We start from the raw sequence: 72,089 nt of genomic DNA, 5'->3' as shown, positions 1-72,089 counted from the left end.
AAGTTCCATTTCATTCCTGTAGCCTTGGACCAGCTCATCAAAAATCTCCTAAGAAAGCATGTGAGTATCTCAAAGAGAGAGAAAGAGAGAGAGAGAGAGAGAGTCTGAACCTTTAAGAGAGCATTTGTAACTACCTCTTTTTTTTAAACTGTTGACTTTGTATTTTGCAATATACAAAAACGCACACTCAGAGGTGTCGTGCCGGCAAAAAAGAAAAAGGGCAAAAAGGTACAAACACTGCTATTACAGAATATTAAGAAAAACAGTAGCCAAAAAAGAAAAACCAGATGATGCAGTTAGGGCGTAGGCAGCAATGCTCCTTGTTTAGCTAGAGTGTCGGCCACTTAATTGGCCTCCTTTGCAACTTCTAATCCATAACATACTTTGAGCAAAAGGATTATGTGTGTGCGCGCGTGAAATGGGGAGGGGAAGAAGTTTTCAAGTTAGCATTTGCATTTCTAACTTGGCAGCTTTTAAATCATGATATAATCATATATTTCTAAAAAATCAAAACTTACTAGAAGCTCCAGAATACAGCATTCTAATCAGAATAGAACATGCACATGCCCACAAAAACACACGCAAACTGTGAGAAGATAGTCAGACTACAATAACAAGGTATTAGAAAGTGACTGTATCTCACCCCAAAAGAGTATTCCTTCAACAATGAGAGCAAACACCTACTCTTCTCACCATATTATCTTTTTGGGTAAGTTTTTACCAAATGTAGCATGAAACCAGTTGTTTCTCATGCAGTATATTTCCATCATTTTTGCAGACACACATGCATAGAAAACAAATACAAGAATACATTTTGTAAGTTAGTAATTTTAATTTTATTGGCAATAACAACAAAGTTGTCTTGATCAAAGATTTCACAAACATAAACAGTACCATTCAAATGCAGATTTAGTTTTGCATTCACTCTTGAGCTAGGAAATAAGCGTTTTTTATTCTTGGGAAAATATCACTGAAGGGCTTAAACGATCCCAGTTATTACTGCAGGGTTTACCTTTTATATCATTTCAATAAAAAAACCTCCTTAAAAAAAGTGCTAAAAATTTCCAAAGTCAACTATTTCGCTCCGAACTGACAATAACCCAAATAGGTAAGAGGGCAGCCTCTAAAAAGGCATCAATGTGCATGAGGTTCAAAAGTAACAACTCCAAGAAAGATCCAAAATTTCCCCCACAAGGAGAAGCCACCAAATCAGTGAAGTTCTTTGCTTCCATCAAATCCATCTAACCCCACAGTAAGTGATGCACCCACCCCACTGCACCCTTACCTGCCTTTTCAACCTCTATCACAATTAAGGCTAAGCACCATACTAGGAGGATTTTGAGTTTGATTATCTAATCACTTCCTTTTTAATTCAGTAAAGTCAAATTTAAATTTTCTATTCCCAAGCATGGCACAAGAAATAGCAGTCCACCAAATTCTGGCCAAAACCATCTTCCATCTATCCTCTGAAAATCCAATCATAATCATTCCATCTCTAAATCTCACAAATACCAAGAGAGAGACAGACTCCCGAGGCACAAAAACCCTACCGATTACAAGGAACACGCTATCATCCATGAGCTCTGTAAATGAGCAGCATTTCACGGGCTGAAACCCCTAAAGGAACAAACAAGTAGCCCCATACCCTCACATACATCAATCTCTTCTTCCTTACACCAATCCCAGTGATAGAATTTGGAAATCCTGATGATGTAAGTTGCTCCAAATATGTTATCATGTCTCAAAAAACTGAACAAAAGGAATACAAAACTTACACGAACAGGAATGCATTGCAACTATTGAACTGAGGTGTGTCTGTCTCTAACCACAAAGAAAAAGACAAAGATCTAATTGAATAACAACGTAATGGATCTTATACTTAGATGGATCTATCTTCTCCTCCCTGCATTAAGTATAAATTCACAATACTTAGCCAAATAAACTCACCAGGTTCTCCAACTCCTGTACCACACGATGCAATTGCTCTTCATCTTTCAGGACTAGAGCAATAAATGTTGCAGTTTGCACACATAGCTGTATAATTCTCTGTCCTCTTGTGAAACTCTCTTGTTAACTTCACCACATCCTCCTTCACTTACACTAAACCCTCCTCATGTGGCTGACATTGGCACCCTACCAAACCACACTCCTCACCACTGCCCATCAAAGGATCTATATGTCAAAAGAGTCATGCAGGTTGAACAGCGTAACAAAACCCAAACCCCTTTTCCTGTTTTTTGACCAATAATTGTTTTCATTTATAGCGTAAAGCATTTTTGTTGGAGGCAGGAGCGGCGTCGGTTCGGGGAACACCAAATCGCCATAAGGTGAAAGCTCCCTAGGATTAGGATGGACATCCATCTATTCAACAAGTTAACCAACTAGTTCATAGGATACCTGGGAGAGATATACCATGTTACTCGGATCGAGATTTTGACTTGGAGAGATCTAACCTCTACTATACATACAACACGATCAATTAATTGTATATGATAGAATTAGGATCAAGCCAATGCACGCTCAATCCATTATCACACACCTTAGCTTATAACCATAGTTATAGTACTTCAATTTACTACAATAATACAGTTCAATAATATCTAACATATTCAAAATAAATAAATAAATACATAAATATATATATATATATATATATATATATGTATATATATATATATATATATATATATCTAACATGTTAAAAAAAATACAGTTTAATAATATCAGAAATGGACAAGGTTTTTAAGAGTCCTAGAACTCACATGTAGATATGCAGCCCCAACTTTTTATCTAATTTTTAGATGGAATTTGGACTTAAATTTTTAGATATGTAAAGTCTAACATGGAGATCATTAATATGTAAAAATAAATTAATTAATTAAAAGCGATAAGGATAATTTTTTGGAGAATTTTTGAACCGTTAATTTTATTCATAACCACAACTTTACATCCATCTTAAAGATGAATTTTTGATACCTCAAGGGACGCAAATGTAGATATGCGTCCCCCTACTCAAACTACTTCGATCATAAATTGGCTTAGTATAATATCAAACTGTAGTTTTTTAATACCATAATTCTAGTATACCACAATGTCGTATGCACCACAGTTTCACATATTCTAAAGAAATAAATCTATAATATACCACAGAGAGGAGCAGCAGTTCAATTAATAGTATAGCTCCGCTCCTTGGAGGGATCCTACAAGCATGTAAATCGAGATCCCATTTTCTACGGAGCAAGATCACTATTTCTCTAAATCCAGCTCCCTCTAAGATCCCCCTAAAGGAACCACAGGATCAAGTTCCTAAGATGGGACCGTGGCCTTAACCCCAAGTTGCAGGGGTGTGAAGTATTACAATAAATGTGTCTTGGGCTGAATGGGCTATACAAAATTGTTTCCATGCATGCAAAAGATTTCAAAATTAGCTTTAGGTAGCTTTAGGATCTGGGTGCTATCTTTCTTGGCATAGTCAAACCATTAAGAAACTCAGGCATGGTCAAACCATTAAGAAACTCAGGCATGGTCAAACTATCAATAAACTCAGTCTTTCTTTTTCTTCCCATACCAAGGTGTCTGGAATTACATTGGCTTTTCGCAATACCTGGCTGAAGGAGATTGAGAGGTGTAAGGCTAGGTCTAATATTTCCAGGAATAAACATGCTGAGCACAGGGGAAGCCATCATCCACGATAGACCGCCGAGTTGTGGCTGAATCCCCCTCAACCAAGAAGTTCCCGAGGTTCGCTTAAAGAGTCTCAGACGTTCAAGCATGGCTTGGACCTCTGCTTTGGTAGCGTCACAAAGGCTAGCAAGTCCTAAGGATGAAGGGAGGATCTCGCCCCTTTGGTCTCAAAAAAATCCCCCAAAGCCCTAAGGCCCAGGGTTATCCCAGGAGCTACTGTCCAAGGTTAGTTTGACAGATCCTTGAGGGGTGGCTGTCAGTTGCTTGGCCTAAGCTGTTTATAGTCTCAAATCTGAGGTATGGCATTCCATTGGATCAGCAGATTGCAAAATGAGTATCCCCAGGTCTCTTCATGTCAAAGCCCAAAAGATGGTGAGATTTGATTTTACCAATCACAGTTGAACCAGCAGATCACAAAATGAGTATCCCCAGAACTTTTTTATTGCCAAAGGCCAAAAGAGGGTGAGAGATATTTGATTTTACCAATCGTAGTTGAACTGTTTGAGGAAATGCCCAAACCTAAATGGCCTACTGCAGGCGGATGATCCATTTTAGCATAACTGTATTTGAAGAAGCCAACAATCTCATTGACAACCTCATCAAACCCTCAAACTGTGATTTGTTCATTCATCGAGATAAGATCAGATAACATTCTGGCAACACCTTGCCCTAGACATCTCATGGAAGATAGAGTTAATTACATGTGCCCCTAACTGCCTCACTCCCATGCACGGGGGCACATATGCCCACACACACACACACACACACACACAGAGAAGAAAGAAGGAAAAGAGAAAAGGGTAGGTGCTAATCACATCACCACACAGTACCCTATCATCATGAGGCAATTCCTCCTACTTAATGCCATTTCACCTCCACTCCTAGCAAATTTGCCACCTCTTCACTCACTCACCACTACCAAAGAGACACCACCTCTCTACAACCATCCTTGTGCCACCCACCGACCTTCTCTTTTTACAAAAATCCTCTCCTAATGTCGTCAACCCTCCACCACATCCTCTTTCCAAAAACCCCATGCTAATTTCCTCAAGTAGGGTATCCTCCCTTCCTAAACATATAGAAGGTGGAAGACTAGTCACCAAACAGTGGTGGAGAAAAGCGTCTAGGTATCAGGCAATGATAAGTGAGTGAATAACACCGGTAAGTAAGGCAAAGGAGCACACATTGGTGATGTGAGGGGTCATAACTCATGACGTGGAAATGAATTGATCCAAAGGCATCAAAATTTCCAAAATGCCTTGGGACTGTCCACTATATCAAGAATAAGACAAATAAATTTCCATTGGGTATTATGAAGAGGAACAGTTAGGAGGAGAAAAGGTATAGTCATAATTTCCTAATTATCAAATAAAAGCTGACAATTTGATATTTAAATAACACACACAAACTGTCCTCAGAGATAGAGGCTATTAAAATATACAGAAATTTTTAATGAGGACTCAAATCCATGCTTGAGAAAACTTTGTAGTCAGGAACAACAACGGCAACAACAAGTAGCAGCGGCGGCGGCAGCAGCAACACTAGTAGCAGTAGTAGTGGTACTAATTGTAATACAACAACAACAACGATGACAACCATAACAATAACAATAACAGCAATAATAGCTGAAAGCATCACAGACCGCTACACATTAAACTAAAAGGAGATGTCAAATTTGACAATATTTACACCACAATTATTGCTCAATAAGAGGCCAGAGAAAGTGACAAAAGTCTATTAATCATTACTGTGATATTCAACAAGCGTAAACATTAAATCAAAATTCAAATTAATAGGAAAGGCCATGCCCCCATAGTATTGCTATTCCCACACAGAAAGAAGAAGAAAAAACACTAGCCTGCAATAAGTGCTGAGATATTTGCATTTTTGGCATGGGATACCAAAAATATAGGTAAAGATAGAGATTCCTAAAAACACAACAGTCCATAAAAGAAAAAAATTTATGATACAAATCTCACAAGCAAAGTATCTTATAAATCAATTCTCTATACAATACAAAAATGAATTACTTTTTATGTGAGATTTGTCTATACAAATATTGTAACCTCATATGACAAATTAAATGGATAGGACAAAAAGGGAGACAGCAATTTGTAAGGAGACAATCCTTCTATAGTGCAAAGAAGAGTAGAAGACAACGTCATTGAACCTGCGACATAAGGTACTATGCCATCTAAAATGCAAATAACAGCCAAGAAAACTCCAGGTCTAATGGATTAGCATGAATTGCAATGATTAAGTACAAAGACCTCCAAGTCACCGAATGTCACAGCTCATACCAGTCAACTGAAAGGCCCACATAACCAGACCACATAAATTAAACAACCAATGAAAGGATGAGAACATGAGTACAAAAGGCGGTAGTTTTTACATGTTAGAGGAGGAAAAAATCATTATTACAATATGGCATGCTTAAAACCTTCTTGCACACCTATGGTCATGTTATCCCCGCAATCTGGGCTTGAATCCAAATACCACTTGATGCTATCATGGTAGTACCCATCAACAGGCATCCCAACGAGATGTTCATCCACAACAATAGGCATATCATGCCTCATATCCAAGTTGGCTTCTTTACAAATTTTGGCACCACCACAAGGAAGCAAAGCTTTATCATCAAACCCCGCGCAAGGCTCCTTAACAGGCAAATCCCATTTTCCCATCTTACTGTTTCCAGAACAACCAACATCAGAAAGTGCTCCCTCATTTAACTTCCCCTGATCCCTTTTCCTCGGAGATAAGCAACTATTTGGGAAACAATTTTCCCCATCAATAAAAGATCCAGCCCTACTATTATTTTTACATTCAGGATTTTCAGCCCACTCATTGAGACTGTTTGGCTCATTGACAAAACCTTCCTCTGAGTGTTGCTTCCCCAAAAGCAATTCTTCGCGATCATTAACCTCCCCAAAACTTCGTAGTCTCTGACTTACCGCACAAAGCTCATGCGACAATGTTCCCAGCATTTCCTCAGAGAATTCCGGTATCTTTGCTTCAATGCACCCAAGCTCTTGCTTGAACTCTTCAATCTGCCTCATCACAGTCAAACGAATGTCAGAGCCCTCATCATTTTCAATCACAGTAAAGGTTTCCCCTTCTTCCCCTTCTTCACCAATACAAACAATCCCCTGCTCTATTGCAATATTGGCAGGGGCCACAAACCGATGAATTATCCTAGCACTACCTTCATGGGGTCCAGGTTCATGCCCCGAATGGACAGCATAAAGCTTGAAAACAGCCTTACCATCATCTTCATAAGAAAATGTCCTATCTTTCTGATTATAGTCCTTTATAGGTACAATTGCCCTTATTCGAAACCCACAACCACACCTTTTAGAACTATATCTCTTCCTCTTCAAGAGCCCAGGCTTCTTCATGTTGGGCTCTCCTGCCCTATGGCAACAATAATCCTTAACCTCTGCCATAAATGGCTTGTATCGAATATACTTTTGCCTGATGCATAGAACCACTTTGTGCTTCAAAGCCAATTGTTGGAGCTTTTGGGGAACCTCTTTAGCAGGGATCTCAAAAGTGTCTGTGTACTCAAACCTCCGCCTCTTTGATCGAGCCTGAGAAGAAGGCCCATCAGAGCAACAAATCCTACAATTTGATAAACAAGCCCTTATAAAGGCCTCAGGGATACCATAAAACTTAGCACCCACTGTCCAAACCTGCTTAATCTTATCGATGGTTTCTTTCAAACCCAAGTGTTTCAATTCAGAGACTGAGTGATAACCCATTGCAATATCCTGCCATTGGTTTATATGGGGCACATACTGATTTGGGTTGTTCTTGAAATACAAAAGCTCATTGCCAAACTGGTCTATATTAGCTTTGAGTTTGTCTTGGATTCGTTTCCAGCCTGTTGTGTATGCAGTGTCTTCATTTCGATCCTTCCAAACAGTGCGCCATGAAGCAAGAACAGAAGGCGGGGTAACAGATTTGATCTCTTCAGGGGTCGGGTATTGGTACTGCTGTATGGAATGGACCATGAGGTGGTGAGAATCTCTATTAAAGGTGTAAAACTGGTTTGAAAGATACGGTTCAGGGTCAATATAGTAGTCAGATGCAGACATGGAGGCTGCATCAGACTCCTCGATGTCATTGTCTGCTTCTTCCTCAATAGAGCTTGTAGATGGGGAAATTAAGTTTTGGACGAGCTCATAGTGATCAGACATGGTGGAAATTAGCCCCAACGAAGACTTTTTTTGTTTTGGAATGTTTAACCCCAACGAAGGCTAGGTTCAAATGTTTACTTGCGTGACCAGACGGTAAAACATTACACACACGCACAGAGAGAGAGAGAAATGCCGAGTCTTTAAAATGCGTTGGTAAAGTAGAATTGGGAATTGCGGGCCAGAGAGAGAAGGAAACTTTCCAAGCTATGATGACTTTAGGGTTTGGAAGTGAAGAGGCAAAATAAATCTAGAGATCAAATTCCTGGTGAAAAACCTTTCCTGTGGTGAATTTAAGGTCCATAACCATCACAAAGCCTATCATTGGTGGGAATGGGGGAAAATGCATAGCTGCTGAGAATCAGGGTTTCAAGCGTTCTTTCATTTAAGAAAATAACAGCAGAAAGAGAGAGGAAAAGAACAGCAGAGAGAGAGAGAGAGAGGTGCAAAATTCTACGGCAAAAACTCAGCAACAAAAACCTGTTTAAAACTGCGACGGAGGTATCCTAACCCGAAGTAGAGGAAACACACAAGCTTAAAAAATTAGGGCTTAGTACATGCTTCACAAAACAGACGTATCCTTCAAATTTCCCAATTGAAACCCGAAGCTCAAGGATACTGGTGTTTAAGCCAAAGAAACAGAGCAATAAAATACAGTGGCTATAGAACCAGAGAGCTCTCCAGAGAAGAGCGTAGCTTTTACCAAACCTAGCAATATGGGGCCCAAACTCCTCAGCAGAATCCTCAACCTTAAGAAATTAGGGTTTCTAACTCCATTTTCTTAACCACGATCACCATCTCACCACAAATTCCCTGCCTACACAACTGGGCTTTCGAAGGTCATTTTGCTTGAAATAACACACGTAATTATGCAACAAAAACCCCAAGCCATAGAAAAATTACGGTTTCAGGCAAAAGAGTTCACGTAAAGGCCCTTACCTGAAAGAAAGAGAGAGAGTGAGAGAGGGCCTGGCCATGGAGTACAGCGAAACTGGAGACCTCGAGCTCTAAAGTTGCAGAGAGGGGCCTTATAGTCATTTGAGGAAATCTTTTAGAGAGAGAAAGAAAAAGAGTGAGGACCATGCTTTGGATTTTCTCACTTATAAGACGTGTACAGGGAAAGCCCAGTGAACAAAAAGCGCCCTTGACACAGTTAAGGGGTGAACAGATGAACAGACTGCTAAATGCCACTGAGTAATACGAATATTACCAGAATACTAACAATGCATGTGCTAAAACGTGTCGACAAGATTGCCATCGTCTTTTCGGAATCTGACCAAAAAGCCCCTCTGTGTTTTGGATAAACTGAGAACTGAAAATGAGCTGTTATTGACCTACTACGAACTGGAAAATTATTATATCACTCGAACAAAAATATATGTGGTATCTTTTTAAAAAATAAATAAATAAATAAAATGATCTGGATCGGGATAACCCAACCTGGAAGGAGTTAGGGAACGAGTGGTGCCCGTCTCTCTTGACGGCCTTAATTGGTACCACTAGTATGTAACTCCTAAAAGAGATTGGCACCACTTGTCCCCAACTCAATTAAGGCCGGCAACAGGGCAGGCCTGTGTTGGCCTTATTTCTTGGTGGGGGTGGGGGTGGGGGGTGGGGGCAGGGGCAGGGGCGGGGGGAAGCCCCCAGCTTGGCCCTGTCTCATTAGTTTGGGCTGGCCAAACTAGGTCGAGCTTGTCTTGCTTGGCCCATGCCCTAATTCTTTTAAAGCCGAGTCGATTGCCATCCCCATTTATAGTGTTGGGAGTCGGTGGTCGGGGGGGGGGGGGGTTGTTGGCCCTGTCTTATTAGTTTGTGGGGGGGGGGGGGGGGGGGGGGGGGGGGTTGTTGGCCCTGTCTTATTAGTTTGTGGGGGGGGGGGGGGGGTGGTTGTTGGCCCTGTCTTATTAGTTAGGTTGAAACTAGGTCTTCCCCCCCGGTTGGCCTGTCTTATTAGTTTGGGCTGGCCAAACTAGGTCGAGCTTGTCTTGCTTGGCCCATGCCCTAATTCTTTTAAAGCCGAGCCGATTGCCATCCCCATTTATAGTGTTGGGAGTCGGACTAATCTTAACTAGAAATCACTTATTCTTATTAGAAATTGTGGTCAAAGAGATTAATAGCCTTCAACTTTCTAATATAAGAACCCAACCCATGATTTTTTTGGTTTGGAAATAGAAAAACAGTTTTATGCATGTTGGACCATATTTCTATATATGTGGTCCCAAGGCATCTATCTTAAAGATGGTTGCAAATAGGTGGTTCATTTAAAAACAATTGCTATTTCTAATTTTCAAATTTTATTTACTTTTCTATATTCATGATCTCCATGTTAGTGTTACATGTCCTTAAAGTTAAATCCAAAAATCTATCTTAAAAATAAATTTTTAAGAGGTGACTCATTCTACATGGACTCATGATCTCCATGTTAGAGATCAAAATATAATTTTGTTTTATCCAGGGTTATAAAAAATGCCGAGTCGAACCGGACTCGCCTGGTTCGACTCGGGAATCAGCACTGGCTGTGCCGGTTCCGGCATTATACAAGGAATCGCCCGATTCCAAAGAGAACTGAACGATTCTGTAAAGTGACTCGTTGATTCACTGTACGAAATCAGCGAGTCCCGTGAAGAACACGGGCTGCACAGTGTGCTTCACGGGTTTCTTCAAATTTTATCTTTTTTTTATCATTTTTCTTCTTTTTTTTGCCATGTGATCGAATATTCAGGCTTTATGCAGCTTTTTTCAGCCTTTTCATGGATTAAATGGTGGAGAAATTTCATGTTTTTTTATCATGAAAGTTGCGGGTTTTAGGGTTTCTGCTATTTCTTTTGTTTCATGCCAAATAGGGCATGAATCTGAGAAAATTTTGAGGCATATTGATCGTAATTGTGTTCATCAAAACATTCTGTTACGAATTTATGATAATCTTTGAGAAAAATAGATTAATTTGGAGATTTAAACTACGGGTTCACGAAACCAGGTAAGAACTCTGCGATTTTTTTTTTTCCGCCATTTCATCAATTTCAGTCCATATTTTGAAAATAATCAGTTAAATTTGTAGGGTTTTGAATCTTTATCGTGTCTTTTATCATTTACCATATTCAATTTTATTTAATTTACTCAATTACAGCCTGAGTTTTTAGAAGAACATAGTGATGTCTGTGAAAAAAAATTTCTACTGTTTTTTTTTTTTTTTCCGCCTTTCGATCTATTGTTCACGATATATTACAAATAATGTGTTAGATTTCTAGGGTTTTTAATCGTTATAGTCTTTTTTATAATCAGATGTATTCAATTTGATCTAATTTATTCAATTTGAGCTTCATTTTTTAGATTCAATGACTGTTGTCAGTGAAGAACTACGTTTTTTTTTTTTTTGCTCAATTTAATCGATTTGATTTGATTTATTGATGATAATGTGTTCATAATTTAGGGTTTTGATTCCTTATATTGTTGTTTATCAAAACATGTACTCAATTGGATGTAATTTATTCGTTTGGAGGTGGATTTTTGAGTTGATAAAAAGATGTGGAAATCGTGACGAGGTTTTGATTATCATGAAGTATTATACCATATTTTTAATTTTAAATGTTTGAGTTTGTTGTACGTTTTTTTTTTTTTTTTATCCATGATCGAATTTTTTGGAAAATGATGATTTTCTTAAAAAATGTGAAAATCGTGACTAGGTTTTGATTATCATGAGGTATTAAACCATATTTTTAATTTTTATTGTTAAAGTTTTTGTTGAAAAAATTGTATGTTGATAGATTATTTATGCAAAAAAAATGCATGTTATTATATTTTTAATGCAAAACTATATTTTTTAAATTTGTTGTTAATGCATTTTGAGTTGGAATGACTGATGTTAGGTGGCTCTGTGAAGAATTGTTTTTATTTGTTTTTTTTATTAATACATGATTGATTATTTTTGAAAAATCGTGATTTTCGGAAAAGATGTGAAAATAGTGACCAGGTTTTGATTATCATGAGGTATTAAACCATATTTTTAATTTTTATTGTTAAAGTTTTTGTTGAAAAAATTGTATGTTGATAGATTATTTATGCAAAAAAATGCATGTTATTATATTTTTAATGCAAAACTGTATTTTTTTAATTTGTCGTTAATGCATTTTTTAGTTGGAATGACTGATGTTAGGTGGCTCTGTGAATAATTGTTTTTTTTTTAGTACATGATCAGTTTTTTTTTGAAAAATCGTGATTTTCCGAAAAGATGTGAGAATAGTGATCAAGTTTTGATTATCATGAGGTATTAAACCATATTTTTTATTTTTATTGTTAAAGTTTTTGTTTAGGGTTTAGGGTTTTCCTTCTTGTGGCACTTTGTCCTAAAAAACAGGTAAGAACTCGATCATCCTTGCTTCTTCCAAGTGGTAGGGAGGTCCCTGTCTTGGTTATCTTTAGATTTTCATTGCCCCAAATTGGTATTGGATACTTCCTTGACAAGGGTTGTCGAATTCTTATGAAATCTTCTTTCCTTGGATTGCTTCACTCGAGCCTCGATCTTCAGACTCGGAGTCACTCTCAACTTCATAATCCTTCAATCTCTTATTGGGTCGACTAAACTCAAACTTTTTATTTTTTATGGCAATAATCTTTTATTTATTTATTTCTACAATAAATGCTTGTCGTATTACTTTTTTTTTTTTTTTACAAGAAATACTTTTTTTATTATCTTTTTTTTTTTTTTTGAAAAGAATATTATATTTTTTTTACAATAAAATTTTAATTTTTAACAAAAAAGGAAATTTTATTGTATTACCTTTTTTTTTTTTTTTACAAGAACCTTATAATTTTTTTTACAAGAAAATTTTATACTTTTATTTTTTTGACAACAAAAAGAAACTTTGTTGTATCACTTCTTTCTTTTTTGTTGTTATAAGAACCATATTTTTTTTTACAAAAAGCTTTTATTTTTTTGTATAAAAAAATTTATTTTGTAAAATAAAATTTTTATTTGTTTGTGAGGGAATGATGGAACATAGCTAGGAGTTGATCCCGCGACGTCCAAAACAGTAAACGACACACTAACCACCACGTCAAACATTAATTTATAATATTGGTAGGCAATTTAATAATTATATTATATCACTTTCTCAGCTATTACCTTACTACAATTATCCCACATCGAACCCACAAAAAAAAATTTGTGAGAATAAATACTATTCTGCTAATGTTACTATTTGCATGCAAAACGCATGCATGTGGGACATGTGACGAGGGACACATGACGTTTAACAGTAAATGCGAGTAAAAACTTATCATTGTACATAATTGTTGTGATACAAAATCGTCGGTTCCTCGGGTGGCGATTTACTGTACAGAATCGCGGCGATTCTGTTCCCCGATTCATGACGTCACCTAGCGATTTATTGTACAGAATCGTTGGTTCCCCGATTCATGACGTTACTCGGCGATGATTTACAGTTCCCCTGTTCATGACGCCAGTTCCTCGGTTCATGATGTCACACGGGATGTCACCCGACGATTTATTATACAGAATCGTCGGTTCCCCAATTCATGATGTTACCCGGCCGATTCATGATGTCACTCGAGATGTCACCCTGCAATTTATTGTACAGAATTGTCGGTTCCCTGATTCATGACGTTACCCAGCGATGATTTACAGTTCCTCGGTTCGTGACGTTACCCGGCGATGATTTACAGTTCCCGGGTTCATGACGCTAGTTCCCCGATTCATGATGTCACCCGAGATGTCACCCAACGATTTATTGTATAGAATCGCCGATTCCCCGATTCATGACTTCACCCCAGAGATTACCCGGGATCTCACCTGACGATCTATTGTACAGAATCGCTAATTCCTCGATTCATGATGTCACTCGGCGATTTACTGTGCAGAATCTCCGGTTCCCCTATTCATGACGTTCACCCCAGCGATTTACTATATAGTACTGATTCAAAAGTCGACGAGTCGTCCTATTCGACTCGCTAACCGGTGAAATAACGAAATCGTCGGGTTCTTTAGAACCAGCGATTCCATGCAGTAAATAGCCACGTGACGTCATGATTATCCTGATTCTTCAGTGGCCATTTTTGTAAATCTTGTGCATTTTTGTAAAGTACATGTACCTTAAGGTCTGCACATCTTGTCACGTGACTCTCCTCACTTCACACGCGTTATCCTCGTTAACTACAAAGAGGTATTTGTGCACTACAACTTCCTTCTACCTCTTCGATGTGGGATAATGTGAAGGTATTAACTTAAAACATTAATATATTATATATTTTGTTTGCGCTTTTAATACTATTAAGTAGCATGTGGCTACTAGTTATAAATTTCTTTTGGCTTACGGAGGGTGTGGGTTCGATCCACCTTGGGACGAAAGGGGGTTTTCTTATAAACTATTTTTCTTGTCAATTTTATTTTTTTGAGGTCAAATTTTTTTCTTATAAATTTTTTTTCTTGTCAATTTTATTTTTTTGAGGTCAAATTTTTTTTTATAAAAAAAATGAGAGGTTTTTTTTATCAATTTCACTTTTTGTCAAATTGTTTTATTATCAAAAAATAAAAGGTTTTTTTATCAATTTCGCATTTTGTCAAATTTTTTTCTTATCAATAAAATAAAAATTTTCTTATAAAAAAAAATGAAAGGTTCTTATCAATTATTTTTCTTGTCAATTTTTTTTTTTTTTGTCAAAAAAATAAAAAAAATTTGTCAAAAAAAAAAAAGTAATAAAAAGTTATTGTCAAAAAAAAAAAAAGTCCTTATAAAAAAATAATACTACAACAAGTATTTTTGTCATAAGAAACAAATGAAAGGTTTTTTTTATCAATTTCGCTTTTTGTCAAATTTTTTCTTATCTGAAAAATGAAAGGTTTTTTTTATCAATTTTGATTTTTGTCAATTTTTTTTCTTATCAATGAAATAAAAAGTTTCTTATAAAAAAACATGAAAGGTTATTATCAATCATTTTTCTTGTCAAATTTCTTTTTTTTGTCAAAAAAAATAAAAGGTTTTTGTCAAAAAAATAAAAAGTAATAAAAACGTATTGTCAAAAAAAAAAGTTCTTATAAAAAAATAATAATACAACAAGTATTTATTGTAAAAAAAAAAGGTTCTTGCTAAAAATAAAAAAAAATGTAATACGACAAACTTTTCTTGTAAAAAAGTAAAAGGTTTTGTCAAAAAAACTAAACGTTATTTATTGTAGTCCATGTGATTATATATTTCATCCTTGATAGTTTTAAGATTTTTATTTTGTGTGATGTAATTTAATGGTTAAAATAAGTTCATATGGAGAAAAAATATCTCAATATTCACATATTGATGAAAAAAATAAAAATTCATGCTATAGTATCCCGATTTTTTATTGGCGTTCTAAAAAACAACATTTATAATAAATTTTAATAAATTTTTTATATTTTTTTTTACAGCTTAATCCGACCGATTTGGCCGATTCCCGATCCCGATGGGTTTTCGAGGTGCCCGATCTGGGCCACCGATCTGTTTTTTAAACCACTGTTGTATAGAATCGTCAGTTCCCCGATTCATCCCCGGTTCACGATGTCAACCGGCGATTTATGCTGGTTCCCCGATTCATAACGTCACCCAACGATTTACTGTACATAATTGTCGGTTCCTCGATTCATGACGTCACCTGATGATTTACTCTACAGAATCGTCGATTCCCCGATTCATGACGTAACCCGGCGATTTACTGTACATAATCGCAAGTTCTCCAATTCATGATGTCACCCGGCGATTTACGACGATTTAACATACATAATCGCCAGTTCCCCGATTCATGACGTCACCCGGTGATTTACTGTACAGAATTGCGGTTCCCAGATTCATGACGTCACCCGACGATTAATTGTATAGAATCGCCGCCTACGATTCATGACAACATGCGTGTATAGAACCCGGTGATTCATGATATCCTCGATTCATGACGTCACTCGACAATTTCTAGAGAAGGGCCGATTCTTCTCTAGAACCGGGCGATTCTCTGTTTTACAAAAGAGAAAAACCGGGCGATTCTCCGTTTTACAAAAAAATCGACACGAGATGCGACTTTTAAAACACGGGATGAAATAATTCCTCCTTTTATTGAAAATAATATAATTTGATATATATATACAAATAATTACATTTATTATCCAAAAAATAATATAATTCAATTAAAAATTATTTCTTGCCTCTTTGCAACATAAAAAATTAAAATATCACATAATAGTAAATATATATTTTTTACAAAAAAATTATTATCCAAAAATGATATAATGTGAGATTTTTCTCTTTTCCTATTCTTACATTTTTCCTATTTTGTCTTTTTTGCATCTTCCAAGATCTAAACCGAAATTAAAAAAACAAAAAAAAGTGAAAAAATTGGTGCAACCATCTTCGGTTTTCTTTTTTTTTTTTTCTACATCTTCTTCGGTTTACCCTGGCCCCGGCTTGAATTAATAATAACTAGGCCCAAGCCCAATTTGGCCCCAAATAAATCTGATTATAGAGTGCATAAACTATCCTCCAATCGGGGCAATATTATACACTTACTCTATCAGGTAAAAGACTAACTTAGGAAAGTTTTTTTTATCCAAAATTTTGCAAAGCACCTCAAAATCAATAAATGATTATATTTTAAAGAAGAAAAAAAAATGAATTTTGGGCTTTTTAACACTTGGATCATAGCCTTCAAGGTTTCTTTTCACTATTGAGGCATTACTTTTTCTCAATCCGATAGAATGTAATTAAAATATTTTTTAATTAAATATAACAAAACGTATAAAAGTGAAAGGCTCTCATGGGCAATGAAAATGTCTAAAAAGACCATGAATGGAGTAGTGAGAAACCATATGGTGACCTATGGTCTAAGTAAGAGTAGAACCCTTGACATAGTAGAATAGTGAAACAAGATTCAAATAGCATATCCGAATTATAGTGAAACAAAATTCAAATAGCGTATCCTAAATAGTTTGGATAATGCTAAAATGAGAATGAGTTATGGAAACCATGTCAAACTCTACTTTCGAGGCATCCTCCGAATGAGTATTTTTTAAACCACACCCTTAACACCATAAATATTTTATTTTTGTTACAAAGCCCCCCTAAGTTAAAAAAATTATATTTGTAAGGATGAAAATACCCCATTCGATATATATTTTCATCACGTTTCCATCATTTATTGTCACACGTACGAGTTTCTCTACATGGAACCGCCTTTTGGTGCAAAAATATGTTACTCCGGTTCAAATGTGTTGAATTGGCACAAAAAATTGTGCATTAGAGCCAATCTGCCGGTTCGACACAAACCGTCTCTGGATGAAAGTTGTGCTCGTCTCGAGAGAGACAATGGGAAATGAAACAAAAAGAGACCGTATTTTTGTCTAAAAAAGAGTCCTTTTGTATTTAAAGGGTGTTTGACAAAAAAATAAAATAACATTAAATCAATAGTATGATATCAAAATTTTTAGTGGGAGGACGCTTAGAAAATATAAATTGGGGAAGTATCCATAATGTTCCCAAATTTTGGATATATTGGATTTTACATGAGGGAGTAAATGGACAGCATGCTCCCTAGTATAAAACCATTCTTTTTTTTTTTTATCCGTTCTGCGTCAGACAAACCAAGCCGGGCCACAGGGCGATCCCATTAACACCTCCGAAAACACCGCCATCTCCAAAATATGAAGGTTCCAAAAGCATGAACTAGTCATATATAGAATGGAAAGTGTAAAAAATATATTTTAAAATATATTTAATTTTTTATATTTATGATGGCTTAGATGATTAATTTTTAAAATTTTAAATGAAAAATCCATTTTAAAAATAAATTTTAGAGGAGGACCCACGTATACATCCGAGTCGGCTGACTGATATGAACCCGATCCTACATAGATAGCCCAAAGCCCCAAACACCCCATTTTTTGGAGAGAGAAAGTCCAAATACAAAAACCCAAAAATGCCCCTCACCTTTCTCTTCTTATAGAGGGAGAAAGGTGGGAAACAAAGGAATCGAACGCGCACGTGTTAATTCGTGCAACGCCATGGCTTCCGCAGCGGAGACGGAGGAAGTCTCTGTTTTCAAATCCCAGCATCTCTCTAGGATTGAACCAGGAAGAGAGGCGGATGAATTAGGATTTTTCGAGCCCATCCATTCTGTTTCTGACCATGACTTCCTCACAATCCCCAACTACTCGAGTAAGTCGATCGAAATCTCTGCCTCGTTAGGGATTCATTACACTTTGGCCTGTTGATTGATTTTCTACTGCAGTTAGGGTTATAAAAAATTTCTTAAGAGTTTCCTTCGTTTTTAGCTTTATTTATTAGGTTTGCAGTGGACTTTAGCAATGAGTATTAGGGTTTATGCCTGTTTCTTTCCTCTGTGATTGTGTATGGGAATCTTGCGTTATAACTCTCGCATTCGTTTTAAGGTAATATTGCAAATACTGGCGCAATTAACATTCGTAAGTTGAAGGAAAAGAAAAATCTTTATCTTTCTTTTCTTTACAATTGCTCGTGCTCAATCTGAACTCCTTTTTTTTTCTTAATGGGTTACCCATTGTAGAAATTATTACTGAATTTTTTCTAGCGTAGCCATTAATGCTGCTAGTTAATTCCCATTTCTTGATGAATATCTCTGTTCAAACCTGAAATTTCAAACTTGCAATGACAAGCACCGTCTAGTTGGTATTTTTGCTCTGTTTTCTTGGGGTTGCAAATTTGCCTTTAGAGCTTGATCTTGGGGGGTACCATGTATTTCTTTTATTTTGGCTTTTAAGCTTCCTTTGCACCCTCTTATGCCCTTTACTCATTTTCAAAGGAGAAAAATGGAAGGAAAATGAATTACTCCTGATGGTTTTATCTAGTAGTTTAAAAAATGGATCGGTGCCCCTGATCGGGCACTCCAAAAACCCATCCGGATCGGTGAATCGGCGATCCAGATTAGGAATCGGCCGAATCGGTCGGATTTAGCTTTAAAAAAAATCCGAAAAAATTATTAAACTTCATTATAAATATTGTTTTTTAGGAATCCAATAAGAAATGAGGGTACTCCATTACGAACTTTTATTTTTTTACATCAATATGCGAATATTGAGATGTTCTTTCCCTGCATGAACTACTGTTAACCATTAAATTTACATCACACAAAAGGATAAGCATATAATTATCATGGATGAAGTATATCATCGTACGTGGACTACAATAATTAATGGATTGAATTGATGAAAAAATGGCCATCAAAATCTCGAATTGGCGGAAAACCCTAATCCACTAAAAAAACCCAAATTATTACAACCTAACTAACTTAATCCAAAATTATTACAACCTAACTGGCTATAATATTATATGCTTATATTGAAATTGTTGGTTTACATTTTATAATTATTTTACTATAGCAATAATAACAAATCCAAAATATCTTATAATATCATATAATTTAAAATATATTATTGACAACTGTAAAAAAAAATAGTACATTGCATAATTTATAATGCAAATGTAAGACGGACATGATAACCACTACACCGCAGCGTCACTTTGTGCATTAACTTTCATAATAAAAGGCTATATTGCCTTTTCAATCTGTTATAGTGGGAATTGTCCCACATAAAAAACTTCAAGGAAAATTAACATGTATAAAAGACCTGAGGACCAGCACATTAATGTGGCATGGGTCTCGTGATGGTCAGTGTGGTGACATCAGCTCGCCATGATAGAGTCCCCTAATTTTTTAAAAAATATCCCAATTACCCTTGCAGAAAAAATTGAAAGCAAATGTAGATTTATGACGCCATACTGTGTAAAAACACCGAGTCATGATGTCACTCGGGCGGTTCACTATAGAGACTCGGGCAATTCGGGTGGTTCACGGTAGAGACTCGTCGGTTCTTCTCTAGAATCGGGCGATACTGCGAATTTTACTAGAATCAATACGGGGTGACCGATTCTTGTTTGACAACACCGAGTCATGATGTCACTCGTGCGGTTCATTGTAGAGACTCAGGGCGATACTGCGAATTTTACTGGAATCGACATGGGGTGACCGATTCTCATGTCGACTCGCCCCGAGTCTGTGCTGACTCGAAGTGATTTAAAAGTCGTCGAGTCAGCACGGACTTGGGCGAGTCGACACGGGAATCGGTCACCCTGTGTTGATTCCAGTGCAGTATGGCTCTGTTCTAGAGAAGAACCGGCGAGTCTCTACAGTGAACTGTCTAGGTCTCTATAGTGAACCGCTAGAGTGACATCATGACTCGATGTTTTTACACAGTATGACGTCATAAATCTACATATGTTTTCAATTTTTTCTGCATGGGTAATTGAGATATTTTTATTCAAAATAGGGGGACTCTATCATGACGAGCTAATGTTAACACACTGACCATGACAAGACCCCATGCCCCATTCAATCGCTATTAATGTGTTGGTCCTCAGGCCTTTTATACATGTTAATTTTCTTTGAAGTTTTCGATGTGGGATAATTCTAACTGTAACAGCTTGAAAAGGTAATATAGCCTTTTATTATGAAAGTTAATACACAAATTGATGCCGTAGTGTAGTGGTTATCATGTCCGTCTTACATTTGCAATACAAATTATGCAATGTACTATTTTTTCTTACAGTTGTCAGTAATATATTTTAAATTAGATGATATTATAAGATATTTTGGATTTGTTATTATTTGTATAGTAAAATAATTATAAAATGTAAACCAAAAATTTCAATTTAAGTATATAATATTATAATTAGTTAGGTCGTAATAATTTTGAATTATAGTTAGTTAGGTTTAATAATTTGGGTTTTTAGTGGATTAAGGTTTTCCGCCAATTCGAGATTTTGGTGGCCATTTTTTCATCGATTTAATCCATTTGTTATTGTAGTCCATGTATGATGATATATTTCATCCATGATAATTCTATGTTTAATCTTTTGGGTGATGTAAATTTAATGGTTAACAGTAGTTCATGTAGGGAAAGAACATCTCAATATTCGTATATTGATACAAAAAAATGAAAGTTCTTAATGGAGTACCCCTTTTTCTTATTGTATTCCTTAAAAAAAACATTTATAATGAATTTTAATAAAATTTTCAGATTTGTTTTTAGGCTAAATCTGATCGATTCGACTGATTCCGATCCGGATGGGTTTTTGGGGTGCCCGATCCGGGGCATCGATCCGTTTTTTATACCAATGGTTCTATCACAATCATCTTAAGAAAGAAAATTGTTTTAAGTCATTATCTGGAATACTACAAGTTGAATGTCGATTTTGCTTCTCCTCTAAGTACTTTTGGACCTTTTAAACCGTCCCTCGTTTTCCCTTACTCATTTTGTTACTGTAGTGTTTTAAAATCAAGACTTGCTCGAGGACTTTGGAGGTGTTCAGGGCTAGTCGACTTGGCGGTTCTCGAGTGGACTCCGTGAGTCTTGACAGAGATCCCTAGAGTTGTTCACAAAAAATCCCAAAAAAATGGGAAAGTTAAAAAAAAAAAATTTGAACAATATGAATTCATGAAAAATAAGAAAACCAATCTATGAAATTATAATTGATGAAAATCAATTATCTCTGTTAAATTACAATAAAAAGAAAATTGAATCGTACTTTTTTTCTTTTAAAAAATACAACAAAAATATAAGGTTGACTAAAATATAACTTGATCTAGTAATATTTGTCCAAATAAATTTGTTTGTATGAATATGAACAGAAACCAATTTCACTTACCAAAAGTTTTGAAGCCAATCCTCCTATCTTTGTGAAGTGGTTCTCAAATATCCCTTTAAACTAGGTTTTGGCGTACCGTTAACTTCATAAAAAAAAAAAGTAGGTTTCGGCATCAAGTTCAGATCTAGTTGATCCAAGCTCTTGAACTTTTGGGCCAAATAGTAGTTTTGCATTCAAAATCTTGTAAATCCAACTAACCTTAGATTTGAATAGAGAACTCAAAAATACGCTTAGAGAACAATTTTCAAGGTTGATCAAGCTACAGTTGTGAAACTCTTGCAAGAACATGTCATCCAAGCCCTAGTTCAAGAAAAAGAAAAAAAAAATTCTTGCAAATCCGAGATTTTTATTTTTTGTGGAATCAGATGTTTTGAATTGATAGAGGATGAAAATACACCTAGGGATGAAGTTTGAGAACCATCTGAGCTCAGACAGTGGAGAAAATGGAAGAAAGGGGATCTGATTACCGCCCCCTTCCCCTTTTTATTGAAAAATCATTGGACATAGCAAGTTTATGTGGGATTGACGACTCCGTCAGAAACCATCCTGAGTTGCTACAATCAATGTTCGAAAATTCGGCCGCCCGACCACCTAGACGAAAAAAATTTCAAACCGCCTAGGCGCAGTCTGGACGGGTGCATTAGGCATTTTTGTTTCTGGGCGGCGCCTGGGCGCTATTGTCTGGGCACCCGCCTAGGTGGCGCCTCGTGGCAACTTGCGGGTGGCAGAAAAAACCCTTGGGTGAGGGAAAATAATGTAATTTTTTCCCCCTAGAAAGGGGGAAAAGGGTTTTAGGAAGTATTTGAAACCCCCAATAGAAAATCCGTGGCCTTTAGGGTTAGAAAACCCCCTCAAAAACCACTATTTTGTGATTTATCGAAAGATCAATAAATCATTTATTTTTTCGTTTTCTTCCCAAAACGAAGGCAATAGTTCTTGGGTAGATTTGGAGCTTTTAATAGTTGATTTTGAGAACTTTTGGCAATGCAATAGACGAGGTTTGTACCGACATCGATTTGATTTTGATATTTTTAAAGTATTATCATATTTGAAAGAGGGTTTTGATTTTATTTTGCTACAACATATTATGTTATGAATCATGTTTTTTTTCTTTTACTTTTTTTTTTTTTACGGTATATTTACATGTTTGTAGTTAAAAGTTGATTTTTTTGGTGATTTATTAATTTTTTTCTCACTTGGACGATGAAATTGAGCATATGTCGTATTCTGTTATGAATAATTGATTCCTTTTTTGTACAATGTATCTTATTTTGATAATCTATTGTTTTTGTTTTAGTTTATTTGATAAATAATTGATTATCTGATATCTTAATGGGTTAAGTCTTATGTGAAAGTGAAACTAAAGTCTTAAAATGTCTTATATATTCAGTTATTCATTTAAGAACTCCCTTGTTTTTTATGTTTGGGGTGGGGTGAGGGTACCCTATCCCTGGGCGCCCTCCTAGTTGCCCGAATCCGTTTTTTTGAACATTTGCTACAGTTTCTCAAGTGAGTAGTGCGAAAGTACTGCTCCGAATGAGTTGGGGGTCTTTTTGGACTCGTTGGCCTGCAGAGTCCAATTAACTCGGCCAGGTCTGAGTTGGATTCATCTAGGTTTCAAAAACTGGTTTCCTTTTGTCTTTTTCTACCCTTTGATTTATTGTGCCTATTGTCTTTTACAGGTTGGTTTTCTTGGGATGAAATTCATGAAACAGAAAAAAGCTTTTTCAAAGAATTCTTTGATGCAAGTTCCCCATCTAAGACCACAAAGCTATACAAGGAATACAGAGATTTCATTATCAGTAAATATCGAGAAGACCCAACAAGAAGACTGACATTCACTGAGGTGAGGAAGTTGTTGATTGGGGATGTAAGCTTAATTCACAAAGTTTATCATTTCTTGGAAACTTGGGGTTTAATAAATTTCCAAGTATCAGATCATACAAAGGAAATGACTATTAATGACACACAAGTAGTCAATTTTGAGGAAGGAGTTCCACCAAGTATTCGTGTAGTTCCTGCCATGAATGTTACAAAACAAATGACTTCAGACAATGCTACCGAAAGAGTTGTGTGGGGGTTTGAGCCACCACCTTTGGCATCTTATGTTGATGTTTTTGGTGAGGACATTCATAGAGAGGCGAAGAGGAGGAAGGAGGAAACGGCTGTTACAAGTTTGGCTTGTAAAGGTTGCGGAGCTGAATGTTCATTGAGCCACTACCTTTCTGTTAAGGTACATATTTTTTATACCCTTCTTTGCGGTCTCATTTAGCAGGGTTGCTTGCTTTCAAGTTTATATTGATGCATTTCAAATTTAGATCCTATGCATCAATTTTATGTATGCATTTTTCATGTTACATACTTCAAAGAGGTACATTCCTTTTTCATTTAATCATGAAGGCCTTTGATTCATCTCTTGTACATAGAATATTTTTGAAAGAAAGCTTTTACGTGAACGCCAGTAAATCAGAAATTAAATACTGTGAGCTATGAATGCAAATCGACTAAAGGGCATCCCTTTTATAATTTCAATTATCTGGAAATTTATGTTTCCGTTAAAATATTAATGTTGAAATTTCTTACTACGGCTTGTCACCATTTCTTATAAAGCTCATATAAAGTTCTAGGAGTGTTGGTCTGTGACATGGAATGTATGGGTGTGACATTGGAATTTATTACAAAATTAAATGGGCATACTGAAAAAGTTGTAATCGAATTTGATTTGCTAGATAACATTCAAAAAAAGAAAAAATGGTTTGTTAACTTTTATGTTTGCCTGCTGACATGAATGGCTATTTGCACTAACTATGAGAGAGAAGAAAAGATAAGGGGCTACCATGCGGTATTACTATGTGATGTAATTGTCTGGGATGTTATGGTGGCTAGCTTACTGTGCTGTATTACTATGTGATGTAGTTATTTGGGACATTATACTTGCTTGTTGAGATCTCAGGTATGATTCTCTTGATCTGTTTTATGTAAAGGATTGGATTAGGTGGCCAATATCTGCATTTACCTTATATTGATACAGATGGATTTTGTTCCAAGTTGCCAAGAGTGATCTTTATATAGTTTCTTTGCATGCTCTCAGCTGCCAATTGATGTGGATGAACTTCTAAACATTTAATTTTCTCAAAAACCTCATCTTATGTCTTTGATCTTGCAATTTGAACTTTAAACGGCATTTTCTAGAAAAATATATAAACCTGAGATGTACGTTTACGGGTGAACATTTTTCTATGCTGATTGTTCTATGACTGCTAATTTTCTCAATGTTCTGTCTCTGAATCTCTTGTTATCAGCTGTACCCATTTTAGTCCTTTTTTGGCAGGGCGAGTCGATACTTTGTGGAAAATGTTTTGAAAATGTGACAAAAGCTGAGGAAGAAACTGCAGATGGCACCAGGACTACTGCTGAAAAACAAGGACCTGTTTCTTGGACTGATTCAGAAATGTTGTTGCTCTTAGAGGGAACTTTGAAGCATGGGGATGATTGGGATAAAATTGCAGCACATGTTCGAACCAAGAGTAAATATGACTGCATCTTGAAGCTCATACAGCTTCCTTTTGGCGAGCACTTGTTAAGCAATGTAAATACTAAAGGCAATCTTGAGTGCCCAAAGAAAAATGCAAGTGTCAATAAGGAAAACCCAAATCCCTTTCTTGAAGCTATAATGAAAGAGGAGCAAAAGGATGAGCACATTGAAAAGAGCTTGCATATGGAAATGAATGATTTCTCAGTTCATCCTCTCAAGCAGAACTACCTTCCTTCACTTACTGATACAAGTTTCTCATTGATGTCGCAGGTTGGACTTTTTTTTACGGTTACTTTCGTGCTATTCCATTTCTGTATTATGGTGTTTGGCTTGATGAGGATACGGGTGGTGGGATCCTTCCCAGAAGCATTCGCATAAAGATTTAGCTGAATTTAGTGATTGGAAGATTCAAGAATGTAAAAACCTGTATCATATATTTACAGAAAAAAAAGAAATATATTGACTCACATGCAGTTGTGGTTGTGGTTTTTGAAGTTTGAAAATCTCTTATATTCTCCAACTATCTCCTCACTTTGAAGATTTTATTTTGTTGTTTTGTTCTGTTATTCTACTTTAACCTTTTTGTCTATAATTATTTTTGCCTGGCCAAAAATATTTCGTTCATGTAATATTTGTAGTTTTTGTCATTTTGCTATTTTTTTTGTTTGTTAAAAGAAAGGAAATAAGTTTTAAGTGACTAATACTATCCTTTAACTTTACATCATTTAAACTCTCCCCTCATTTATGAGTCTTATATTTATGTTTCATTTTTCTTATATTTATGTTTCATTTTTCTATTATTTGTACTTAGTTGATCTAATTCAAATAATTCTTTTTCCTTTCTGTTTTGCTTCTTCTATTTAATTAGTTATCCTTTACAAAAGGAATAAATTAGGAGCTTCTATGCCTTGGATACACTTAAAGAAGCATCCAATAATGCCATAGATAGGTGGCGAACTTTAAAGTGTTCGGTTATCATAACTTTTTTATATGGAAATTAACATTATCTATGTTAGGTAGCTTTCCTGTCTACAATTGTCGGCCCCCAGATCGCAGCAGCTGCAGCTGAGGTTGCTGTTATGGCATTGGGCAACGAGAACCCATCTGGAAGAGAACTCTTGGATTCAAAGCAGGAAAATGTGACATTTGCCTGCTTGAATAATGATCCAAAGAGGTTTGTATTTGTTTTTCTTGTGGACAATGCCAGGACTAAATGTACTCAGGAACCTGTTTCTTTCTCGACCAACAATCTTATATTTTCTTATTGATGACAAGACCAACAAACGTACTCTAGTTCATTGTTTTTTTTCTTAAAACTGTTTCAGAGTTTTAGAGATTGAGGACAAAAGGGAAATGAATGAGACCTCTAGACAGTCAGGTGTGTATTCCCCAAAGCATCAATATTAGCTGGTTTTATTTGTGCCCAAAATCATGTTTGTTATTGTGATTTCTGTTAATTTTTGTGGCTGATGCTATTTCAAATTCTTCCTCTTCTATAGGACAATATTAAATAGTTTCTCTATCCTTTTGCAAACTATAACAAGAAACTCCCTTGCTCTCAAAATCTTATTAGCTTGTTTTTAAATTTTAATATGTTGCCATCAATAATTTTATGCTTTCTAAAAATAGCGTCAATCTTTTCTATAGTGACCACAATGCCTACTAGTCAGAATTATTTAGATCAATGTTATTAACTTCAGTTCGGGAGAATCACCCAAAGTCTTTGGGATTAACTACTCCATCGAAGCTAAGTGAAGGGAGAAAATCTTGGTTGATTTTTCAGGATTCACAGTGGGTGGGAGAAAACTTTGGAAAATTTGCATCTTCTCTCTCTTTGAACTATGGCCTACATTCACAGGCCATGTGTACGTTACTTATATGTGTATTTTAGAGAGAAGAGAAAACCATTTCCCCCATCTAAATGAATACAAGAATAATAATTAAACTAAAAAATTAAAGGTAAAAATGTGTTTAATTTAAGAAATTAAATTCATAAAGAACATTCTGCTAAAGTGATAATTTGTTTGGCGGGTTTAAATTTTCTATTGAAATGTTTCAAAGTTTAACAAGAGATTGAACAGATTTCAGAGTATCACTTTTATGCTCGAATTTTGAAAATTATTACTGTATAAGCACAGGTGTCGGATGCTACAACCAAAGCCAAACACCACTGGCATTTTCCAAAATGGTCTATTCTCTATAATAATGTAATTTCATTTTCCTTTGTGTTTTTTTAGAATGTCAAAATTGCTTATCTTGGCCTTGTTATGACCGGGCCTGAAACCAATTCTTTGTATTTCAAAACAATGTTCCAATGAGAACCAGTTGTGGAAGAAATATGGCACAAGAAAAGTGCCACTCTTTTTAAGAAATAAGAAAAAGTAGAACCTATATTCATTTTTCCTTGTTGATGGAATCTGACACAGTACCTTGCATATGACTGTAGTAACTAGACTTATTATGGTTTTGGTGAAGGCTCGAGCTGGCATTCCTAAATATTGTAGGCAGCACCGGACCATGTTTCTTCCAAAAGGAAGCCATGAATGAATTTCCTCTCTTTATGCTTTTTTGCTCAATGCAAAATGTTGCAATTGTCCATTCCCTTTTGCTGGTGCCCCTTCCTTTATTTTTCCTTTAACAGCATCCTTACCATTCTTAGCTGTTTTAATTTTGTCTATATATTACATTATTGACTGGAAGTGTTAAGGGAAAGTATGCCATAATTCTACCCTATGAACCATGGTGTGTGGTACTCCCGAGTTTTATGAACCATGCTGATCCCATCGGATTGTTGGAGTTTAAATGTACATCCAGATGAATGTCCTTGTTTGTACCATTGTTGTTAATTTCCAAGCATCATATAGAGCTTGTTGTTTGGCCACTATTTACCACCTTAATTGATTGTGATATTCTTGTTATCTGTGAGTTGACAGGGACATCCAGGGTCCCAAGTGAAAATGGTGTTGGTTATTCAATATTGCAGTTGAGAGCTGCTATTGCAACAGCTCTTGGGGCTACCGCTGCTCATGCAAAGTTACTTGCTGATCAGGAAGAGAGAGAAATAGAGCACTTAATGTCTATTTGCATCAAAATTCAGGTGTGTAAGGCTTGCTTTTAAGTCCTTCTTTGTTCAATTTTTGTCACAAGTTTTAAGGAAAACCTTTATATAAGGTGTCAACCTTATACATGTCTCAAAAACCATTTGGAAAAGGTTGTATTGATGTTAAAAGAGCCTTCAGTTGATCATCTATACCTCGAGATGTACTCATATGGAAGGGACGACATATTTTGCTAGTGTAGGCAGTATGCTCTTTATTAGTGGTGCTCCATATTTTCTTGATTAGTGATATTTCATTTTATTCCGCTGCATGCTTTCTTTTTCATTTATTTCCAAACCCATTTTCTTTCACATGAAAGATTCTTCCTTTTGATTTTATTCAAAATCTTTTTCACGTGTTACCTTCCTTTTTTGCAAAATCAATTTTTTTACAAGGTTGTTTATTCTTTTCTTGCATTAGTGTGATTCATCGTGGTAAATTTGATTTTTTAAATGCCGTGGGTTTATTTCTTGTGTATATGCAATAAATTTTTCCTTCGGGAAAAGGATTGGTGAAAGACCTTAGCCTCATTTTTGCCATTTTCTCTTGAAGAAGCACTTTTCTCATAAACTAAGTATCTATGCTTATGTCCAGCTTAAGAAGGTTCAGTACAAGGTGAGCTATTTTGAGGAGGTCGAGATGAAAATGAACGAGGAACTTGGCTTCTTACTACAAAAGAAAAAGATGATTCTTGATGATCGAATCCTTTTATTACAGAAGGCTCTTGATGTAGGCTTCTTGAAAGGCAGAGAGAACGATCCCCCGAGGTGAGTAAAGCATTATGAAAAGGGTAAGACTCGGGCTTGATATCTGGACTCTGGATAGAGTTTCAAAACCCGCCTTTGGAAAAATATGGCTGACATAAAAAAGAGAGACGAGGGAGAAGCACTGTTCAAACTTTTGAAGGTTTTGGTTGAAATAGGGTGATCGTTGGCCTACTTCAGTTTTGCTGTGGTACAAGACCCTTTTGATTAGCCGATCCCGAAAAGGCTTTGACGATGATGACAACCTTTTGATATCGACTCTTACTAACATTCTAACCACTTCTCCATGTAGACCTAACTCGAACATCCCTGTAGCATTTACATTTTTGCAAAATGAAATATGAAATCTTCTTGCTGTGTTTTCTCCTGTGTACGTTTTAAGATGCCTCTTATAATTTTTGCCCCTGGATGAATGACTATTCAATGTATGCTTTTAAAATAGAAATATTTTGTAATGCCGCATATGCGTTTAAAATAGAAATATTTTGTAATGCCGTATCTTTATACAGACAATCGCACCGCAAAATCTCACTTGAAAATGCAGTCCCAGTGCCAAAACTGCAAATCATTATAACCACTTACGGATCTTAAACAAAGAATTTCAAGCTTAAAAATGGTGTAGACCACATTACCAAATTTATGTAAACCTTATCCTTTAAACCAAGATTGATTTTTAAGTTTTTTTCTCAGTACTGGCACGCCCATTAGTTCCCTGAGTATATTTATATAATGTGAAATAGACCACTATTTTGGTAGTCAATTCTATAGGAAAATGCCAATCTACTCCCTCGAGCTTCTTTCTCAAGATGCAGACCATATGCCACCATGTTAGAAGATTTACAAAACTTCATACAGAACCAAATCTCTTGCACGACATCGAACTCCCATTAAGGCAATTATGCTACAAAAGAATGCAAGCATTTGTACAATAAGTCAATCTGTACATTTCAGTACCTTTGAAACACCTAATACAAAAGATACAAAATTTACAGACCCGGAGCTGTCAATCTATTCACACAGATTATATGCTGATCACATTTGGTTTCTGAAATATCTGCGTTCACATGTAATTAAATATGAATATAGACCCATCTAAAAAATGCACAATGCCTGTTTCTTGAGCTTGAGCTATATACACAGTATCGGATCACTTTCTCTTTTTGCTGTAACTATTCCTTTTTCTTCGGAGTGTGTATGTTGATTATGCACAAGAAGATCAGGAATACGATCTTATCAACCTGAAATTGTGAAAATTCTTGGCCTTGAAGATATTGCTGAAGAGATAGCTGGCTATGGTCTCATGGGGTGGTGATTTTGGGGGAAGAAGAGAGTCTCTCTTCACATGCAGGTTGGCTTGGCCAATCTCTTGACGTATGGCATCTATTGTCTTGGGATCAACTGGGTTTCCTGAAACATCAGTGAGATAAAATGTATCGATTGCTTTTCCACTCTTGGTAGTGATCTCAGCCCTAGTGATGGTCAAGCTATTTTCTCGAAAGATTCGAGTAACGTCGGAAAGGAGACCAACCCTGTCTTCTGTGCATAACTCCAATTCTAGTCCCTGAAAAACCAAATCACGACTGAGAAGCCTAGGAGAGAGAGAGAGAGAGAATTTAGGATGGATTACATATCAGCTAAATGGTTTCTATGAGCCCAAAGGAATCTTGATTTTGGACTAGTGTTCATAGAACTAGACAAGACCAGCTGGCCCGATTGGTACGAAAATTGACCAGACATGTACCAATTCAGTCTAGATTAAGACCATGAAGAAATCAAAATTTTAATGAGTATTTCTGTTACTGCCACCTTAGAAATGAGAGAGAGTGAGTACCAAGGTGAGGTCATTCATGTGAAAAAAGAAAATTTACCTCTGATGCTCTGCGTTCAATGGCTGCTTCAAGACATTGAATCACACGTTGTTTCTCGGCTTCTGAGCTCACAGGGAGGCCATCCACATGCCTGATGTAGTATTCCTTTCAATCAAAAGAAGCCACTTTCAGATTATCCAAGTCTACATTGTAAAATGCATTAAGAAAGATAAGATGCATTGTTTGGTAATGTTAAAATCATGGGTCAATACTTTTATTGCATTGTTTCTTGCACATTCTTTTAAGGCCTGAATCTTAGATACGATAAAAGCTCAAGCCTGACTGCGTAAGGGTTCCCTACCAAAAGCTTTCAAGCTGCACTTAGAATTGCTAATAATACAACAGTACATGCCAAACATGGGCAGCCTCAAGACCAAATGATGTGAGCTCTAATACTGTGAAGTGGAACACACACACTTATATTCTTAGTAAAAACCAAATACCATTCTGCTTATTTTCCAATTTAAGTTCATCACTAGAGAATTTTTAACTTTCCAATAGGCATCAATGTCATGACTGACCCAAAAAGGACCAGGCTCTAAAGAGAATCATACCTGATAAGCTTCCCTTCTTCCTGTTTGCACAGTCCCATGATAAACCACATATTGCATGTCTGTTAGAGTGCAAACAGTGTCAAACAAAAGCTTTGGCCTATCCTTGGAACGCATCGTAACCACTGAATAATCTCTCTCGAAACAATCTAACAATGTCACATCAGGCCTGAGGCTCTTATCCTCTTCTCTCTCTAACCCATCCCTTTCCACCCTCTCGTAATCTCTATCTGCAAACATCATTTGATGAAGCCTCCTCTCAGTGTGAGTAAGCTCAACGGATACCACTGTTTTTGCAGCTCTATGAGTGCTGTTCCCTTTCAACACATTGCACAAAAGCTCCCTTATAAGAGAAAGCCTTTTTGGGTCATCAATGGCGGCCCCTGTATCAACATCAGTGACTTGAACAACTGCTGCTGCTCTTGAATTATGGGTCCAAATCTCAGCATTCACAACATTACAATTCAGGTTGGTAAGGACTGCACACACTTCAGAGAGTAAGCCAGGGCGATTGGTCCCTGTCAATTCAATCGAAGTGTGCTCTTTTGAGAGCTGGACTCCCTTGGATCTTCTAAAGGAGGGTGAGAAACATGCATCTGATTCGAGGGACTGCAAAAATTACAGAAAACATCAGTTGGGTTCGAGCAACGATCTGTGTTTGTGTGCATTCCATAGATTGCACAAAATGTGTGTGCGCCCTATGTGTGTGCCAGAGAGATCATATTGCACAAAGCTCAGGGGAAATTAATCAAAATGTTTTGTGTCTTGCTCACTGTTTCTGTCTCTCATTCTCAGGGTAAGGCAATAAATAAACAAAAACACAGCTCAGGTGAGATTAATCAAAAAGTTGTGTCTTGCTCAATGTTTCTGTCTCTCATGTCAGGGTAGGGCAATAAACAAAATTTTGTTTGAGTGCAAGATCCAATGAAAAGTTCGAGCAAGTACCTTTTGAATATAACTAAGAGTGTTTTCATCTCTGAGTTTCTCTCCATTCTGATCAGTGACCTTGAATACTGGTAAGAGAGGGGAAAAAACGGAGTATGCTTAAAGAGGAAAAAAGATTTAAGAGCTTTAGAAAAAAAAAAAAAAAATCATAACCTCGAGCAGGTGAAAAGAGTCAAAAGCTTCATTATAGAGCTGAATTTGAAGATAAAAACAGAACACTAACCATCCATAAACCAACCCCCATCAGAGGATATGTAAGCTTTGGTAATAATGAGGTCGAGATCAGTTAGAACTTGAATTACTTGAAGTAGAATCCCATGCTTATTAACACTGTCCACCTGAATACGAATGCCTCTCAGTAATCCAACAAAGGATGTGATATGTAACAAGCAAATCAACAGAAATTATTCAAAAGATTTAACCATATAATCAAAGGCAGCTTTACCTGAATTACAGTGGCGCTTTCACAGGCATTGTTGTCAATTACAACCCTGCAACACAAACAATAAGTCATTTTTTTTCAATGATAAAAGCCCCATTGAAAACGAAGAATAGCCTGAAATGAGCAATTCCAATAAATTACCAGATAAAAAAATATAAATAGTATGGAATTCAGAAAATGGAAAATTAGAAAAACCAAGTAAATAAAACAAAAAATAATACCAGAAAAAGTTAATGTCGTAGAAAATAAATTCCAAAATTTTTGAAGAATAATAATGACAAGAGAATAATATAAAATAAAAAATAAAATAACAACCATAAAAAGGAAGAAATCCATGGATTTTCCCAGGAAAACAAGAAAACACGAAATAGAAGAGGACGAAGATCGGGATATAATGCAAGGCAAATTGAATCAAATGACCAAAAATAAAATCATACCCATATTTTAAGAAATTTCAAACTTCCAGAAAATAAAAAAGTAAAAATGAATAGCCTAGAAACGAAGCAAACCATGTAATAAAAAAAAACGTAAAGAAAAATATCTTTGCTTCAAAATTAAGAAAGCTAAAAAAACAATACCAGAACTCAATGAAGCCTAAACAAGAAAATATGTGTTTCCATGAAATTTTGAAATAATCCAGAGAATTTAAGTCAAGCAAACTAAAAAAAACAAAATTCAAATCCATGACATTCAAACAAAAACGAACAAAATAAAAAAGACTAACCTAGAACAGAAACAAAGAGCCAAAACTTTGTAAATGGGTATACAATGGAACTTTAGAATCACCAATTATTCCCGAATTAACAAAAATTCCCAAAATAATTTGGGCGAAAACCCATTTCACACAAAGACTAACAGTTAATTTTTTTTTAAAAAAAAAAATCCAAAGAGGAAACCGAGCAAGAGGATATGAGGAAACCCCAAAATAATTGCGCTCAAAACCCAAAAAATTTCACAAAAGGAATTCTTACCAATCCAGAAAGAATTAAGTATAAAACCAAAAAAACAAAACTGCAAAGAATTACAGTTACTCATGAAACTTCAAATAAGCAACCCAACCAGAGAGCATAAAAAACCCACGAAAAAAATATACAGAAACCCATAAAAATTAAGCAAAGAAACAGAGGAAGAATCAAGGGAGAGATTACCTTGGGGGGTTCATCCTTCTAATAAGTTTCTCAATTTCATCATCCATTTCAGACCCAAATAACCCAACACAGAGTTCCTCACTATTGCTTAAAAAAACCCTAAATAGAAAAACTCTAAAAATAAATCGGAAACATGATCCAAGTTTCTTGGAACCAGAGAGTTAACGCGTCGTGGCTTAATGGTTTATGGCTTTCCATTATCCCCCCCATATTTTAGGGTCAATTTTTCTCTTTTAATTGGATTTTATTTAGTATCAATTCCCAATGGTTTAAGGATTCCCTTTTCGCTTTTTTTTTTTTTAAAAGATTTTTGGAGCTCTCATTGCCCGTGAATAGCACGAGCCTAGTCTAAACAAACTACGTGTCATGATCTGATTGGTAAGATCGCCTTAACGGGCAGTTCGGGCAGATTACGGTTTCTATTTTTTAAAAGAGGATCAAGATTTTTATTTCAAATTAGATCGATCTATTTTGATATTACCACCCAATATAACGGTTTTTTATTGTAATTCCACCATGTTAGGGAATTTAGATATTTGAAAAGTAATGCTTTGGTGGGGCCTACACCCACATTTCTTTTCAAAATTCGAAAGCCTAGTCTTGCTATTGTCACCTATAAACTGGGTGATTGATTAATTCGGCCTGATTATAGTATTGCCACCCGGATTTTATTTCGGCGGACCGTACAAACGAGCGGGAATTCAAGGCACGTGATTTGTGACAGGTCCTAGCTGGATCTTCCACGTGTACGGTACAGTTGGTCGGAATAGCGTGACCCAACGGCTTCCGCCTCACCCAACTTTGGTGGATCACTTTCTCTCTCTTGCTTGTAAACCTTTTACTTGTTTCTCTCTCTTGCTTGTAAACCTTTTACTTGTTTCTCTCTCTTGCTTGTAAACCTTTTACTTGTTTCTCTCTCTTGCTTGTAAACCTTTTACTTGTTTCTCTCTCTTGCTTGTAAACCTTTTACTTGTTTCTCTCTCTTGCTTGTAAACCTTTTACTTGTTTCTCTCTCTTGCTTATAAACCTTTTACTCAAACCTTTTACTTGTTTATCTCTCTTGCTTGTAAACCTTTTACTTGTTTCTCTCTCTTGCTTGTAAACCTTTTACTTGTTTCTCTCTCTTGCTTGTAAACCTTTTACTTGTTTCTCTCTCTTGCTTGTAAACCTTTTACTTGTTTCTCTCTCTTGCTTGTAAACCTTACTTGATTCTCTCTCTTGATTGTAAACCTTTTACTTGTTTCTCTCTCTTGCTTGTAAACCTTTTACTTGTACTTGATTCTCTCTCTTGATTGTAAACCTTTTACTTGTTTCTCTCTCTTGCTTGTAAACCTTTTACTTGTTTCTCTCTCTTGCTTGTAAACCTTTTACTTGTTTCTCTCTCTTGCTTGTAAACCTTTTACTTGTTTCTCTCTCTTGCTTGTAAACCTTTTACTTGTTTCTCTCTCTTGCTTGTAAACCTTTTACTTGTTTCTCTCTCTTGTTTGTAAACCTTTTACTTGTGTCCCTCTCTTGTTTGTAAACCTTTTACTTGTTTCCCTCTCTTGTTTGTAAACATTTTACTTGTTTCCCTCTCTTGTTTGTAAACCTTTTACTTGTTTCCCTCTCTTGTTTGTAAACCTTTTGTTCCTCTCTCTTGTTTGTAAACCTTTTACTTGTTTCCCTCTCTTGTTTGTAAACCTTTTACTTGTTTCCCTCTCTTGTTAGTAAACCTTTTACTTGTTTCTCTCTAGTCTTCTTTACCTCTATCTTCTCTCTCTTGTTTGTAAGTCTTCTTTACCTCTATCTTCGCGCTCTTGTTTGTAAGTCTTCTTGATCTCTATCTTCTCTCTCTTGTTTGTAGTCCTTTATCTCGTTTCTTCTTTATCTCTATCTTCTCTCTCTTGTTTGGAAGCCCTCTTTATCTCTATCTTCTCTCTCTTGTTTGGAAGCCCTCTTTATCTCTATCTTCTCTCTCTTGTTTGGAAGTCCTCTTTATCTCTATCCTCTCTCTCTTGTTTGGAAGCCCTCTTTATCTCTATCCTCTCTCTTTTGTTTGGAAACCCTCTTTATCTCTATGCTCTCTCTCTTGTTTGGAAGCCCTCTTTATCTCTATGCTCTCTCTCTTGTTTGGAAGCCCTCTTTATCTCTATGCTCTCTCTCTTGTTTGGAAGCCCTCTTTATCTCTATGCTCTCTCTCTTATTTGAAAGCCCTCTTTATCTCTATCCTCTCTCTCTTGTTTGTAAGCCTTGTTTTTTATCTCTCTGTTTGTAAGCCTTGTTTTTTATCTCTCTGTTTGTAAGCCTTCTTTTTTATCTCTTGTTTGTAAACCTTTTACTTGTTTCTCTCCCTTGTTTGTAAGTCATCGTTTTTTTGGTTGTCGAGAGATGGTATATGTCAGTATAGTGACCCATCCTAAAACCAGATCAGGGAACCATCCAAAAACCAGATGAGGAAAAACCAGATCAGGGAACCATCCAAAAACCAAATGAGGGAATTGTTGGTCTGGATTATTGTTTTACTACATAAAACCGTCAATTCTATTGTTTTTTTATGTATACGCAGAACTAAAATAGAGTGATCGATTAATGGATCAGACTAAACGATTTCTCTCTCTTTCCACATATTTGGTTGCCTATGCAACATTGAAATCCACCCATAACCCCAAATTTAGCTTAAAAACATCTCCACTTTCCTTTATTAAATATCGTGATATGATTATAAGATGAAGAAATTATTTTTATGATGTTTTCAAAATCTTTTGAATGTTTAATAGTTTGAATTTTTTCCAAATTTTCATCAAATTTTAATGCGCAACTTTTAAAATCACTAATAATAAAATAGAAACTCCCAAAAATCATTCATATGGTTTTGATGTTCTGAGAGAAAATAAAAACTGCCAAAATCATGACCATCAAACTAGTGCAATTTCTTTTTGCTCATTCAAAAGAAACTCAAATTTTAGGCGAAATACTCGCTACTTTGGCCATTAAATTGAGCAGTTTCTCTCACTAGATCCAACAATTCCCTAAATTTAGTAATCAACGAACAAGGCTTTAAGAAGGAATTAGTCATGACTATGATAAAGGTGTCTACGACCACCATGAGACAAGCTGATGTTGAAAGCACAAGTAGGTCTCTTTGGAATTTGTGAGACATTCGATAAAGAATAATGGATCTAACTTCTTGGCATATGATGGTTAGTTTTAACTATATTTATCATGAGGCTAATGACATTGTAGATGATTTGGCTAAAAAAAGAGTTATATTGGATTCTTTAGTTGTTTCTGCTATATCGATTTAAATAATGTGTCTTTACGAATTATTACATAATAAAGTTTAAGTACTGTTTGTCAAAAAAAAAAAAAAAAAAGATATTGAAAGTATAATTCCCAAAGTTTGAATGGAAAATTACAAAATTCTACCAAAAAAAAACTTACTAATATTTTAAGGCCAAACACTTTGTATGGCCTTTCAAAAATTGATGAGCCAACTCAAAATTGCCCTGAATCTATTTTCATACTTGGGTGGTCCTTTGGTAATCACCTTAAATTAACAAAATCAAGGCTGTTCATTGTAGTAAATACACGAGTATCGGGGTATTTTTTTTTTTTTTTTTTCGTTCAGGTTTTTTTATTTTATCTTTATGGGATTTCGTAAGGATGAAATTTGCAAGCCAATCTTAAAATCAACAATCCAACTTGGATAGCCGAACGCCCCAGACAACTACCGGTCCATAATTTAAAACATTTATTTTATCGAACAATAATTTTTCAAACACCATTAAAGGAGTCCACTTCATCAGATTAGTCGGTCATAGATGGTGGATGGACACGAAGTGAGGGCTAACTTGAGCCACGTCGGTCTTCCTCATCACAGGATTGGTCCAAGTTGTGTCCACGTCAGAAAGTGGTGATTGGTTGTCACCAACACAAAACCATGAATATAGTGTAAACCTTCACTCCACCCACCTTCTCATTGTAAAACCCTTTTTTTAGACGTTTTTGCTATTTCCACCCAAAACCAAATACTAATCACAAGCACTTCATTAATAATGCACCCATGTTTGGGGTGGCACTATAAAAAAATGAATTTTCATATAAAAAATAGTAAGTATAAGTGTTGGTGGGAGGGGCCCAGAAGGTGGTTGGCATGTGGGCACATTTGGGTGTCCCGCCAAAATTCGAATCTAAGACTTTGGGGACCTCATTCACTCACTCAGCTCCGTCAAGTTGTCAAAGGCGGTGGGTGCATGTCAGATTCCTTTCCCTTCCAGTAATGGAAAACCCTAGTGGAGAATGTAACCAACGAAATTTCCGCAAAGTTTCGGTTTCATTTTGAACAGGGGAAGGGAAATGCTTGTGAACCAGCGAAATTTCCGCAAAGTTTCGGTTTCGTTGTGAATTGGGTGTGGTTTTTCGTGGGGCCTGAGCATTTCAAAATTTGGTAAAGCCGCATTTCAAAACTAGTTGGAAAGTGCAATTCCGGTGTGGAGAATTGTAGTGGTGGCTTTTCAAATCCATTTTCACCTCTGATTGTGAAATTTGAATATTCGGTGTGCAGATTTGAGGGATTTGTGAACACTTGAAATAGATGGTTTCGGACGGTATAATTGATTTTTTTTTTTTTTAGGGCTTGAAATTTTTATTTTTTGATTTTCAAGTTCATGTTTGTTGAGATCTGAATGATTGATTTGAAGGTTTCTTAGAGCCAAAAACTACATATTTTAAGCAATATTTGAAGTGGGGCAAGGTAAAGCTGCAATCCTACAAATTACGTACCCTTGAGAATATGGGAATTTAGAGAAATTTCCCCAAGAGTGCGTTTGTTTTAACGAAGATGGGGCTTTGGCAGCCCCATCTACTACCACACTCTGAGGGCTGCGGCTTCCATGAATTAGAACAGAAGCTACAACTTCCCCAAAACATATCATATCCGACAGATTTAAGAAGTGCAAGAGTGATGGAAGCCTCCCCAAAACATATTATATCGTACTTCATATAAGGCCCCAAGCCAATCATGCTGATCCCTAGCCCAAATAAAGAAGGAGGGTTATGTTTGGTAGGACAGTCAACTTAAAACTTTATCATGTCTTTTCATAAATTTTGAACTTGATGTTAATGATGAGTTCCTACACACAAACAGGTAATGCAACAATGATGGAAGCCATGGCTTCCAGTAAACAAGCATGCCAAGTGTATGAGAGATACCATTTCGGTTTTTCAACCCTATGATGTAGATAGTTGATGGATGCGGCGTGTACTTCTTTTCATTTGAGTTGGAACATCATTCCATACTTCACACCGGATGTTTGGAGATTCGCAAGAATATTACTTGAAAGTCTAATGCTCCGGCGGATTGATGTGCTTTTCTTCTGAGACAGTTTGTTAACAGACTTGCTGAATTAAAAAAGGGGGAATATATCAAAATATCTTGAATATTGAGTGAGATACGAATTATTTAACATCTTACCCATTTGAAACTATTCCAAATCATGATCGTGTGGATTTTGATGGGTATTTTGAATAAGTAATATGTGGTAAAATGTTAAATAGTTTATCTTATTTTAATAAATTTTCTTTAAAGGGTAGTTCACCACATCTTTGGTTTCAAACATGAAATCAAGAGCTCCCCTGGCCCATCCAATATAGCAGACTACGGTTGAGAAACATTAATCTTCTGTCGGAAAGTAACTAGGAAAAATGAGAGGATTGACGCGATGAACAGTGCCTCTTAACCGTACGTTGTTTACATCATACGGTTGGGGCATTCAGTTAGTTATTGTTGAAACCAGATAGGTAATGTGAGGTGTTTTTCCAAAGACAATATATGATTAAATTTTATTGAACTCATTTAGGTTTTGTATATGAGTAGGACAAATTTTGAATACTTATTGGAAAAATATAAAAAAGAAAAAATTTATATAAGGTTGCAACCTTATACTGTAGAAAAAAAGGCATGCCTTGAATATCAATCAAAAAAGTTTATTTCTAAGTAAAAAATCCCTCTAATTGATCATGTCAACCTCGATATATATGGACGTGAAAAAAAAACTAGATTTTAAAATCCCAAAACTGATACATCTTGTAATATATGATCTAAACTGTCAATTCTCTAGATTTTCATCTATTTGTAGATCTACTCGATCTGTACTATTTTTTGAGTTTTAAATTTCGTAATTAGATATAAAATAGATCTTTAGGCCATCATTGAAACCAAAATATCATCTTTCGATGAGTTTTGGAGGTGCGCCTTAATTGGATTGTTTAAAGTTGACACCTTATCCAAACCATACCTCTAAAATAGAATTTGATAATTGTAAGATATACAAAAAATAATTATTGTGTTAGTGGTGTGGCTTGTAGATCATAAACCAATTCGGACATTCGCTTAGATCACGAGAACGTACCCACAGAATTTGAGATCCATTAGGATTAGAGAAAAATAAAAATCAAATAATGAGCTGCTATAGCTCATTCCAAATTTGATATGGACCATTGGATTTAAACTAGTCTTCCTTCTCTTTTCGTCTTGCCTTCTCCATGGTTTTCTTTTAGTATTTCAAAACTTGGTCTTTCTCTTTTGGTCTTGCCTTCTCCATGGTTTTCTTTTAGTATTTCAAAACTTGGCCCTTCAGATTGGGAATTGCTGATTTTGATCAATAATCGATATGCACCAAACCGGTTCTTGAAAAATTGGTACCTATCTAATACCCCATAAATCGTACTATTTTTTTTTTTTTTTTTATTATTACGATTTTTCAATGTTTTCTAAGGTCTCTAATATACCCTCCCCACACACACCCCACCAATCCAAAAAACTACAAAAAAACCTTTTCTATATTTAGTATTTGATTGGATCATTGATTCTAACAGATCTAGATCGGTGATCTTATGATCCAGTATGAATAGATAAGATAGACAATCCACCCCACCAATTCAGATTTTGGAATATTTTTTTTTGGATAATTAAATAAAAAAGACAGCCCCTACCGGTCTTTTCAAATGGTTTAGAAGTTAGTTTTTTTTTGAAGGTGCGAGTACGGTATGGTGGTGCTACAACCACGATCGAGCCCCTTTCTCCGAGATTTTGGAACATTGATTTCTTGGACACCCAACACCAAATGCAAACCTAAATTCATTTGTTCAACAAAGATCCGTCTCTAAGTTAGGTGATGATATGTTGGTTGGTGGGTAGATATTACATGGGCCGGAGGGGACAACTTCCCTGGAAATTAATCTTCCCCTTTTCTTGCAATGAAAAGTATCATAAGAGAATTGGAGACAGTGGCAGGTGATTGTTATTGAATGCAGAATGGAAAAAGGGTGCCGCCCTTGCATTCATTCGCCCCCTCTGTTGCCAAAATGATGGCTAGTTTTAGAGAGAGTGTTGCTTTTGCTAAAGCCCCTCTCCTAAGGTGGATAATGCATTGTTAGATGGAGAGAAGGTTTTTTTTTTCAAATGAATAAATTATATCTAATTGAGTATATGTTTTGATAAACAGCATTATAAAGAGTCAAAATCTTAAATTATGAACACATTATCATCAATAAATCAAATCAAATCGATTAAATTGAGTTAAAAAAAAAAAACGCAGTTCTTTATAGACAACAGTCATTGAAACCAAAAAATGAAACTCAAATTGAATAAATTGGATCAAATTGAATACATCTGATTATAAACAAGACTATAACGATTAAAAACCCTAGAAATCTAACATATTATTTGTAATATATCGTGAACAATAGATCGAAAGGCGGAAAACAAAAAAAAAAAAGGCATAATTTTTTTTTTTCACAGACATCACTGTGTTTTTCTAAAAACTCATGTTATAAATGAGTAAATTAAATAAAATTGAATATGCTAAATGATAAAAGGCACGATAAAGATTTAAAACCCTACAAATTTAACTGATTATTTTAAAAATATGGACTGAAATTGATCAAATGGCAAAAAAAAAAAAAAAAACATAGAGTTTTTACTTGGTTTCGTGAACCCGTTGCTTCAATATCCAAATTAATCTGTTTTTCTCAAAGATAATCACAAATTCGTAACAAAAATTTCTAATGAACACATTTACAATCAATATGCCTCAAACTTTTCACAGATTCATGCCCTATTTGGCATGAAACAAAAGGAAAAGCGGAAACCCTAAAACCCGCAACTTTCATGATCCAAAAACATAAAATTTTCCCACCATTTAATTTATGAAAAGGCTGAAAAAAGCTGCACAAAGCCTGAATATTCGATCACATGGCAAAAAAAAGAAGACGAATGATCAAAAAAAGATAAAATTTGAAGAAACCCGTGAAGAACACTGTGCAGCCCGTGTTCTTCACGGGACTTGCCGATTCGGTACAGTGCATCGGCAATTCACTGTACACAATCGCCCCGTTCTCTCTGGAATCGGGCGATTCAGTGTAAAATGCCGGAATCGAGACTGCCTGTGCCGATTCCCTAGTCGAACCAGGTGAGTCCGGCTCGACTCGGCGTTTTTTAAAACACTGAATAGGACTATGCATTGAGAGAATCGCAAATCGGTCGAGTCAGCTCGGACTCGATTAAGTTACTAGAGCTTGAGCAATGGCCGAGCTTGAGATGTTCTGAGTTGGGGGTCCAATTAGAGATATTAATTTTTTTTTAAAATAAGAAATCTATTTGTAATATCTTTTTTTTTTTTTTTATGTTTTTTATGATTTTGGCAAAGATTGGAAAGTATTTTGGCCATAAATATTTATTTTTATATTTTCTCACCTTTTTTAGAAAATTATGAAAATATCCCTGCTACAAACTGATTTTTCAAAATTTATTTTTTCTTTACCTTTTTTTTACCACATTAAGAGGGTATGGTTTATATAAGGTGTCAGCATTAAACAATCAAAGTAAGGCGTCCCTCTAAATCCTACCAGAAGATGCAGTCCAGTGTCGAAACCCCTACGATGGCCTTAAAATTTATTTCACCCTTAATTATGAAATTTAGAGCTCAAAAAATATTCGGAAGAGGCCATTCCGATGAGTCGAATCACACCACTATCGTACAAATTTATTAAGAGCATACAATAGGCTATATATGTCGTAGATCACATACACAATCGGGGTAGAAATTTAATGGGAAGGTATACCATACTACAAATAAGTAGTACACTATTTACTAGAGACGTTCCTCAATTGTAATTGGAGATTTAAATTTCGGAAAAAAAAGAAGATAACAAATTTCTATTTATTGGATAATTTAGTGACAAAAATTGAACTTGAGATGTAGAATTACTAACATTAACTGCTAATCACTCATCCTGTAACCCGACTTTTGTGAATCTTATTTCTCCATCACAATTAGGTATACAAATAAAATAGTAGACCAAGATTTGTATGGCAAGTCTCAATTAATTGAAAAAAAGCTACGATGACAATAAAGAATTGAGAATACAAATAGTAGATAAAAAGATGAGAAATTTTCCTTTCTCCCCTCAAAATATCATCAAAAAATCCAAGATAGTGACGGGTGATGTTTATTGGAAGGAGAATGAAAAAAGTGGGCCTTTTGTTTCATGTGATGCAAATATCTTTCAGCCTCTCTTGTGAAAATAATGGTGACGTTTTTTCTTGAGAGAGAGAGGTGTTTTCTCTCTCCTAAGGTGGGGAGAGAGAGAAAGAGAGAGGGGTGTTCTTTAAAGTGGATCTTGCATTATACCCCATGATGTGATAATTTAGGAATACTCATAAATGCTAAGTCTGAAAAATTCTAAGATACCGGCACTACATTAAAATCTCAAAGAAAGCAGAGAAGGGAATCCTCAAAAGTGGGTGTGAATTATGAGGCACAAATTCTATTTCATTGAATAGATATAGAATATTCCCATACCCCTTCTTAATTTCCTTAAAATTGATTTTATGGAAATTTAATAAGAAATGAATTTCCAAGCTAGTCAAAAGAGTATGTATTCGTTCTAACGAATGGAAAAGTATCCCGTGGCCAAAATTTATTTTCACATTTTATTTTTATTTAAATAAAATATTTATCTCAATTTTAGGGAGTTGGTTTATTTGCATAAAGATAACTATATAAAATATCACTAAAAATCACCAAAATACCCCTAAATATTTTTATCAATAATTTTTTATTATTTTTATTCAATTCTATTTATAAAAAAGAAAGAACCTGAAATTCATCTTAAAATCAGTTTAAAAAATAAAATATAAAAAATAAATTTATTTTTGACCGTTGGATGAGGTTGGTTCACTCCGAACCATGCAAAAGTGTTTGTGCAACTTTGAAGCGTCCACATCGTGTTGACGCAATACCATACCCAAAGGAGTATATGTTCCCTCGAGCAAAACTTCCATCCTCGCAAGGAAAACTTCAAAGATCAATTTTTTTTTTTTGGTGATGTGACCCAAGTAACCAGAATAAAAAACTGGTTAAAAATTCTATATGAGTTTGTTCTTTTTTTTTATGAGAAAAGTTTACATAGAGCCGAAGTACAAATTTTACAATAAAAGCTTCACCCTAATCTACCGTTTAATAAAATAGACGGTGGAGATATTGGACTCAATTTTAAATGTGAATCTTGAAAACTTGAACAACTCGTTCCTCTTTTTTGTTACTTTCATTTTCATTTCCTTCCAAATTCTCTCTGTGCCCGCTCCTCTCTCTCTCTCTCTCTCTCTCAGTGGCAACGAGCACAATCAAGTCTAAGTGTTTAAAAACTCAAACTTAGTTCCTTCAAATACTCATTTGGTGATTCTAAAATGGGTCTCAAAATTTTAAATTAAAAAAGTACGCCTAAGTGGGTATTGTACCAAAAGGAGGAATTGCACAACAAGCGCACATCTAAGCATCCCATACACCATCTGGTTAACATCAATGAATCACAATAAAACACAGATGGGCTCCAGCTCTGAACTAGTGAGAAATTAATAAAATATTAATAAAAAATAATATCAAAGATCATGGGTGCACACAAATCACCCACTCAATGAACCTGATCCATGTTTGTAATTCCCAATTCAAATGCTTTTCAAAAACTTCAATGGATGGATATAGATATAAGGATTGTATATTACAAGGCCATTTATTTTTAGTACACTAAAGTTACAATCACTTTTAGCTATTAGATGTGAAATCAATAAACTAAAATGTGTCGCAATATTTGAAAAAGCTTAATTTGAACTTTATGCTTTGTCAATGACACATCTCCAACTATCTAATTTTATATCCAACTATCTAATTTTATATCTAATAGTTAATGATGATTGTGACCTATTTATATCCACAATAAATAGTCTTGTCATATATATATCCATAAAAATATAAATATCTTATACTTTTTTTCTATATATTATACCATGTTGATGCACTAACAGCGTGTACCTTTCTAAAGGTTCAAGCTTACCCAGCAAGAATGGGACCCTGTTTGTTGCGTGTAAAAAGATGTATTGAGATCAATTGGTGTAAAACTGTTCTCATATCTAACTACATGAAAAAAAAATTTCATATGAAAATATTTTTTTAAAAAATAAATTTTCACGCAAATCAAACGTGCCCTAAGTATAAAGGCATCAAAAGGAAAATTATAAAGAGAAAAAGTGAGCTAGAGAGAAGAAGTGACCTATCACAAGGAAAATTATAGTGACGTAGATATTGACGTCAATAAACACACGTGCGCTTTGTGTTTTGCTTTTTGTGAGGAGAAATGATATGGTGACCTGGCTGCATCTAGACCGTGAAATGTCAACCGTTGTCTTTTTTTTTTTTTTAATGTTTGAAATACTGATGCTATCTTAGTACCATTGTGGAATATTTGAGGAGCGCATATACTATGTTCTCTCGGGACCATAGTTTTATTTCTACTCCCTTGGTTAGAAGACTCACTAGGGATGATTTTTTCAATCTGAGATTTTGGATGCCATTTAAGAATCACTAGAATTATTCTCAAAAGAAAAAAAAATTGAAATTTGAGTTTTCTAACACTTAGATCTCACCATCTAAAATTTGGATGATCTTTATTTAATCTCAAGATATTATTTTTTTTCAAGTGCATAATGGTGGAATTAGAAACTTTTTTCTATTGAGGTTAATATATAGGTAAAGAGGGTGTTCCCAAAATTTAGAGTCCTAAAACTAATTCTAAGTAGGATTTTACCCGAGGGAATATATTGACAATATACTCCGGCCGAAGTATCGTATCTGTCGGCTTTGAAACTTGTCCACCCCGTTACAAAATTGGAGTCAATATATGGAAGATTTTACAATTGGCTCCGGTAAATTAAGTCAAATATGTAGAAATGTGAAAAAGCAAAAAAAAGGAAAACGAAGAAAGATGAGAAATACGGAAAAAGTAAGAAAGACGAAAATAACACATAAAAGATGCATGCATAAAAGAGTATCAGGTGAAAAGTGCCCCTAAATTGTATACCATACACAATTCTACTAAATTCCATCTTCTAGGTCTCCTACCCGACATTCTCTCTAGCAATAGGATCGGGTCGTCATGTGGCAGCCCCTTGCCACCCAATCATCAAATCCTACCCATATAAAATTTCTTTGGAGCCCCCTCGGCCGCTTTTCGAAGGAATTTTGCTCCTTCCTCTTCGACCCAACGACGAGTCAAGTAGGTCTCTGCAGGCGTCACCCTCAAGATCTCCCCCTTCCTTGAGTTCATCCATCTGGGCTGATGATATGGCTGCCTCCGCCACTAGGGCCACCCTCGCGGATGTGCTCTATCTTTTCTTTTGGATAGTACCATCCATAGGATCATGGAATAAGCATGATCCTAAGGGTCGTCACAACTAAGGTTGGATGGTGGTTGAGAGCAAGTGGATACGAGCAAACATGTAGTTGATTTACTTGTGCACACCCCTTCTTCATCACCGTCTAACTACCCAAGGGGGTTGGACGGTGAGAACTCATATTATCATCATAAGATATGGACCATAGTACTAGAGTAAGTATTTTTTGTACTTAGGGATCCAACTACTGCCTTTGCAGCCTTGAAAAAAAAAAAGTAGACCGCCCCAATAAGTATTTTTTTTTAGTTAGGTATCCAACAATTGGCTTTACAGCCTTGAAAAAATTGGGGACCACCCCATCAATTCTATCCCCATCAATTTGATTAAATAAAAATAAGTCAACATGAATGACATAAGAAAAATGAAATTGAATAAAAATAAAGAAAAAATGAAAAATAGAGACAGGGTGGTGTGGGCCTACTTAAGAGTGAAACCAACACCACAAGCTGGAAGTCTGAGTTTTCAGTGCGAGGGACCGTTATCATGTGCTATAAGAGAGCTGAGCTAGAGATGCTTGACTTTGATTAAGTTTGATCAGAGATTGAAAAACCTTGGAGACGGGGTGGACCCGGATGAATTATTGTTTAGTCATGGTGGTTGACAATCTAGTTTTAGGGCATTTAGGGTTTGTTTGAGTGTTGAATAGGTAGATTGAGCCTACCTTGATTGCAAAGGGACCTAAAGGGTATAGGTTTCAAATTAGGGTTTCCAGTGCATTGGAGTAGAAAGATGATTTTGGTGGAATTCAGTGGTAGCACCCAAAATGTGGGGGTTGTGCAATAAGTAAGGCTGTTTTAGGAGCATTTGGGAAAATCTAGGCGAAACGGGCTCTATGAGTGTCCCAAACAAGCAGACATGTGTACCAAACTTGCTCGTTTAGGGCCAAAATGGAATTTATGTAGACCATATTGTTCAGGTCAATTACCAAATCCTATATCAGTTTTAAGCCATTTTTGGACTATTGAAAGATTACAGCCTCCTCTACAATATTGAATCAAGTTTGATCCAAGTTGAACAATTGTTGAGGTGTTTACAAGGCTAAAATAACTAAATTGAAGTATTAGATGGATTTATAGTATGGGTTCCAAGTTCAAAAAGATGATAGGTCAAGGACCCTACCATTACTAGAGTTTCCAGTTTCTTGGATACCCTCACCGGGGAAAGGGGTGTCTACACAAAGGCAGCATCTACCCATCTCTTTTGACCACTATAAATATTTCACAGAAGCACAAAGTTTCTAGGTCGCTTTAGGTCCTAGTTTACAAATAACGTTAGAAGCAATATTTTAAATGGACAATGACCTACACACCTTTTTTTGTAATTTCCATCCCTATCAGACTTTCGGGTTCGTCCCTATTAGGCTTTTGGGTTCACCAAAATTCTTTGTACCCCTCAAATTTAAAACCTTTGAACAATTAATTTCATCTTTTTGTTTTATTAAGTACCAAATCCATCCATTAATCATCTCTCTCTCTCTCTCTCTATATATATATATATATATATATATATATATATATATATATATATATATATATATATATATATATATATATATATATATATATATGTGTGGAAAACTCTTCCTAATGCCTATAGGCAAAAATGAATAATGATTTCGCCTTCTCTCATCACTATTCAAACTTCATTGCACGATCATAGTTGTCCGATAATGTTTCAATTTTTATTTTTTTTCTACAAATCCAAATTACTTGAAATTTAGAACATATGTACATCTTAGTGAGACGCACCTAATAAAAATATGAAAAAGTAATTCATAAAATATAAATTAATCAAAATACCTCCATAAATTTTTAGGGGTATTTTGGTCAATTTATATTTTACGAATTATTTTTTTTCATATTTTATTAGGTACGCTTCACTAAAATGTACACACGATTCAAATTTCATATCATTACAATTAGTAAAAAAAATGAAAATTAAAACACTACTTGACAACTGTGACTGTGCGATAAAGTTTGGATGGCGATGAAAGTAGGCGAAATCACTGTTTATTTTCGCCTATAAGTGTTTTGTAGTATCTTTATATATATATATATATATATATATATATATATATATATATATATATATATTATATACAATGAGACCATTTACTTTTCATACAAAGATGTCACAATTATTTATAACCATCCGAAATGAAATTTAATAGCTTGAGTAGTTAGTTGATAGCTTTGTGATGATAGGCACACAAACATATTTGATAGCTTTGTGATGATAGGCACACAAACGTGATACGAGTCACCCTTTAAGCTTTCATCTCCATGAAGAGAGATTTTGCAACTACTGGTTGGAGACCGATCCTCAAGAGTATACGAATCCGGAACTCCAAAGTATTTTATGCGCTAGGCTTTATATCACCAAGATCAAAGGCTCACAAAAGCATTTTCGAATAAATTCTACCGAAATCACTATGTAAGGTTCTCTTTATTATTCTAATGAAATTTCTTGTCATTTAAAAAAGAGAGAAAAGAATAAATTATTTCGAAAATGGTAAAAGTTCAAAAAGAAAAAGAGAGCTTTCAAAAATGTAAAACTCTGTCGATGTTTCGCAAAACTAGTTTATAAATTTGATAAGATGGATGGAAAGCATCCAAGCTCAAATTTGGGACTTTGGTAGTTATATATGATACTTAGAGCTTCCAATAAAAACAAACAAATATAGTAAAACTCCGCATTTCCGAGTTTACTCGGCCAGGCCAAAATTTGGTCAAGTCTGACAAATATCCGGCAATTGGCTAGTTGAGTCGATTCTGGTGAGACATGGACCTCCAGTGCTCTCTAAGGTCTGGTTTTGAGTGACATGGGTGACTCTGCTCCTCCATGGATTGTATAACTTAAAAATCCATTTCACCCATGCCAATGACTATATTTGTCTCAACCAGTATTTTGAATTTTGGATTGGTGGGATGGATCGTTCACCATCCTATAGATTCGTGTTGGATCAATGTATCGTTCATTCATATCAGTCAAAATCAGCGATCAAGAAAATATTAAAAAATAAGAAATAGAAAAAATTAAAGTAGCGGTTTATGGGGAACAAATAAAATATTAAATAATTTATAAAAAGGGAAAAAAAAATGAAAGCAAGGTATTCGGGGAGGGACCAAGTTAGGAATGATAATTTTTCAAAAGGAATTTGGTCGCCGTCGATTTTGGGTCCAGATTGGCTATTATCGATCCGGATCGCTAGGTTTAGAGACACTAGCCTACCACTATAGCCATGCCATATGAAATAAATAGCTATAATTGTATAATAACATACAACTATAAACCCACACATCTATTATCATTTTTATTTTTTTTGACAATTAATCTATTATCAAATATGGGTATGGTTTCTATAAGGTTGTAACTTTAAACAATCCAATTAAGGTGCATCTTCAAGTTTATCATAACAAGTAATTTTGGTGTAAAAATTCATAGGATTATATGAAAATATATTTTCATATCTAATTATAAACTTTTAAACTTCAAAAATGGTTAAAATCAAGTAGATCTATAAACATATGAAAATATTGAAAATAGACGGTCTAGATAACATGTTGCAATATGTACTATTTCTAAGGCTCCAAATATTTTTTATTTTTTATATTCATACATATCGATGTCGAAATGATCAACTAGAGGGTTTTTCAACATTAAAACAACGTTTTCCGATGGATTTTGGAGGTGCATCTTTAATTCTACATTTTAAAGTTCCAACCTTACAAACTTTTTCCATGAAATATTCATCCTTTGTTCCTAAAGATTAACGGTAGATATTAGGGAAATTTATGAGCACATCCTCCTCAAGTTACGTTTTTTAAGAAATCCCTAAATTTTCATGTTACAACATTCAATACCCAAATACCTTTTTCGCAATTTTTAAAATGATGATATTGCCTCAACTTGGGATTTTGAAAGTCCTGCGTCTAATACCCCTAATAAAACACTTGGAAAGTGTTTATAAGGCCGGAGGGCCTAGGTTTTCTCAAGAGAACTTCAGATTTTGAGAATTCAAAATTTATTGAATTTCAGATTTTCTAAATCCTTTTAACTCTTTGGAATCCAACAAGCACAATCGGATTTGTTAAATTAGAAGTTATCTTAGGAATCCTTGGCCTCCAAGTGAAGTGTTTCTTTTTCTCTTTTACTTAAAGGTTCAATAACTTCGATTTTGCAAGTTCTAAAGTTAGTTGCAGTTTGGAAAAAAAAAAATTTTAAAAAATGAAAAATGCATATAAATGTAATATTCACATATTTAAGGAGTTTTTTATAATGATCATATATTTTTTGTATAAGGATATCACAATTATTTTTTATCTGTCAAATTTTAAATAAGTAGTTTTAAGTACTTTTTGATAGCCGTTCAAATAGTAAAAAAAAAACTCTCGATAATGATGATGATAATTTGATTGAGATAATATCTTTGTAATTTAGTGTAGATGTCATTGACATGATCCCCTACAACGGTTTCATCTGCGACGTTCATCCCAGGGAACAGTGAATGGATGCCAGAGTGTCGTATTGTATCTTAACATATGCCCACTTGTGTACACCGGTAGTATATATATGAAGACCTAAGGTCATTCTGAACCATCTCTCAACAGGATCGGACGTTGATAATCTCGTTCTGTATTATTTACTGAACACCGCTGGTGTATGGTAGACCATTGGCAGAAAGCCTCGGCAAGACAAGAGAGAGAGAGAGGAGAGGAACACCGGACATATTAGAGAGAGAGAGACTGTTGAAACTGTAGAGAGAGAGAGAGCTGTAAAAACTAGAGAGAGAGAGAGAGAGACCTTGGAAAGAGTGGAGAGAGAGTTGGAAGGCATGGGTCACTTGCCGCCTCTTACTCCGGGAGCCTCTGGAAGAGAGAGAAAGGGAAGAGAGAGAAAAGAAATGTTGGGTTTTGGCCATGGCTATCCCTCTCCTCCAAAACGGGGAGCATTACTCCCAACTAGTCCAGTTTCGGAGCTCATCTGGTTACGTCCTATCCGAAATTCATGAAGCAAACCATGGCGTCTTTTCTGCATCATCCTAAAAGAAAACCCATTTTGTCGAGCTCTCAGCTGTCAAGATTCAGTATCCATGGCGCTGTTAATCCATTTTCAAATTATCAGAAGCTCGATGAAGCTATAAAGTCACTGAAAACCGAGAGAAAGGTAGAAACCCGTGCATGTGTTCAATTGTTAGATTCTTGCATAGGCCTTAAAGCATTGAACCAAGGCCTACAAATACATGGCTATATCAATTCCTGCAAAAATCTCTGTAAAAATGCCTTAATACTCGAAAAGCTCACAATTTTTTACATCACCGTGGGAGAGTTCGAATTGGGGCGCTCTGTTTTCAATACAATCACAAAACCTACTGTTTTCTTGTTCAATTTTGTGATCAGATCATATGCTTGGAACACTCCCATGGATGAAGCTCTTACTCTGTATTATAAGATGCTAGAACTGGGAGTAAAACCCAATAAATTTACATTCCCTTTTGCTCTCAAAGCTTGTTCTGGTCTTCTATCTTTAGAGGATGGACAGAACATTCATGGAGACGCAGTGAACTGTGGGCTAGAGGGAGATGTTTTCGTGGCCACTGCTCTAATTGACATGTATTCTAAATGTGGGAACTTGGGAGAAGCTAGAGCAGTGTTTGATAAAATGATTAAAAGAGACATAGTGGCTTGGAATGCCATGATTTCAGGCTTAGCATTCCATGGCTTCTCAACCGATGCCATCGTGTTGCTTCATGAGCTACAGAGGGCCAATGAGAAGCCAAACCCTTCAACTCTGGCTTCAGTTTTGCCTGCATTTGGCCAAGTATTAGCTCTGAGACATGGAAAAGCTGCACATGCTTATTGTATTCGAAGATGCTTTGTTAATGATGTAATGGTGGGAACCGCACTCTTGGACATGTATTCAAAATGTGAGAACTTAAATTATGCTTCCAAAATTTTTATGACAATGCATGATAGGAATGAGGTCACATGGAGTGCCATGATATCAGGGTATGCTCATTGTGATCATCCAAAAGAGGCATTGAACCTCTTCGATCGAATGCTTCATTACTATGATCAGAGACCCACAACGGCTACTTTAGCTAGCGTTCTTCGAGCTTCTGCTAGGCTTTTGGATGTGAAGAGAGGGAAAGAGATCCATAGTTTCTCAATCAAAGCTGGGTTTGTTTTGGATTTAACTGTGAGCAATTCTATTCTCTCCATGTATGCCAAGTGTGGATACATGGACCAAGCCATTGAATTCTTTTATGAAATGCTAGTGAGAGATTCTGTTTCATACAGTGCGATAATATCGGGTTGTGCACAGAATGGGCATGCCAAAGAAGCCTTGCACATCTTTCGTGAGATGCAAATGCAAGGCTATGAGCCTGAGCTTGCAACCATGGTGGGTGTTATCCCGGCTTGTGCTCATTTGGCTGCTTTAAAACACGGTCAATGCAGCCATAGCTATGTGATTATACATGAGTTCTCAAATGAAATTTCAGTTGGAAATGCTCTTGTAGACATGTATGCAAAGTGTGGAAGCATAAGCTCTGGTCGAGCTGTTTTTGATCGGATGCCAAAGCGGGATGTGGTTTCATGGAATTCAATCATCGCTGGCTATGGCGTCCATGGACATGGGAAAGAAGCTCTCTCTCTCTTCATGGAGATGCAAGCTTCTGGAGTGAAACCTGATGATATCACCTTTGTGTGCCTATTATCAGCATGTAGCCACTCTGGTCTAGTCTCCGAAGGGGAACAGTTATTTAAAATGATGGGTTTAGATTTTGGGATTACACCAAGAATGGAACACTATATATGTTTCGTTGATCTTCTTGGACGAGTGGGTCACTTACAAGAGGCCCATAACTTCATTAGAAGTATGCCAGTTGAACCAGATGTTCGGGTATGGGGTGCCTTGCTTGGTGCTTGTAGAATTCATAGTAATCTTGAGCTTGGAGAAAAAGTCTCTAAGATCATTCGTGAACTAGGACCTGAAGGGAGTGGAAATTTCGTGCTTCTGTCAAATATTTATAGTGCTGAAAAGAGATGGGAAGATGCTGCCTTTGTAAGGATTACGCAAAGAGATCAGGGGTTTCGAAAGAGCCCTGGTTGTAGCTGGATTGAGATTGGTGGCTCTATTCATGCTTTTGTGGGTGGAGATAGATCACACCAACAATCAGTGATGATCTATGAGAAACTTGAGGAGTTGTTGAGAGAGATTAAGGAGTTGGGGTATCGACCTGATACGAGTTTTGTTTTGCATGATGTGGAAGAAGAGGAGAGAGAAAGAATACTTCTTTACCATAGTGAGAAGTTGGCTATTGCATTTGGGGTTTTGAATTTGGGACCAGGGAAGCCTATTCAGATTACAAAGAACCTGAGAGTTTGTGGAGACTGCCATACCGCTATCAAGTTGATCTCCATTGTTGTGGAGGCAGATGTAGTGGTGAGAGATGCTAACCGGTTTCACCATTTTAGAAGTGGGATATGCAGTTGTGGTGATTTTTGGTGATCATTTATAGTGGAGACTGCCATACCGCTATCAAGTTGATCTCCATGTTGTGGGGGCAGAAGTAGTGGTGAGAGATGCTAACCGGTTTCACCATTTTAGAGGTGGGGTATGCAGTTGTGGTGATTTTTGATGATCATTTATAGTGCATCCCTGAAGGGATCAGAAGCAAAATAAATAAATAAATAAACAAATAAATAAATAAATATATATATATATATATATATATATTTATTTTTTTATTTATTTATTTATTTATTTTTTTCACCAAATCCATGACACTGTATTGTTAGTCACTGATCCACCATTTGGGCCCCTTGTTTGCTGAGTTTAGAGGCATTGTGCAAACCATCGCCAAGCAGCAATTCACACTCTATCTGGGCAGGGTTCTGATCCCTTTCCATCCTTACTGTATGGAGCACAATGACGGGTTCTGATACCCTTCCATCCTTATTGCACGGTGCACAATGACATGCTGTGGCTAACCCATTACCTTGAACACCAAACCCAAACAAGGCTTTAGCTTAAGAAAACTCATGGATAAATGACCCAAGTCATGTTTGGGCCCAAAATACATTGTCTTGTCACGACAAATTTACCCACCATCCAAAGATTCACCAGAGCTGACCTGAAATTCAACTTTGTGTAATTGACGAGTACCAAGCTGATTGTTTTTAATAGCACCTGTGGAAGATGTGCCTCCAACTTCTTCAGTTATGTTGCTTTCCGTTTTGTTGCATTGCGGCCCTGGTTGCTTTAAAAGGGTTCAAGAGTCATCCATAAATAATAGCTACTGTGTATGTTTTAAAAGTGGTCTCAGACCCTCACAAACTCTGTTCATATTGACTGCTCTACTCACTACCACTGAGGCATCTGGTAGGCCTCCATGAATGGACCCTACTTTTGGATCTTGAGGGCTTATATGCCCTTAATCCCAAAACTAAAAATGTTGAATGGTGTGTAAGCTATTGCATAGGAAATTGTAGTTAAGAAAAATGCATTTAAAAAAGGAGAACTTTCTATATCCTCAATTAATGATAAATGATATGTGTTTGGGGACTCTTGGCCTTCCAATTAAATCATATGCCAAAAAGAAGCCATATAAAATGTCAGACTTTGTAGGTAATTGGCTGGTAGCTGATTTCTTCTCTGTGTGTCTTCTATCTCACTATCTACTTTGTCCCACCTCTCTGTCTCTCTCTATCCAAGGTTGTCCCCTGATCTCTCTCTCCCCTTTATTTGTCACCCCCCAAATCCCATCGAAATAACCATGTATACTCTCATTTTTATCACCTTTTTGTGCATAATGTCAATCTTCTCTTCTCCTTGCTCTGATGATTCCATAGCATGATAAACCATTTGCAAAGATGGAATTCAAAGACCCAAATCAAGACGCCCTGGAAAATTGGGAGAAAATCTTATTGGATTTTGGAGATCAATTGGCCAGGAAAAGGGCCCCTCTTATGGTAGATTGGGTGCTCCTTTTCTCACTGGTTTTATGGTTTTTCTTAGGTGTTGCTCTTACAAAGTTCCAAAGGTCCTCTTTCTTTGTATGAATCTTATGATGATGGTTCATCTTTGAATTTTACCGATCTAGAATGCGAACTTGAACATTCAAGCTTCAAAACAATTCGGGGTATTTAAGAGATGCAGAAAGGTCCTTGCTTTCTAAACTGTAACAAGGAGTTGGACCCAAAAGGGAATGAGGAAGCGGCATATAATCTATGGTAAATGTTAATTTGTGGGTAACAATCACATTGTGATTGAGACGGGAGAATTACAATGCATATTCTTCTTCCATGTCTTTTGAGAAAGCAGGAACCTATGCGAGAAAACGTGGGTCTTTTGAAGCATGAGTTCTACCGATATTAGTAGGGTTTTTGCTGGTTTATGGGGAAGTTTGCCCGGTCATTTGGACTCAAAATGTATTAGTACATAACAATCAGCACGAGCCCTGTTCATCATAGAGCTGCAAGAAGGTAGAGGAGAGAGAGATCATTGGGTGGGGGAGGGGACAAAGGAAATGTGCAGCTGAGCATTTTGTGAAGATAGTTGACTGTCATCCTACACCTGATTATCTTCTATAATGAGTATGGGAAACTTTTTATTTTTACTTTGTTGCTTTTTAAAATGAATTGTTTATGATATATTGATCGTAAAAAGTCATACATTATTTTAGGGCAATGGGGTGAATTCATGCAGATTTCTTCTTGTACTTCGAGTTTCTCTTTGATTGATTTTTTGAGAAAATTGGTACTCAAATTTGTTAATCTTTGGGAGATGAGCTTGAATTTAGCACTGGAGATATACGCCTCTTTAACGTCTTTGCATCTAACCTCCTCATCTCTCGTCTCCCTTTTTCTCAAAATTTGTCTCTCTCTCTCTGACCAGATTTGGTTTTCTTGCTTCTCTAACCTAAACTTGATCGTTTCTCCCCGTAGTTCACATTTCTAGTACTCTTTTTTTCAGCGCTCTATTGCTATGGCTGATAAAAAATTTCACATTAATCTTATGAAATTTCATGCACATTCTATTGCAGCTCATCTCGTGCACGAGAGCAGCAATAGAATTCAGCACTGGATATACCCTACTCAAATATGTGGGCTTCATTGGCTATGGCTTGATGCGGAGAGATATCTCTATCTCTCTCTCTCTCTCTCTCTCTTTCAACATATAAATCTAAAAATGGATAACCATGTGGGCTTGATTGGCTCTATTTATTAGGCCCCAAGCCAGTCAAGCCAAAGCTATACGTGGCTTCTCATCAGGTTTGGAAATCACATGTGAATTGATTAAAGGATGCAATCTTACTCTTTTATATATATATATATATATATATATATATATATATATATATATATATATATATATTTGTCTAGAGTTAACAACTCTTCAAAATATAAAAATTCAAATTAAAAGAGGTTTTTTATTAAAAAGTTATTTAAATAGGTAACTTTACCATTAGGTTAAATATAAATTTGAAATTTTCACAAAAGTACAATGACATTTTGGAAGTTAGTGTCCTGAAACTTTAATAGTAAAGTGCCCTTGTTTTTAATTAAAATTTCAATTTTATTTTTTATGGAGATGACAAAAGTATTATTTGTCTTGTAGTAATATTTACAAAATTGTCGCACAAAAGTAACTTCTTTTAAAAACTAGGCTATAAAATTAATAAATCAACCCTTCACAACTCTCTCTATCTTGAACTTTTGTAATTTGAAGGGGTGTGGAGTTTAGATTATCCCATATATATATATATATATATATATATATATATATATATATATATATAGAGAGAGAGAGAGAGAGAGAGAGAGAGAGAGAGAGAGAGAGAGAGAGAGAGAGAGAGAGATGCTAGGGTGAGCCCGCTAGCTCACAAAAAAAAATGAGCCCAACGGCCTAGATTGAATTTGGGATGATCTGACAATCACGGGTGTCCGGTAGTGTTTGAATTTTATTTTATTTTTCTACAAATCCAAATCACTTGAAATTTGGAGGATCGCATCGGGCAATTGTGACCATATGATGAATTTTAGATAGTGATGATGGTAGGCGAAATCACCGTTCATTTTTGCCTATAGGCGTTGGGAAGACTTTATATATATATATATATATATATATATATATATATATATATATATATATATATATATATATATATATATGTATATGTATATATATATATATATATATATGTATATATATATATATATATATATATATATATATACATATATATATATATATATATATATATATATATATATATATATATATATATATATATATATATATATATATATATATATATATATATATATATGGAATGAGACCATTTACCTTTGGTATAAGATGGTCACAATTAATCTTGATCACTAAGTGTGAAATTGGGGGGATGCATTTATTCCATTGACCAAGCTCAAACTTCAAAAGAAATTTTTTTGAACTCTATGATACTCAAACTATCAAATTTCACATCGGAGTGTGGATAGTAATTATGACCACCTTGTATCAAAGGTAATCAGTCTCATTGTATACAATTCCATATATATATATATAGGGTGAGGTTTTTATAAGGCTGACGCCCTAAATATATTGTTTTAGTATCATAAATCTTTATGATGACCTAAAATTTATTTTCAGCTTTAATTTTCATATTTAAATATTAAAAAAAGTGTAGATTGAGGAACTTTATGAATACTTCAAAAACTTGAAAATTGACGATCTAGATAGTATGTTACAAGGTGCACTATTTTCAAGACTTGAAATCTATTTTTCTCATATCCATAAATCTTGAGGTTTAGATAATCGAATTAAGGGATTTTCAGTGTCGAAACAACATCTTATTGTGAATTTTTTATGTGAAATCTGTATGATGACCTAAAAATTTATTTTCAACTCTAATTTTAAAGCTTAAATATTACAAAACAGTTTAGATCGAGTTGATTTATGAATACTTCAAAAACTTAAAGGGCAGTGATTTCAGGCAACAGTTGTATAGTAATATAATACAACAATCTTCAAAAACAATATTAGGGCCATTTGTTTGATCCAAATTTGAAAATATACACTCTTTTCTTTCTAGTGAACAATTACAAAAAAAATAAAAAATTGAAAACATAATATAAAATGCATTTTTTTAGCGCAATTAACATAGACCATCCATTTTCATAAGATACTTAGATCTGGGTCTTAGAAGGATTTTTTCTTTTCCAATTTTTTTAGATGACTATATTATCATTCGATGAACAATGTTAAAACATAAAAAAATGATTTTGAGTTTTGTAAAGGTTAAGATCTTGAAATTCACCAAATGAATGATCTAGATTTGTTGTTGGAGGATACTCATTTTGACCATAACTACAGTTCAAATTAAACTTTTATTTTTGTAGGATTGATATTGAGATGAAAAGAGTGTGTGTGCAAAATTTTGGATCGTACAAATACCACAAACATGGTTTTCTAGAAGTATGATTGCATTACAATATGATACAATCGTTGCATTAGATCATTTCTCAAACTTAAAAATTAACAATCTAGATAAAATGTTACAAGGTGCACTATTTCCAAGGCTTGAAATCTATTTTTTCTCTGGTCCATAAATCTTTAGGTCGAGATGATCGAATTAAGGGATTTTCAATATCGAAACAACATCTTCTGAATTTTTTGTGTGCACCTTAATTTAATTGTTTAAGGCCCTTGCCCTAATATACGTAAATATGTGTGAGCACGTGCACATACACACACACACACACACACACACACATATATATATATATATATATATATATATGGGCAGTGATTTCTTGCAACGGTTATATCATAGTAAAATGCCACGACACTTTTAGAAAACTATATTTGTGGTATTTATATGACCCAAAATTTTGCACACACACTCTCTTCATCTCAATAATCAATCCTAAAAAAAAAAAATTTTAATTTGAACCCTAGATATGGTCAAAATGAGTCCCCTCCAAAAAGAGCATGGACCATTCCTGTGGTGAATTTCAAGATCTTAGCATTTATAGACTCAAAATCATTTTTTTTTTTTTTTTTTAACATTGTTCATCTAATGATCGTAAGGCCATCCAAAAAAATTGGAAATGAAAAAAATCCTTCTACAGCCTAGATTTAACATCTCACCAAAATGAACGACCTATGTTAATTGGGCTAAAAAAATACTTTTTAGGTTGTGTTTTCAATTTTTTATTTTTTGTGATTGTTCATTAGAATGAAAAAATATATATATTTCAAAATTTGGATCAAACAAATGGACAAAACATGATTTTTGAATGTTGTTGCATCATATTACTATACAACCGTTGTATGAAATCATTGCCCTACACATACACACACACACACATACACATACACACACACACACACACATATATATATATATATATATATATATATATATATATATATATATATATATATATACCATAAATGCACCAAGATCACCCTATAGATATTCAATTAAAAGAAGACTTTACAAGTCATACCTCTGCATATACTGGACGAACTATTATCGATTGGAATATTGATGGAATTTCTGATCACCGAATATTAGATACAATGAAACATATGACTATGTATGCTTCGGCATGTAAAATGGCTGTTAGTCATGATCAGGAAATAGCAAAGGCTATAGTTTCAGGATTTACTGGATGGCTAAGAGGATGGTGGGATTCCTATCTCAATGAACAAACAAAACAACATATATTAACAAATATTCGTCAATGGACAGCAAAAAATGAACACAACCAAGATATAGTATACTCTGAAAGTGATGCTGTCAATTCACTAATTTATGCAATTGCTCTTCATTTCATAGGAAATACGTCAATACTTGCAGCTCGAACTGCTGATCTTCTATCTAATTTACGTTGTCCTACGCTATCTCACTACAAATGGTATAAAGATGTCTTTTTCTCTCGATTACTTATACGAGAAGATAGCCATCTTGACCACTGGAAAGAAAAGTTCGTAGCAGGATTACCTTATCTATTCGCTAAAAAAGTCAAAGAACGTCTGAAAAATAAAAATAATGGTACAATTAATTATTCTCAATATACGTTAGGTGAATTGTCCTCTGAAATATGTGCTGAAAGCTTAGCCCTCTGCACAGATATGAAACTTAAAAAGCAATTAGATAAACAAAACATAAGTGGTAAAAAAGAGTTACGACTTCTGTCAACAATTTGGTTATCATATTGATAAAAATAAACCACATAAAATACATAAAATATATTAAAAAAAAAACATCGCATTGATAAACTCGAAAAAACACATAAGTCTTTTCCAACCAAAAATAAAAAATATAAGAAATTTACTAAACGTTTTGCATCTAAAAAATTCCAATAAAACAATAAAAAATTACCTGTGTGCTATAAATGTGGAAAAGTTGGCCATTATAAAAGCCAATGCAAAGTCAAACAAAAATTAAATTCCATTACATTAGATGAAAACATCAGAAATAAAATCTATGACATTATTCAAATATATGATTCATCCACTAGTTCAGATACGGACACTACTTCATCAAGTAGTGATACATCGTTTATAGGAACTATGCATAATGATGATTTTTATTGGTCCACAAATAGTAGTTATGATACAGATGAAGAAATATGTAAATGTCCTATTACAACTTTTGATATTCATACACTAACAAAAGAAGACAATCTTATTTTAGACCTAATAGAGTAAATTTATGATCCTGATGAAAAAAGAGAAATAATTACTCAGTTTATTAATTTGACTAAAACAAAAACAAAACATATGCCATTAGTCAAACCTCCTGATAATTATAACTTTTTTGATATAATGAAACGTGTAAGTCAGCATGAAGCCACACAAAAAGAACCTACGATTGCTGAACTCAAAGCCGAAGTAAATACAGTCAAGATAGAAGTAACCCAATTAAAAAATAGAATTCAAATCCTTGAACTCCATAATAAAACTTCTGAAATAGACACTGATTCAGATGCTATTGAATTTGACCACTTACTCAAATCATATCATCCCAATGATTATATAAATCAATACGCATCTTCTACCAGGAAATCAGTAAATGTATTAAATAGAGTAATCACACAAAAATGGTTTGTCTTAGTAACCATTGTCATAAGTGATGAATATGAATTCCAAACTCTAGCCTTAGTTGATTCAGGTGCTGATCTTAATTGCCTTAATGAAGGATTAGTTCCTACAAAATACTTCGATAAAACTACTCAAATCCGTAATACAGCGGATGGGAGTAGACTATTTATTAAATACAAGTTATCTAATGCTAAAATTTGTAATGAAGGACATTGTTTTCCTACTCCATTTATTATGGTCAAGGGACTCAGCCAGACTGTAATACTTGGTGTACCTTTCCACACTCTATTATATCCAATTACTATTTCCCATACAGGTATTGAAACACATACTCATGGTACCCCTATTAAATTTGAATTCCTTGATAAACCAAAAATCAAAGAAATTAATACTGTCAAACAAAATATCAAACAAAAAGAAGATTTTATAGGATCGTTACAACTTGAAATAAAATATAAGGTTATCAGTGAAAAACTCCAAACTAATGATATAATCCAAAAAATACAATAACTCAAAAGTCTTATTGAAAGCGAAATCTGTAATGATCTACCAACCGCTTTTTGGCATAGAAAACAACATATTGTTGGACTACCATATGAACCAAATTTTAGTGAAACAAAAATACCAACAAAAGCTCGACCTATTCAAATGAATACGGAATTACTACAAACATGTCATAATGAAATTAAAGATTTACTTCATAAAAAACTCATACGTCCTAGTTTATCTCCCTGGAGCTGCTCTGCTTTTTATGTCAATAAAAACGCCGAACAAGAACAAGGAGTTCCACAACTAGTAATTAATTATAAACCCCTCAATAAAGTATTACAATGGATTAGATACCCCATTCCAAATAAAAAAGATTTACTCGATAGACTCTTACATGCAGTTATCTTCTCCAAATTTGATTTAAAATCCGGCTTTTGGCAAATACAGATAAAGGAAGAAGATAAATATAAAACAACATTTAATGTCCCTTTTGGTCAATATGAATGGAATGTTATGCCCTTTGGTATTAAAAATGCTCCATCTGAATTCCAAAAAATAATGAATGTTATATTTAATCCTTCCTATAAATTCATGATAGTTTATATTGATGATGTTCTCGTATTTTCTGAATCTCTTGAACAACATTTTAAACATCTTCATACTTTCATTCACACAGTTAAAAATGCTGGGTTAGTAGTCTCTGCTAAAAAGTTAAATCTTTTTCAAACAAAAATTAGATTTTTAGGACAATATAAATCAAGGGACAATTATCCCAATTGATAGATCCATTCTCTTTGCTGATAAATTTCCTGACAAAATTTTAGACAAAACTGAATTACAAAGATTCTTAGGATGTCTAAATTATATAAGTGATTTTACCAAAATCTAGTTCTTGATGCTAAACCCTTATATGACCGATTAAAGAAGAATCCTCCACCATAGACTGATATCCATACTTTGGCTGTACAACGACTTAAATTAAAAGCCAAAGAATTACCATGTTTAACTTTATCTAATCCTACAGCTTTTAAAATAATTGAATATAATGTTTCTGAATTAGGACTTGGTGGCATATTAAAACAATAAGTTGATTCTAAAGAACAATTAATACGATTTACTTCCAAAGCTTGGAATCCTACAAAAAAAAAAAAATTTATTCTATTGTGAAAAAAGAATTACTTGCTATTATTCACTGATTTGCAAATTTCAAACTGATATTTTAAACCAAAACTTTCTTATTCGCATCGATTGTAAAGCCGCAAAAGATATTCTGCAAAAAGATGTTCAAAACCTTGTTTCCAAACAAATATTTGCCCGTTGGCAGGCCATTTTATCTGCCTTTGATTTCTCTATTGAGCATCATCACCGCTCTGCTAATTCTTTACCTGACTTCCTTACCCGTGAATTTTTGCAGGGGGACCGTACCTTACCCACACTTCCTGAAGAAGAGACACTTCCATACGGTTTGCAATTATTTCTTGCCAATAAGAATATCAATATGAATAATCCTCCGAACAAAAGAGGAAAACAACCCATGGACTTAGTACCAAGTAATATGTTTGAGCCTCTTATGCCCATCCATTCCTCTTTGAATCTGACACCTATGTCACCTCTCAGATCCACAAACATACCTGAATACTTGATCCAAACTCCTCTTCAAAGTCCAATACAAACCCCGAGTCCGGCATTTTCTCCGACAACATACCCAAATAAGCAAACCTCTACCTCTGTTAAGTCAGTCTATAGAGATACAGCATTCCTCACAGATATACCCATTTCTGATAACCATGCACAAATTGACCCAAATAAATTGGCTCCCCTTTACCTTGTAAACTATTTAAATCCATCACACGTGGTCAAAACCCGTGAATGGTATGAATCCATTCTCATAGAAACCGGTTTAGTTTCGAATGTTCATTTTTATCAAGGAACTACTAAAGTATATGCTTATTCAAAATTTCAAATCAAAAAATTACTTTCTTATGACGATTGGGGATGTAATCCTTTCTAAGGGAAAAAATTGTTAAATCCAGAATTCCAATATAAATATTATAAATATGCTGAGTACATAGAAGCCTGGCATAATGTATTCTCATACCATAATCCAAATAATACTCACTCTTGGTAGTTGCAATTTAAACTTCTTATTGACGAAAGATTCCCAAACTGGTTCCGCCACTGGTTTTTAATATGGGGATCGCAGACACAAATCTTACCGGATTCGTTTCAAGCCTTTCAAACCAAATTTGCACAACGTAATACTTGCACCGAACTAGATGATTTTCATCTCTACTTCATGGCCATCTACCAAATACCTTGGATCCTAAAATGGGATTATGCCCTCTCTGAAAATAATACGTATAATTATGAGTACATTCCTAAACTTGGCAAAACCATCAAAGTTAAATGGTGGGATATTTTTAGTACTGATCCTACCTCCTTACCCCTTAAACGCATACCTCCTCAGAATAATATCCTGAACCCACAAGCACATAATACAGTCAGCCTACCTACATTTTCTGCTTATTTGTAAAAGATGAGATTAGCACACCCTAATGCTACCCTTGAAGAATTAGAGCAAAATCTTCTCAACATCTTTGCTCCTGATAGCTGCGACCCAATACTGCGGCCCGAACAATTGCGACCCGATACTGCGACCCGACCAATACAATCAAAATCAGCAACAGCTCATACAATACAACATAAAGCAATTCGTATCTTAACCTTTATTCGCGACATGACCATAAAAGTAGATTCCTATACTCCCTTTATTCGCGACATGACTCCACTTTATGTCCGATATGACTCCACCCACCGTCACACCTCCCGCAGATGCTCGCCACGAAGCTTCAAGCACAGTACCAGAGATTCCTCCATCACGTCACCTCTCCACTAACCAATCAGCAACGCTACCTTCAACACGAAGAGATTCCTCCGTCACGTCACCTCTCCACTAACCAATCAGAAAGGATACCTTCAACACCAAGTTACCTCCCGCCAATCAAAACGGATACCTTCGTCACCAAGTTACCTCTGGCCCTCTATAAATAACTCCCTTCACCTACTTATCAAAAAAAGGCAAGGACTCTCGGCAGACCAAAGAAGATCAAGCCCTGACCTCTGCTCTTTCCTCTTCTACCTTCTTCTACTCTCTTTTGCTCTTCTCTCTGTTTTCTCACTCTTCCTTTATTTACTTGTTTTCGCCATTTGTTGAATCTTTTATGAAACAAAGATACTAATTTAGGATCAAAAGTTTCTACATACCATTCTCTGATATTTTTATTTTCGCGGGATAAATAATGATTTATGATGAATTCTTTATCCAATGTTTCTTCAAGTTGTAATACTTGAATGAATTCTGATTCAGCAGGTTCTTCTTGAGCCTGTTTATATTGAGGGATAATGATATTATCAGATGTTCTTAATAGCCCATCAATTTGTGGTTTTATTGGTGTTGATGGAATAGTTATGATGGGCGGAATTCTATTGTAAGTAGTAACAGATTTTCTTGCTGGTTCTGGTTCTCGGAAAGAATAAAGACTTGAAGTACCCGAGATGGATGAATCATCCAAAATTCTATTATTTGTGAGTTGGATTTCAATATTTCCATCTGTATATTCAATAATTTTATCTGGAATGTTTTGGATAGATGTTTGTGATGGTTGATTTTCATTATGGATGGACCATGTTTGTGGTAAGATAATATCTGACCATGATATTGTTTTTGGTATAATCGTATTGGATTTTTCCATATTGGTTTGGAAAAATATTGTTTGTCCTCTGGTATCTATTTGAAGTACATTTGGACATAACGTATTCATAACTTTATAATAAATACGATAAATGATGGCTATGTTTTGAGAACCTAACATCATACTAAATCCTTGAGTTTTTAAATTTAAAGATAAAACATTTAATATATTGGGATCTGTAAGAGATACAGAATAATTTGGAAAACAATTGAAGTATATTGGTCCACTACATAAACTAGATTCGACCATCCTTAGTAATGAATCAGAAAATCGGTTATACCTAGTATCGCGTAAGCATACTAAGATAGAATTATTTAATCCTAGACGAGTTAAGGGTTTCACAGCTATTTGGATTAATCCTACATGTAAATATTTATAGTTTTTTGTTTTATGGACTTGTAATATTTTTTGAGATAGTAATTGAAAATCTTCTTGATTACTTGTAACAGATAGAGTCTGTTCTACTGTTTTGATAGCATATTCGATTTTTAGATCGAATGTGCCTTTCTTATAGACATCTGATATTGGAACTTTGGGTATGTTCTAATTTTGTATTTGATTTTCAATATCATTAATAATAATTTCTTCTTTATTTTTTATCCTTAGAGTTCTATTAGTTGCACTGGTTGTTTTATCCGTTAGATTCTTAATAAATTTCTCCATTATTAGGTTGCGGTTGACTGTTATCTGGACAGTCCTCTTTGACTACCTCTTACGTCTTCTAGACCTCAGCGGCTCTCCTGGCCTAAACGGTCAACTGACTGGGTGTCTGAGCGTCTCTAACATATATATATATATTGATATTTAAAATCTTTGAAGAGTTATTTACGTATGAACCTTAAATAAGTTAGAAAAATATGAGTTACTCCTTTTATACCCGAAAATTACAATCAAGGTCGATCAACGGGATCTTTTTTTTATCCAAAATTACCCCTCTGTCCAAAGATGATATCCTCGAACCGCTTTTTTTTGTCAAAACTTGAGTTGCAGTCCGAGGATGGCATTCTCGGACTGCTTTTAAGCTCTAGGGATGGCATCCCCCGACTGCTTTTTTTTTTTTTCAAAACATAAAGTTGCGGTCCGAGAATAGAATTCTCAAACCGTTATTATTATTATTATTATTTTTAATTTAAGTTTAGGTCCAAGGTTGAAATCTTTGGACCGTAACTTAAGCTTTGAAAAAAGAAAAAGCACGGCCTGAGGATTTACCCTGAGACCGACCGAGGGGTAATTTCATCAAAAGAGAAGTCATGTTGACTAACCTTGATCGTAATTTTCAAGTATAAATAGAGCAACTCGTATTTTTCTAATTTATTTAAGGTCCGTAACTCAAGATTGAAATTTGAGCTCTCTAACATTATAATCCGGAGTAGAATATCTTTTGGCTGTTACTTCTACTCGATGCACTAGGGGGAATTGTTTCAATGTGAGAGTTTGGGAGCCACTTGAGAATCACTATATGATTAGGATAAATGTTTTTCTTTATTTTATTTTATTTTTTTTTAAAGCAACCATTAGTATGAGAATTGTTTGAAGATCAATCCCCTATAAAACCACCGACAGATCATATTTACTTTTATTGTTTGGGGTATTTTTTTCATTTTGCTGTAGGGGTATGTACCACTTCTATTTTCCCATTTAAATCCGCTCCTCCTTTCATCAACCTCATAATATTGCTGTGTTATCCAATCCTGAACCATAGACTTGTCCAAAACCCTAACCCTTAGTGCCACCAAGATTGGTGACACCATGGAGTTCACAGATCACAACCCTAATTCCACCTCCATTGCTTCACAACACAGCACCAATGGAACCACCATTGTCACAGAGAATAGAAACCCTAACCCTAATGGTGCTCAGCCCTATGTTTTGATGTTCCCAGTCATGTCACAAGGCCATATGATCCCCATGATAGACCTCGCCCGCATGATCGCAGCCAGAGGCCTTGCTGTCGCAGTGGCCACCACCCCCCTCAATGCTGCCCGCATCCCCTCGGTGCCGCTTCTCCGTGTGCTCGAGCTGCCGTTCCCAGGGACTGAGGTGGACCTCCCACGCGGGTGCGAGAGCCTCGACGCTCTCCCGCAACTGTCGCTCTTCCCGGAATTCATGAAGGCGACAAGGCTCATGAAGCCGAAACTTGATGAGATCTTGGCGATCGATCGGCCTTTGGCCATCGTCTCCGACTTCTTTTTGCCATGGACCTTAGACACAGCGGAAAGAATCGGGGTTCCACGACTGGTTTTTCAAGGGATCAGCTGTTCTGCGCACTGTTGTCTCGAGTTGGTTAAAAAGTTCAGGCTTTGGGACGCTGTAGACTCGGATCACGAGCCATTCGAGTTGCCTGGTTTGAGTATAAGGCTCACTAAGGCTAACCTGCCTCCCCTTATGCGAAACCCCTCGGCCGAGCCCCCGGGCGTCATCGAGTTTTTTAACGAGATTCGAAGAGCAGACTCTGAGAGTGCTGGGATCATATTTAATAGCTTTTACGAGCTCGAGCCAGATTACTTCGAGCATTGCAGAAAGACCACACGAGCGTGGCACGTTGGTCCAGTCTCAATGGTGACCCCAGATACGGGTTCGAGGGGCAAGGCAGGCTCGGTCGAGTGCCTGGCTTGGCTCGACATGTTTGAGCGGGGAACAGTCGTGTATGCCTGCTTCGGGAGCATGTGCAGGTTCGAGTCCGATCAACTGGCCGAGATAGGGCTTGGGCTCGAGGCCACTGGCCGCCCATTCATATGGGTCGTGCGCGAGACCACAGAGCCACTTGGTTCGATAAGTGGGCTCGATGGGTTCGAGGAGAGGGTCAAGGATAGGGGCCTAGTGATAAGGGGGTGGGCTGCTCAGGTCTTGATCTTATCACATGAATCGGTGGGTGCATTTATTACGCATGGGGGTTGGAACTCGGTCCTAGAGGGGGTGAGCTCAGGCTTGGCCATGGTGACTTGGCCACTGAGTGCTGAGCAATTCATAAACGCAAAGATGGTTAGTGAGGTGATGGGGATAGGGTTTGGGGTTGAGAGAGTTGGGAAGGAAGTGGTGAGGAGAGAGAAAGTGAAGGAGGCGGTGGAGGAGGTGATGGGAGAGGGAGGAGAGAGAAAGAGGATGAGAGCCAAGGAGTTGAAGGAGATGGGTAGGAGGGCGGTGGAGGAAGGAGGCTCTTCCCACATGAGTTTGGGGAGGTTGGTGGAGGACCTGCTCAATGGACTCAAACAAGGAGCTTAATGGTTTAGACTTTAGAGAGAGAGAGAGTTGAGATGCATGGTTTAGAGAGAGAGAAAGGTAAATATTTGAAAGAGAGAGAGAAAGAGTTGCAGAGAGAGATAGGGAAGGAATTTTTGAGAGAGAAAGAGAGGTATATTAGAGAGTAAGACAAGAGGGAGAGGATGCTTTTGCCTGAGTAAGATGAATTGGAATTAGTCAGTCGTGAGCACCTGGTTTTGTTTGCTGTAGAATACATGATTCTTATTAAATAAAGTAAATTGAAGTTTAAGATTGTATTAAATGGAGTAAATTGAAATTTAATTTGTCTTATTTTGTGGTGAACATCGATTATCATATGCCAATTTTTCCAATGGAATTGTGTCTTCTTTTTTTTTTTTAATATGAAAATTACAAAGAAGATCGATTAACCTACTTTTTTTTTTTCCTTCTAAATTTCCTATCAACCAACCCAAATTTTGATATTTTTTTTAGTTTTTTTTTTGTTCGTAAAAAACTAAAAAAAATAATTAAAACTCAGGTCGTCTGAGAGGCAATTTTGAAATAAATTAAAAGCCAGATGACACAACTTCTTTGTAGTTTCCGCCTATAAGCAAGCACTATGTGTTTAACCTTTGTAATTTCTGCCTATAGGCAGAGCATTACGGATGTGAATCACTCTTTCATTTAAAATAATTTAGTTGGGGTACGTTTAGTTGGCATGAAAAATTTTTCATCCAAATATTTTCACAATTAGTATGAAAAATATTTTCACGCGAAACAAAGTGTCCTTAGTTAATTGGTTTTGCAATTTTTGTTGAGACTTAGTAGTACCTAGGTCCTATTATGATGGGCAGATATCGTGGGACTTGTTACTATTCTTATGGGATTTTGTAGAAACAATATTAGTTAGAGAAATATTAGTCTGAGAAAGAAGGGGAGATCAAGAGGGAGAGAAAATAGTTGTTTGAGAGAGAGGAGGGATTCACGTGTGTCCAAAAACATGTGGTAAAATTTTGTTGGTGCGTGATTTAAAGCGGTACAAGATATTCTCTTTACTTTTGCTCTTTTTATTTTTTAATTTTATTCTTGATGACTAGTATTAAAAAGGGTATAACGCCCATGAGCAATATTACATTATTTTTTAGTGAAATTTATCTTACGAAAAGAAGAGAGCTTCTTATTTGGTAACGTTACAAAAGTCAAAGAAAAAAACAAGAGAGAGAGATTCTTCTTTTTTTGGCTTGATTTACGGCCGTGATTTATCTATTTTGTTGTTGATTTATTTGTTTGAGGAAGAAAAGAACTGGTGATATAATTTCCCACCTATTCTCATTATATCAAATATCCATCCCAAATTTAAACTTCAAGTTAAATTTAGCATTTTTATACGAGGATAAGGTTTGTATAAGGTGTGAACTCAGTGCTCGTAAAATCGAACCGGAACGGTTAACTGGGAATGGGCTCAAAAACGATTTAACCGGCCGATTTAACCGTTCTAACCGGGTAAATCCCAAGCGGTTAAAACAGTGTTGAAAATTAAAAAAGATACAAAAAAATCTACCAAAATATGAAAAACATAAAAAGCATGATTAAAACAAAACCCATTCAAATGAAATTGAAAATTAATGAAAAAATTAGATTTTAACGAATCGATTTTTGAATTAAAGTGATTATTAATGACCAAAATAATTTTTAATTTTTAAAAATACATATCAAATCAAATTCTTTACTTTTTCAAATTTTTATATATTTTTTAAAATACCGGTCGATTGTCAAACCCACCCAAAACTGAAACTAGCCAGTAACCGAACAATTAACGGTTTGATCGCCCAATTTTTCCAACAGTGTACGAACCTTAAGCAATTAAAGTAAGGTGCACCTCTAAGCATTCCTAAAAGATGCAATTCTAGTATGGAAAACCCTTACAATAGAACATAAATATATTTTCATACCTAATTAAGATATTTATATATTAAAAAATATTATAAATCAAACATATCTATAAACAATTAAAATTATGAAAATAGACTGTGTTTCAAAATGCACTAACTTCATATTCACTTTTTCATGTCCATACGGTCAACATAAACAATTATAGGGTTTTTCAAAGGCGAAACAAAATTTTTTAATAAAATATCAAGTGCACCTTGTTTCTACAATATAGTGACACCTTGTATAAACTTTTCGCTTAATAAAATAATATTTTAACTAGAGCATTATTCGTTTTTTTACTCAACGACGCAAATATACATTTTTGCTCAACGGCGAAAACAATATCTTTTGCTCAACGACGCAAATATACATTTTCCTCCGTTAGAATTGCATCAAGCAATTGAAAACAACTAAAAAAATAAGAAATCAAATTTCAAATCTGGTGGTGGTAGGTATGAAAACAACTAAAAAAATAAGAAATCAAATTTCAAATCTGGTGGTGGTAGGTATGTTATTGATTAGACTCGAAGTTAAAAATAAAATAAAAAATATCTTTGAACTTCATGACACACTTTAAACTATCCAATTTGAACTAGTAGAAATCATAGCCTCCTTATAATCCTTCGAAAATAACCAATAAAAATTAAGAAATCTATGGAAGGGCAATCCATCTAAACTCCAAGTCAACCAATCCTTGTTGAACAACATTTCACAATACATAATAAAGAGTGTGTGTGCAAAATTTTGGGTCAAATATCACAAACATGGTTTTCTAGAAGTGTGGTTGTATTATACTATGATACAACCGCGGCAGTGATTTCATGCAACAATTGTATTATAGTATGATGCAACAACCTTTAAAAATATATTAAGGCTATTTGTTTGATCC

General features: G+C 35.3%; 6 protein-coding genes across 7 annotated transcripts in view; 3 read left to right on the top strand and 3 right to left on the bottom strand.

The window, feature by feature from the left end:
- Window positions 1-2,593, bottom strand: part of LOC110007274 (protein TAPETUM DETERMINANT 1-like) — a 7,230-nt gene extending 4,637 nt beyond the window's left edge. Inside the window, exon 1 of the mRNA XM_020667254.2 lies at window positions 1-2,593. This exon is cut by the window's left edge and continues 49 nt beyond it. Within this exon, the coding sequence (XP_020522913.1) occupies window positions 1-9 (9 nt within the window). The 5' untranslated portion in view covers window positions 10-2,593.
- A 3,302-nt stretch (window positions 2,594-5,895) lies between these two features.
- On the bottom strand, window positions 5,896-9,589 carry LOC18434485 (uncharacterized). The gene has a single exon (XM_006844555.4). The coding sequence runs from the start codon at window positions 7,881-7,883 to the stop codon at window positions 6,102-6,104; it is 1,782 nt and encodes a 593-aa protein (XP_006844618.1). The 5' UTR covers window positions 7,884-9,589; the 3' UTR covers window positions 5,896-6,101.
- An 8,285-nt stretch (window positions 9,590-17,874) lies between these two features.
- SWI3A (SWITCH/sucrose nonfermenting 3A) lies at window positions 17,875-29,353 on the top strand. Of its 2 annotated transcripts, none has more exons than XR_016058079.1 (7): window positions 17,875-18,064; window positions 23,272-23,822; window positions 24,921-25,394; window positions 26,145-26,298; window positions 26,450-26,502; window positions 28,058-28,221; window positions 28,817-29,353. XR_016058079.1 is itself a non-coding variant. In XM_006844556.4 (7 exons), exons 1-7 carry the CDS (start codon window positions 17,911-17,913, stop codon window positions 28,991-28,993), a joined length of 1,731 nt encoding a protein of 576 aa, XP_006844619.1. In that variant the 5' UTR covers window positions 17,875-17,910; the 3' UTR covers window positions 28,994-29,353. The 2 variants fall into 2 exon arrangements, 1 of the variants encoding a protein (XP_006844619.1); XM_006844556.4 differs by having other exon boundaries at window positions 26,141-26,298.
- A 499-nt stretch (window positions 29,354-29,852) lies between these two features.
- Window positions 29,853-34,486, bottom strand: LOC105420658 (ACT domain-containing protein ACR6-like). The gene is made up of 7 exons (XM_011625148.3): window positions 33,941-34,486; window positions 32,796-32,841; window positions 32,574-32,688; window positions 32,351-32,418; window positions 31,409-32,014; window positions 30,855-30,959; window positions 29,853-30,547 (listed from the first exon to the last, which is right to left on the bottom strand). The coding sequence occupies exons 1-7, from the start codon at window positions 33,985-33,987 to the stop codon at window positions 30,203-30,205; spliced, it is 1,332 nt and encodes a 443-aa protein (XP_011623450.1). The 5' UTR covers window positions 33,988-34,486; the 3' UTR covers window positions 29,853-30,202.
- A 16,866-nt stretch (window positions 34,487-51,352) lies between these two features.
- On the top strand, window positions 51,353-56,402 carry LOC105420659 (pentatricopeptide (PPR) repeat-containing protein). The gene has a single exon (XM_011625150.3). The coding sequence runs from the start codon at window positions 51,717-51,719 to the stop codon at window positions 54,219-54,221; it is 2,505 nt and encodes an 834-aa protein (XP_011623452.2). The 5' UTR covers window positions 51,353-51,716; the 3' UTR covers window positions 54,222-56,402.
- Window positions 56,403-67,463: 11,061 nt separating this feature from the next.
- Window positions 67,464-69,607, top strand: LOC18434488 (scopoletin glucosyltransferase). Its single transcript, XM_006844558.3, has one exon. It carries the CDS (start codon window positions 67,817-67,819, stop codon window positions 69,287-69,289), a length of 1,473 nt encoding a protein of 490 aa, XP_006844621.1. The 5' UTR covers window positions 67,464-67,816; the 3' UTR covers window positions 69,290-69,607.
- Window positions 69,608-72,089: the final 2,482 nt, after the last annotated feature.

The sequence above is a fragment of the Amborella trichopoda genome, chromosome 6 (genome assembly GCF_054954075.1).
Source record: "Amborella trichopoda isolate Santa Cruz 75 chromosome 6, AtrichopodaSantaCruz75HAP2 v2.0, whole genome shotgun sequence".
NCBI lineage: Eukaryota > Viridiplantae > Streptophyta > Magnoliopsida > Amborellales > Amborellaceae > Amborella > Amborella trichopoda.
This window is presented reverse-complemented; position numbering and strand designations above follow the sequence as displayed.

Bases quoted from the DNA above. Each gene is read 5' to 3' on its own strand.
- LOC18434488 (XM_006844558.3), top strand. From the start codon at position 67,817: ATGGAGTTCACAGATCACAACCCTAATTCCACCTCCATTGCTTCACAA.
- LOC105420658 (XM_011625148.3), bottom strand. From the start codon at position 33,987: ATGGATGATGAAATTGAGAAACTTATTAGAAGGATGAACCCCCCAAG. The intron at 32,419-32,573 runs GTTAGTGTTCTG...CTCTCTTACCAG, and splicing joins TGGGGGTTGGTTTATGGATG to TATTCAAGGTCACTGATCAG. The intron at 30,960-31,408 runs GTATGATTCTCT...TTTGATTGAAAG, and splicing joins GAAGAAGGGAAGCTTATCAG to GAATACTACATCAGGCATGT.
- LOC105420659 (XM_011625150.3), top strand. From the start codon at position 51,717: ATGAAGCAAACCATGGCGTCTTTTCTGCATCATCCTAAAAGAAAACCC.
- SWI3A (XM_006844556.4), top strand. From the start codon at position 17,911: ATGGCTTCCGCAGCGGAGACGGAGGAAGTCTCTGTTTTCAAATCCCAG. The intron at 25,395-26,140 runs GTTGGACTTTTT...TATCTATGTTAG, and splicing joins GTTTCTCATTGATGTCGCAG to GTAGCTTTCCTGTCTACAAT. The intron at 26,503-28,057 runs GTGTGTATTCCC...GTGAGTTGACAG, and splicing joins TGAGACCTCTAGACAGTCAG to GGACATCCAGGGTCCCAAGT.
- LOC18434485 (XM_006844555.4), bottom strand. From the start codon at position 7,883: ATGTCTGATCACTATGAGCTCGTCCAAAACTTAATTTCCCCATCTACA.